This window comes from Artemia franciscana, chromosome 17, assembly GCF_032884065.1.
Source record: "Artemia franciscana chromosome 17, ASM3288406v1, whole genome shotgun sequence".
NCBI lineage: Eukaryota > Metazoa > Arthropoda > Branchiopoda > Anostraca > Artemiidae > Artemia > Artemia franciscana.
In genome coordinates, this window is record NC_088879.1 from 35,809,683 (window position 1) to 35,869,331 (window position 59,649).

A 59,649-nucleotide genomic window follows, 5' to 3' on the forward strand; every position below is an offset into this window, starting at 1 on the left:
TGAGTACCCACCATTCTTACTAGCTATATACTAGTATCACCGTTACGGTAGGTAAAGAAACACCTCACAAGGGATAGTCAATTCTTATGTTAGACAGCCTGATTGCACTAAAGTCATTACTAAAAAAAATACTACTGTTGCCAACAATCTATGAAAAGGGGTTGAGCCTTATATCTCGAATCGGCAAAAAAATTGTTATCATTTAAAACAGCAGAAAGAACTTGTTTCCCAAAGAGCAAGCTTATGAAAAATGCTGTTGCACTTATGCTATAAATAATTAACGCTTAATGCTAAAACCTCTTTTGTTCTAGAGTTACTTTCGATTTACAATCAACTCAAAATCTATAATAACCAAATTTTCATGAGTTTTAGAGACCGAAGGCGATAAGTACAGGTCTCCCCCACAGTCAAAATTATAACGTCTTTTCAACAATCGACGGTTTAAAAGGCGTTTTATATATCTTTTTGCTAATCTTCAACATTTTGTAAAATGTCATAAAATATATGCCATATTTCCACGACCTTACTGCATAGTTCTTTTGAAGGAGGATACAAATTCTTCTTCAATAATTTTATTAGGTTCTTAAAAGTTTCCTCTAGGCTTCTCATACAAGCCTAGATACTCATGAAAACGCCCAAAGGTTTTTTTGGGGTTAGGATGCTCATCCATAGACCAGAAGCTATCGTCAACGCAAAAGTACTGTATACATTGCTATTTGATTTAAAAATTCAATGCATGAAAACGATGCATTTTCGCGACAAAAAAGACACAATTTTAGAGATCAGAGCGGGCATAAGTCGAATCCTCTAAGTTAACAATCTTAAACCAAACAGAATAAATTGAATGAAGAAATCCAGCACAAAAAGAAACGGAAAAGGCCATTAATATCAGTTGTGCAACCCTCATTTAACTCCCCAAAACAATTAGTAGCATTGCCTCTTCAATGAATACGCAATATATTTTCAATTGAAATTATTCTTTACCCGATGGTCAATATATTTGAAAGAATGAATTATTTTAGTCATTGTATGATTATTATTACTTCGCCATTAGTAAGCATATAGATACAGTAAACCCTGGCATTGGGTTTTTGGACAAGCAAGATCCCCTTTCCTACTTTTATCAGGTTCACTCTATATATAAAAAAGTCCTAGCTACATTTTTTAAGTTTAGCATTAATCCGCAAATATAAAATGGCAGGCCCAAAATAGGTCTGTCGAAACTGTTTTTGAAACATAACCACAATATCACTTTTCCATCATGACATCCCCTTCTTAAAAGGGGATGCTTAAAGTTGAAAGTATACAATAGTTGTTCGTGTATAGTAAGTGCTCTTCATAAATTGTTTTGATAAACATAGTTATGTATTTATTTAATTTTCTCTATCTAGTACTCCGTCCCTATGAACTATCCCTAGCTCTAAGAACAACAAGCAGTTTGCAAGAATACAAAGAAACAATATTTTATTGATTAAATTTATATTAAAATATAAAATAAAAAAAATGTTGTTGTATGTTGAGTCACGAAGAGGTTCTTTGGCAGGAGCAGAGGCAACATAATTGCACAGCTTCAATGAGCAGTAAATTCGTTAGGTGAAGGATGAGCAAAAAATTGAAGCAAAATTAATTAAAAAAATTTTTAGGGTTCTATTTTTTTTTAGTAAAATATAAAAAGGGGAGCAAAAAAAATAAACGAATTTTACTGAGATTCTATTTAACTTGAGATTTAGAACCCTTGTTTTTTTTTTATTTAAACTTTAAAATTATAAGAAACCAGTTCTGCTGCACTGTCTTTTTATGTAAAAATAAGCGTCTATACACAAAAGGACGAATGCAACAGAGAACAGGCTTATACAGAGAGATTTATTCCGAAATTTACTGCCCAGCTACTTCATTATCTAGAAAAGAAAAGAAAAGTCAATCATTTGCAAACAATAGACAATATGTTTTTCCGAACTAAAAAATTTATAGGAGGACCTTTTTTCTTCTCATGTAATTATACTTGCTATTAACAAATCCTTTTTGACTTTCCTGGAACATTTTGTGATATAGGAAAAGCACAGATACAAATGTGTTCCTTAAGACTGAATTAGTCAATACAAGATAAATGCTAAATGTGAAAATGAGCACTACCTAAGGAGGGGCGGGGGTAGCATGGATTAGTTTTTGGCGGAAAAGAAATTTTCTGGGCAAAATCTTTCATGGGTAGATAAGGTGTGATTTAAAAATTTACATTTTCTAAGAGCCCCACGGAGATAAAACCATCGAATAAGTGATGAAGAACTAATATATTATACAATATATATATATATATATATATATATATATGTAGCTAAGCGTATTTTACTTATTATCAATTCTGGTACCCCTTTTATTGAAATCCTTGGAAATCCAATTCAGTCAGGTCTTGGGGGATGGTGAGAAGGGTGGTGAACTGTATGAGAGTCAGGAAGGTGTACTACGTGTAACAAGGTCGTAAGAAAGACACATTTGCACTATCAAGAACGGCTCAGGAGCGACTAAGGCTCAGCGGCCATGGGGACTGTTTTGAGACTATAATTGCTAACTGATTGCGCATGCAACTGTTGTGTGACAATGGCCTTGAGGAAGTGAGGTCCAACCCACGAGGCAATCCAGATGTTACTGGTTTCCAATCAGTCTAAAACCGGTTCCGAATGAGACCCCAGTCATGGTCACAGTTGCGTTGCAGTGCTGTCCCAGACATTTTCGGGAGCTACCGCGTTGATATTGTCAAATTATTTTGGCTCTCAACATGTCAGACCAGGAATTAAACATGAAAGTAGACTAAAAGTAGACTAATATCATGATTGTCAAAATGGCTAGTATACAATAACTGAGCAGCTAGGGGTTTTAAGTTTAAACTTTAAGGAGAAGGTTGAGAAGAAAATCGAACTGAATCATAAGAATATATGTGCATCCAGGTAGTCAAAAGAGCACATCTCCAATATCTTAGTAATTTCTAAGGGTATTAAGTTGGAACCTTCAATCATTGGTGAGGAGGGTGTCGAACAAAATCAAAGTATACTATATACACCTAAGTAGTCGAAAGGGCGCGTCTGCAAAATATCAAGAGCAGCTAAGAGTATTTAGTAGACGCTTTCAGAGGATGCTGGGGGAGGATTCTAAACTAAATCGAAAGACACTATATGCATCCATTTCGTCAAAATGATGAACCTATAATATAACAAGAATCGCTTAAAGTTGATATAATATAACAGGAATTGCTTAAAGTATAAAGCTGAAACCTTCGGTGCATGTTGAGATAAATCCCGAACAAATTGTCAAAAGACAGCATCCGCAACATGTCACGAACAGCTTTTGATATCAAGTTTAACTTTCAAGGAATGATCAGAGAGCAAATTGAATTCAACGACAAGATACTACCTGCATTCAGGTTGAAAAAAGGGCATATCAAAAATATCTCAGCAACTTCTTAGGGTATTAAGGCGACTTTCAGATAGTTGTACAGATGGTACTGATCAAAATCAAAACGCACTATGTGCATCAAGGGTGCCAAAAAGACATATTGACAGTATCTCAGGAAGTTCCATGGACCACAGTAGAAACTTTCCAGAAAATCGATTGGAAAGTTTGGAAATGAGAAAAAATGTGCGCTCTTTGAAATACTTGAAAAAGCTTGGACATCAGATCACAACCACCCATTTAAATCTACGATACTCAAAAGAAAACTAGGCTTTGCCAAAATCTGACCCTGATCTGACCAAACATTTCGTTGACCATACTTGTCTTTCGCTGCGTTCAAAATGTCCCGGCGACGTTTAGTTTGAGACTCCGATACAAAAACACCAGTTGAAGCAAGTTTAGCTTTTGCTTTAAACACTCTATGGGCCACATCTTTGCCAGAAAATTTAACAACGATCGTAGCAAACTCTAATAGCCCTTTCTTCATGCTGTGTAGTCGGATTATTCAACCGGAGACGGTATACATTAATCAAATCAGAAGAGGAGACGTCTGTCACAGACATTTTGCTATTTATAATACGAGATATTGTCGTACGAGTGTCTACACCAGGTAACTGCTTTACCCCATGAAAAACAAGACTATCGAGTAAGGACTCTTGATCATAATCATCAAGCTTTTTTTCTATTCTACTAATCCTCTCCTCCAAATTTTCAATTTGATTTCTCAGACTACTTGAGTCTGCTCAATTTTTACAAACTTTGGATTAAACTCGAGTGTGACTGAATCAAAAACCTGGCTGACTATCAGTTCAGTAGCCTCTTTCAGTGACCTTGGGTCTTTGAACTTTTCAGTCACTTTCTTTGTAATATTTTCCAGCAGATCACTCCTTGTCTTCTCTAGGTGGGCTTCATTTGCAACTAATTTGTCATAAATTGGGGCGATACTTGAAGAAACTGAGTTAGATCCCAATTTATCACTTGCTTTCAGGGCTAAAAAAGTCTTAGAAAGGGTTTTATAAACTTCAGGGGTATTATCAAGTTCCACAATTGATTTTTTGACAGCAGGCGTGGATGAATCTATCGTTTTAGGGTTATATTCTTGAAGATTTGCTTCTATTAGCCTAAATTCATCATGACTACCGTAACAAAAGACCAGATAAGTGGGCTTTCCGTGCGAATCCTTTCCTATTTGCAAAATTCTCACAGGCCATAAGGGATAGTTCTTGAATTTAGCTAGCGCAACATCAAACTGCTTGAAACGCTGCATCATTAATAGTATCTTATTTTTTTTTTTAGAAGTCGATAAACAGAGCAAAAAGACTTATCTTTATGTGATGGCCGAGCCTTCCTATTGCATCCAAGTGGATTCAAATCCAACCCTTATCACTCCTTGATTTGATCCAATATCGTTAATTAGCAATAAGACTTTTTTTTCACCATTCGAAAAAAATCACAATATTGGCTCAAAGTCACGCAGGAGAGAGAAACGTTATTTCAATCTTGGTTTAGACTAGTTAGTTACACAATCTGTCTAAATGTAAGCATGAATGTTATCCGAAAGAAATGAAATCTGGTTTTGTTGTTAACTCCTTTAACTCTGAATGAATACTGAGTTCATTCAGTATTGAATGAACTAGGAGTAGCATTAAAACTTAGAACGAACAGAGATTATGACGCATATGAGGGGTTCTAAAAATACTTTAGCATAAAGAGCGAGGTATTTAGGATGAGATAAATACTTCCCTCTGTATGCTAAAGTATTTTTAGTAATTTCAATTATTTATTCTATGGCCTTTCTGATTCAGGGGTCATTCTTAAAGAATTGGGACAAAACTTGAGATTTAGTGTAAAGAGCGAGGTATTAACGAGGGGACAAACCCCCTCATATAAGAATATAAAAGTTTGTGACATAAGTTAATTCTTAAGTTACGTATATCTTTTACTAATAAAAACTTTCGTTAAAAATTAAAAGTTCTAGTTGCCTTTTTAAGTAACCGAAAAATTGGAGGGCAACTAGGCCTCCTTCCCCACCACTTATTTCTCAAAATCGTCTGATCAAAACTAAGAGAACGCCATTTAGCCAAAAAAAAATTAATATGCAAATTTCACTTTAAAAATTTATGTGCGGAGAGCCAAAATCAAACACGATTTAATTCAAAAACGTTCAGAAAAAAAAAAAAAAAAATAGTATTTTTAACTGAACGTAAGGAGCAATATTAAAACTTAAAACGAACAGAAATTCCTCCGTATATGAAATGGGTTGTCCCCTCCGCAATCCCTTGCTCTTTACGCTAAAGTTTGACTCTTTGCCATAATTCTAATTTTTAAAACAATTTCTAACATTCCATTTCTAATTTCTATCATTCCAGGCAACTAATTTCTGTGTTATAATACCTTATTACATATAATGTTTTCAAACATAACTTTGTTGTCAAAACATTTATGGATTTAAGAAGTATGGTATCTGTAGGATACGTGAAACGAAAAAGTAGACATGGTTAACAGATGAATAACATAAGCGAGCGAGAAAAAATGGCTTTATAGTGGTAGAGTAAAAAATGGCTTTATAGTGGTAGAGTAAAAAATGGCTTTATAGTGAAAAACAGAAGAAAAAAAAAGAGAAGAGTAGCAGCTTTTTGTAACATTGAAATCTTTTAATAGGACTGCTCTCTATCGCGTAAGGGTCACTTCAAAAAATTACTGGAATAAAAAAAGCAAAAAAAAGAAGTGGGAAAAAAAGAAAGAGCAAACCTTGGGATTTGTAGCAGGAGCATAACGAGATACGGCTATGCCCTCCCTATTAACGATGAACTTTTCAAAGTTCCATTGGATAAAACTGGAAGAGAAAAGCAAAAATTATCGATGGTCTGCTAGTGAAAAAGTAAATAAAGAAGAGAGAAGGAGATAGTGAGAGAGAGAACGAGAGAGAGTGAGAGAGAAAGGGACTGACAGAAAAAAGACTAGAGAGAGAAAGAAACCACTTCTTATTAAAGATCTACTCTAAAGGCGGAGAGTTTCCCAAGAGTTAGGAAATATTTTCGATAATATATTATCTTATTCCCGTTTTTTCTTCTCATTATCATTAAGAAGAAAGCTAATGCAATTTTACTAGAAGAGCTATGGACCGTTCGAAACAGTTGCGTCGATTTACAAAAATGTTGGGGGGGGGGGAAACGACCAGTTAGCCATTATAAAACAAAAATAAGAAGGTATTTTTCAAAGTCTAGGACGCGGGTGCAATAATATTTAAAATATGAGCTTTGAGACACGATATCCTTCTAAACCTCAAATTTCATGGAGATCCAATCACCCGTTCGTAAGTTGAAAATACCTAATTTTTTCTAATTTTTAAGAATTACTCCCCCCCAACTACCCAAAAGCGAGCGAATCAGTTCCGATTATGTCAATATTGTATCTGGGGCTTACGCTTATTTTTCCATCAAGTTTCATCCCGATCCCTCCACTCTAAGTGTTTTCAAAGATTTTAGGTCCCCCCTCCAACTCCCCCCAATGTCATCCGATCCAGTCGGGATTTAAAATAAGAGCTCTGAGACACAATATCATTCCAAACATCAAATTTCTATTAAGATCCAATCACCCGCTCATAAGCTAAAAATACTTCATTTTTTCTATTTTTTTCAAATTAACCGGCCCCCCACCCAGATGGTCAAATCGGAAAAACGAGTATTTCTAATTTGATCTAGCCCGGTCCCTGATACGCTTGCCAAATTTCATCGTCCTAGCTTACCTGGAAGTGCGTAAAGTAGCAAAACCGGGACCGACAGACAGACAGACAGAATTGGCGATTGCTATATGTCACTTGGTTAATACCAAGTGCCATAAAAAACATCATAAAAATAACACCCAGAATTGGCCCGCTCATAAGCTAAATATACCCCCCCACCCAGATGGTCAAATCGGGAAAACGACTATTTCTAATTTAATCTGGCCCGGTCCCTGATACGCTTGCCAAATTTCATCGTCCTAGCTTACCTGGAAGTACTAAGAGTAGCAAAACCAGGACTTTAGGTTTCCCCCCTCCAACTCCCCCCAATGTCATCAGATCCGGTTGGGATTTGAAATAAGAGCTCTGACACACAATATCATTCCAAAACCCAAATTTCATTAAGATCCAATCACCCGCTCATAAGTTAAAAATATTTCATTTTTTCTATTTTTTTGCGAATTAACCAGCCCCCTAATTCCTTCCCCCCCCAGATGGTCAAATCGAGAAAACGACTATTTCTAATTTAATCTGGTCCGATCCCTGATACGCTTGCCAAATTTCATCGTCCTAGCTTACCTGGAAGTGCGTAAAGTAGCAAAACCAGGACCGACAGACAGACAGAATTGGCGATTGCTATATGTCACTTGGTTAATACCAAGTGCCATAAAAACTGTGGATTTCCTCAATGAAACAGCATGGAATTATTAAAGCTTTGCATTTGGCAGAAAACTCAGGATTATAGGTAAATTGAAACCTAGCAATGGAAGTACCCAATATAAACATCACGCCAATATCGGCCATTCAAAACAGTTTCATGCTTTTGTGATTTTGAAAAATGGGATGGATTGGATTATAATCAATCATTCACAATGGAGAAAAGAGTGACCTACCCAGAATCCATGGACGTCTTTACTGATGCTTCAAAAAGTGACAAGGTCGGAGCTGCGTTTTGGATACCAATGTGGAATGTCCAAGAACTTTACCGTCTCCATGAAAAAATGTCAATTTTCGACGCTGATGTGTTTGCTATACGACAAGCAGTATCATTTCTATATCAAAGATTGCAACGCAGGGATCAAGTTAGAATATGTACAGACTAAAAGTGCTCTTTTATGTTTAAAAGAATTCAGTAATAGAGCAAATCAATCAAAAGAAAAGATTTCATACTTTATAGCCATACAACAACTGCTTTCTAAGGGAATAAATCTTTCGCTCCATTGGATACCTGGTCACAGGAAAATCGGGAGTAATGAACAAGCTGATTTAGCAGCAAAAATGGCAGCCAGTGCAGACATGCAAATAATGCAAACAATAGTATTCCAGATAGAAGATATAATATAGCAGATAAAACAGTTTAGCTTTGGATCACAAGAACAACGTGAAAACACGCTTGAGGCTCAAAGAGATAATGCCAAAAGGAGGCGGGCTGAGGAATCACAAGAGCAACCTGAAAATTATCGCCTGGCATTCAGGTACACCCCAGTCGATGATTATAGCTTGAGTAGATGTGTTCAAATCGGGACTGTATCTAATACTTGTCCCTATTGCAAGGCCTTGAAATTTAATGGTGAAACAATGGAAATGTGTTGCGCCTCAGGAAAAGTTAAACTTCCTCAACTGGCTGCACCACCAGAGCCATTGAAGCCTTTGCTTACTGGAACTACGTCAGAATCTAAACGTTTTTTTTTTTTTTATCAAACCTCAGAAAGTATAACTTATGTTTCCAAATGACGTCATTTGGTGCCCAAATCGAAAATCAAGATCAATTTATGCCTACTTTCAAAGTAAAAGGGCAAATTTATCCTAGAGCAGGGTCCCTTCTACCATTCTCAGGTCAGAATCAAATTTTTTTTACAACTGTACTTCATCAGTGATAGCAATTCTGAATTGAATGCACGCGGCGAAATTTCTCCCGACGTTGAAAGGTCTATCGTTTCCCAATTGTAACATCTTTTCCACAAAAACAATGAATTAGTGCGCCTGTTCAAAACAACAATCGATGTGATGCCTACTGATGCGCATAAAATTGTTATTTCCACTGACAAAACGCCTATTGGCGACCATGTGCGTAGATCCAATGCTCCAACTATCGACGAAGTGCCATTCGTTAAGGTCAGTGATCAGTTTTTACCTCGAGATATTATTCTTCATAAGCAAAACGCTCAGTTGGTAAGAATTGCTTAAACTCATCAATGCTACGAAGCCCTACAATATCCTTTCATTTTTTGGGATGGAGCCGACGGCTATCACTTTAGTAACAAATTGATAGGTTCATCCATTAACAAACAAACGGATAAGAAATGTAGTGGAATGAATTATTATTCCTATAGGCTAATGGTTCGTCCCAATGAGGAAAATTATATTTTAAAATGGTGTCAATTGTTTCACCAATACATCGTTGATATGTATGCAAGGATTGAATAAGAACGTTTGCTATTTATCCGTCTGAACCAGACCAAGATCCGCTCTGAACAATGCATTCATTTGTGAGATGCAGTTGATAATGACGGTAATACATGAAATGATAATACATGAATATGATACATGAACCTTGCGCTGCACTGAATGAAAAATCACCATGCACGGCAAAAGGAAGCTACATAAAGCAATATCCTCGACTTTTACTACCCAACACAATTACCGGCAATGATGGTTACCCACAATACAGAAGAAGATCTGCTGAAGATGGCGGTAAAACAGCAATAATAAAGAAGCATAACGGTACCACCATCAAAGTAGATAACCAGTGGGTTGTTCCATCTTCACCTTCATTATCAAAAACATTTAATGCTCACATAAACATTGAATACTGCAACTCCATAAAGGCAATCAAATACATATGTAAATACGTCAACAGAGGCAGCGACATGGCAGTTTTTGGCTTGCAGTCCAAAATCAGGGATATCAATGAAATCGTACAATATCAGGCTGGAAGATACATAAGCAGTAATGAACTGTTTGGCGAATTCTTTCATTTCCGATACATAAACGAAGTCCAGCTGTTGTTCACTTAGCGGTACATTTACAGAATGGTCAACGTGTTTATTTTTTGGAATCCAACGTGCAACAAAGAGCCCTGAATCCACCAGATACATCGTTAACTTTTGCGAAAAAACTGCTGTATACTGAAATACCTTCGTATTACACGTCGAATGCTAAAACGAAATCATTTGAACGTCGAAAACAGGGTAAGTCAGTCGACGGCTAACCTACCATCTTCAGAGATACAGCGAAAAGAAAGACTCTACACCATTCACCCCAATCAACATGAATGCTTCTTTCATCACCTGCTTTTGATGAATGTACCCGGTCCGACGTCCATTGAGTATTTGAGAACTGTAAACGGTACTATATATGAAACTTACCGTAGTACATGCCAAGCTCTGAATTTTTTAGAGTATGACCAACACTGGGATAGCTGCATCAATGACGCGTGCAAAACGTCAACTCCAAGTCAAATTCGTGCATTGTTTGGAATCATACTAACATCGTGCTATCCTTCAACTCCTACTGAGTTATGGGAGATATATAAATCGAAAATGGCCGAGGATATACTCCATCAAAAACTGTTGGAGAGGTTAGATATGACTTTTGATTTTACATCAGATAAAAATGTATAAAAATAAGAAAAAGTGAAAAAGATAAAATAGACAAAGTAAACTTTTTGTAAAAGGCAGAGTTATAATTAGGTGCGATTAAGGCTCTGTTGGCAAATAATATCGGTTCAAAAACAAAGTCTTTTGCACGAGATTTTCAAAACCAAACATCATGGACACCATTAGTCAACTGCGGGTTATCAATGGCTGCATGATTGATCTCAACTTGTAATTTAGTTCTTTTATTATAATTGTTAACTTCTTTTATTACTGAAAATTTTATTCTTTTTAAATTTTTATTTTATTAAAAGCATTTTAATTAAGTTTGAAATTCTATCATTATTGAATTATATAGTTCTTTGGTATCAAATATTTAATCATTGATATTATTATTTAATTTCTTTGATTTTCCTGCTGAAGAGAATGAAACCATTGAGATTTTTTCTTTTTTTATAATGAAATTCAGCGCGGTCTTTGTAAATTGGCACCAAAAGCTAGAAAATTTTCCTAGCTCAAATCAGCGTCGCTTTCTTTGCAAACCGGCTCCGATATGGTCAATCAGCACTGAAAAAAAAACAACTAAGTTTGCAAAGCCCTTAAGCTTAAGGAATAATATAATAGGCTAAAAAACACGTAAAAGATTAACGTCATAAAAACAAAGCAGTTAATTTAGACCACAAATTTTAACACCGAAATATATAATAGCAATATGTCCATTTTTCTTTGGCAAGAGTAAAAACAATCTACTCGATTTGACAGCAAATTTTCATGGATGTAGTTTTCAAGTGGTTATAACTTTTGATGATATAACTTTTTGTGATTTCCTGGTAAAGCCAAGATAAGAGCAAAAGGCTGATGTAAAGCTAGCAGAAAAAAAATTAAAAAAGATATAGTTAATTCTGAGTTTTATCAATATTAAAAAATAATAATAAAAGAAATCAGAATCAATTTGAAATGTAAATTCAAGAACAATGTTTTAGTGTTTAGTGACCTGATATTGCGTTCAAGTAAAAACGTACCTAAAATTGTGACAAAGGGTTCAGTTTCATCATTACATGATCAACGCCAAATGGAATCGTGGCATTTTAGATTATTTGATATATTATTTGTTACTGACAACATTGTATTGTTACTTATTAGTTATATTGCGTATCATGCTACTGATAGTAAAATGACTAAAATATATAAAAAAACGTGTATTGTAGGATTTATTTTCAGGATGTCTTCCAAACATGCGAACAATTTTTTACGTTTATTATTTCTTTATTTTCAGAAAGTAACTCTTTGCATTTGTAGTTAAAATATAAACGCGAGAAATAATATTTAAGTTTTTAATATTAAGTTTTAATATTTAAATATGAGAAATAATATTTAATTGAAAAAAAGAGTGATGAATACAAAAAAAAAATGAATAAACAAATGATGTAAATTTCGGAATAAATGTTAATTAAAATAAACGATGAATATTTAATATAACAGACGATTAAAAAAACAAAATTAAAAGTGCAACAAATAAAATAAACCACAAGCAAAATATATTGAAAATAATAACTATACAGCCTACTTTACAGAACATAATCTGGATAATTATAGTACCACATAAAGAATAAACAAATGCTTACCAGATAGTTTCTCCTAGGCCAGTAACTCCAACAGCTGTCAAAAGTGTTGTGAATCTGCCCTCAGCGTCAGCAGTGAGAACCTCGGGGATATTTCGGGGCTGATTCTAAATAAGTTTCAACAAGTTTAGTTTTAACCATCATTTATTATCAGTTTTACCCGTATGGGATTTTCAACTAAATACTGGAAATAGACATTAAAACAATTAAACGGTTCCTCGAGCAGATCACCCTCTACGAAATTCCATAGCCAAACTACAACCAATTTGACCTATCTAGCTATAGTAAGAATATCACCAAACAGTTCGTGGTAACAAACTGGAGTAAGAAGCGACCCGGCTCAATAGTAACCGGAACTCTAAACGGAATTTTTATAAAAATAGTTACATCAAAAGAATTGCATTTTAATGTTGATTTTAAATAAATACGTTTAATTAAGTTTAGACTTACCCATCAAAAGTTACGAGCCTGAGAAAATTTGCATTATTTTAGAAAATAGGGGAAAACGCCCCCCTAAAAGTCAAAGTATCTTTATGAAAATCACACCATCAGATTTAGAGAATCAGAAAACCTTGCTGTACAAGTTTCAAGTTCCTATCTACAAAAATGTGGAATTTTGAATTTTCCCCTGAAGATAGATCATGGATACATGTTTATTTGTTTTTGTTTTTTTCACCCAGGGGTGATCGTATCGACCAGTGGTCCTAGAATGTCGCGAGAGGGCTCATTCTAACGAAAATTAAAAAGTTCTAATGCGCTTTTTAAGTGACCAAAAAAATTGGAGGGCACCTAGGCCCCCTTCCATGCTCGTTTTTCCCAAAGTCACTGGATCAAAATTTTCTTTAGGGATATTATGTCCTTAGGGACGACTTCGCTCTTTACGCTAAAGTTTTTTATTGTTTTAAAAAGTAGAGTTGTGAGAAACAGTCAAACTAGCGTAAAGAGCGAGGCGTTGAGGAGGGGACGACCCCTTTCATATACGGAATGATTTCTGTTCGTTTTAAGTTTTAATGTTGCTCCTTACTTGCAGTTAAAAAACATGTTTTTTTTATTTAATAATGCAAAAGGTAAAGATAACATTGGTGTGAGAATGGAAAGAAAAACAGAGAATGAATTTATAAGGATAATCAAGGTAAAAGAAGTTTTTTTGATCAATATCCTAATATGGTGACATTTGATTAGGAAGTTTGGTGCTTCACATTGATATTTCGGTTCCATAGTTTTGTCAATTTTTGTTCAAAAAGAAATTGTGTGGTCAGCATCAATGCAGATTCGCAGCTAAATTAAATTTACTCACTTTTTTTTTCACATATGTTTATTGACATTGGTTTGATATTTTATTGCCTGTACTACTGAAGAGCACATTAAGGAGATGATCAAATACTAGTTTTAAAAATCTTCGCCTCTTTTCAGAAAAAGGAGATGATCAAATGCTTAAACTGCCAAAACTAAAATAATTACCTCCTAGTTTATTTTCCTTGGTTGGGATTTCTGTTGATTTCACGATTTTTAAATTTCATTTATTATTATGCACGTTTACACAAAAAATATCAAATATTGTCAAAGGAGGAAGTCCTCACAGTCACTTCCCAGTTCAGGTCTTTGCCCTCAAGCCAAATTCGATGGATTAGTACCGATTCCCAACAAGAATTTCTCAACTCCCTCCCTTCCTCCAAAAAAGAAAATCCTAGAAACTCGCAAGACTACAAGACTACAAGACTCCCTCTGGGTCCAAACACGTCAAGGACAAAACAAAATTAGATTAGCAACTGAAAATAAACTTGGTACTAGAATAATTAAATAATCTTAACACAATTCTAAAACATTCTAAGTTTTATACCAAACTTGCACTGAACACAGAATTGGAAAGCTAATGAAAAGAATTATGAGCGTTAGCTTAGTGAGTCAGATTAAATGCTTTCTGGTGAGAAGTTTGTCTTAATTTGCAGGTTCATGGCAGGATATTTTACAACAATAATGACAACAAGCATCATTTTATATTATTCTTATAATATAAATACAATTCTTTTGATGTCTTTCAATTTTCTGAAAACTCACTAAGAATTCAAAGACAAATAAGTCTTAACAGACGTGTAGTATTTTCTTAGATACGGCTATTCCACCAGTTATTAGAAGAAAAACAGAGGTCGTACATCAAATTTTGAAGGACATTTTTACGGCCCAAAAAATGAGGAAAAACTCAAGGGAGTATTTTTCCGTACCAAGAAGAAAAAAGTTTCGATACTCCATATTACTATCTAAAACCATGAATTATTGAGAAACCTAATAGATAAGCTCATTATAAGCTCTTATAAGCTCATTATAAGCTCTTATAAGCTCATTATAACGTCTTATAAGCTCATTATAACGTCTTATAAGCTCATAGGGTTCTCGGTGATATGACCATCACCTCATTCAATAAAGCCTTGTACTACTCACACTATCTTCAATAAGGATTTTGCTGATGACAGTGTGCTCCTTCTTCACCTAAAGGAAGTTTTACAGCAGTAAATCACACAGCCTGCAAAAACAGTCGCAAACGTTCGACTAGCAATCAGTGCATGAAAGACGAAAGTCATGCTCAGCAATATCAATACAGTGCTGGCCTCCCAGTGATGGTCAGCTCTGAAGAGTAAGAGAAGAATTCAGAATTTAAGTATCTTCGAACCCTCAAAAGCTCTGATGAAAGCCTGGAGCAAAAGACTATTATGTGGAAAGCGTGTGTTGGTAATGTTTTAGCCAAACTAGTAAAAGTCTGGAACAACTCTGCCTATCCTATAAGAATCAAACTCCTACTCCTCAATAGCAATGCCCCTCTCTATGCTAATGAATAGATGCGAGATAATTGTTATTCCCTTATGCGATTATTTGGATATGCAATGCTGTTTCTTATTTTTAATATTGTTTTATTTCTTTGTAGCTCCATTTTATTATGATTTCATTGGGTGAACATTAAATTATTAAAATAGCTACCTTGGGTGAATTCTAGACGAGCCGGTGATCCCCCACCCATTGAAAATTTTCCACCGAAAATCGTCTCAGATAATTTTCCCTTGCAGAAATTTTCCCTTTCGCTTCAGTAATTTTCCCCGTGGAAAAATTCCCCACAACACTTCCCATGCCTGAAAATATTCTACTGAATAATTTACCGAAATTGAAGACTCCCCAACGTGCAAATTGAGCAACCACTGAAAGAGCATAAAGTAGGTATCTCAAAATGTCGATTGGAGGTGCTAAAAAACAACAAAAAGAATAGTTATCAAAAAGTTTTTGGATAGGGCTGGTTGGTCTCCAATTATTTTATATCTATAAAAAAAATATAGCTCTCAATTTCTAATCGATTGAACATTCTCTGAAGTTTCTGAAGAGGTTGGGGACGAGGAGGGGACAGCTTCTCTTCTTTAATGCATAAAGCCTACTTGTTCCGGGTTAATTGTAACTCTGCTTTCAAATAAAAGCTGAAACTAGAAATATTACCAGAAATCAAGAAGAATCAAATAAAAACCCTCCTTCCCTTTCTTAGAACTAATTATGCATCTACCCGAAGGTTCAGTGAGAGTTAGATTTTTGACATTGGAACCCATCCTTTAAGGCATGGGTCATAAATACTATTTTCATAAGAACCATAACTGGTCAACTTGCATTGCCTACAGTTCATGCTTTGGGGTTTGAAGGGGGTTATCAAACCCAGAGACATTGTTATTTGAACTTAGGACTATTTTAAAATTTTAATCGGATATGATTGGACAAATAATGGCGTGGAGTGGCTTTTTGCACTCCAATCACTTTTGATCCTTAAAAAGGACACTAAAACTTTCAATTAGTAATCAAATGAGTTTCGCTCTCTAAGGTTAATTACATAAAAAAACTAGTTTTTTTTAACTGAAAGTAAGGAGCGACATTAAAACTTAAAACGAACAGAAATTACTCCATATATGGAATGGGTTGTCCCCTCCGCAATCCCTCGCTCTTTACGCTAAAGCTGTTAATTGTTTTAAAAAGCAGCATTGTGGCAAAGAGTCTAACTTTAGCGTAAAGAGCGTGTCTTAAGAGCTGTTATTTTAAATCCCGACTGGATCAGGTGTCATTGGGGGAGAGTTGGGAGAGGGAAACCTAAAATCTTGGAAAACACTTAGAGTGGAGGGATCGGGATGAAACTTGGTGGGAAAAATAAGCACAAGTACTAGATACATGATTGACATAACTGGAACGGATTCATTCTCTTTGGGGTAATTGGGTGGGGGCATTTAATTCTGAAAAATTAGAAAAAATGAGGTATTTTTAACTTACGAACGGGTGATCGGATCTCAATGAAATTTGACATTTAGAAGGATATCATGTCTAAAAGCTCTTATTTTAAACCCAAATCAGATCAGCTGACATTGGGGGGAGTTTGGGGGGGACCTAAAATCATGGAAAACACTTAGATTGGAAGGATCGGGATGAAACTTGTTGGGGAAAATAAGCAGAAGCCTTAGATACGTGATTGACATAATCGGAACGGATCCGTTGTATGGGGGGGGGGGGTCTGAAAAATTAGAAAAATGACGTATTTTTCACTTACGAAAGAGTGATCGGATCTTCAAAAAACTGATCGAAACCGTACCGGATTCACTCTCTTTGGGGGAGTTGGGGGAGGGGTTCAGTGATTTGGCGAGTTTGGTGCTTCTTCTGAGCGTGCTAAGACGATGAAAATTGGTATGCGTCAGGGAGCCGCACAAATTGACGTGATGAAGTCGTTTTCCCACATTCAACCATCTGGGGGGCTAAAGGGAGAGGAAAAATTTGAAAAAATGAGGTATTTATAACTTACGAGAGGGTAATCGGATCTTAATAACTTTTGATATTTAGAAGGACATCGCGAATCAGAGCTCTTATTTCAAATCCTGACCGGCATTAAGCCTCTAATTTTACTTTTAAATCAATCTATTGATTCTTAGACTTTTGTTAGAGCTCATACCATATGAGCTCTTGGCTCTTAGCTCTTCTTGCCTCGTCAAAAGTTCCATATGAGCTCTTAGCTCTTGTTGACATTTGAACCTATCCTTTAAGGTATGGGTCATAAATATTATTTACATAAGAACCTAATATCTTAAAACTGGTCAACTTGTATTGTCTACAGCTCATGCTTTGGGGTTTGAAGGGAGTTGTCAAACCCAGACACATTGTTATTTAACCTTAGGACTATTTTAAAATTTTAATTGGATGTGATTGGACAAATAATGGCGTGGGGTGGCTTATTGCAGTCTAATCACTTTTGACCCTTAAAAAGGACACTAAAACTTTCAATTTGTAATCAAATGAGTTCCGCTCTCTAAGGTATAGACACTATAGCACTGCCTCTGACTTGAACAGGTGAGTAAAACTTAAAATGTTGTGAGCACCCCGAATGAACCAAGGAAAATTCGAAGCAGGGTGGGTAAATACCCAGGGACAATTTTCCGGGGGACAAGAGGTTGCACCCCAAATGTGCCAAGGGAAATTCGGAGTGGGGTGGGTAAATGCCCAGGGAAAATTTTCCAGGGGACAAGAATTTTATTGGGAAAAATTCTTTACTCAGAAAATTTACTGGGGGGATTTTCAAGGGGAGATTTTCCGTGGGGATAGTTTCAAAGGGGTAAATTCTCAGAGGAAATTATCTGCAGAGGGTTGTTTTATTCGGTGAATTTTCTGCAGGGCAGAAATTTTATGAGGAATGGTTCCACTGAGATAATAGTCAGGTCCTAGGGACTTTACTGTGGGAATTATTTTCCACGGAGAGACTTGTTTGCGGGAAGGATTTTTCCTGGGTGAATTTTACCAAGAGAAATTTTTCTAGGGGGAGACACAAAGACTTCATTCTGGGTACCCACTGGTGGAATTACCAGAATAACTCATAGAACTAAAAAAAAAATTAAATAAAAAATATTGATACATGGAAAAAGCAACCATTGATATTTGAGCCGATTCAAAGCAGTAAATAGCTCAGTTGAGACTATATAGTCCGCACGAGCGATGATAAGCTCTATCGTTCAATTTTGTATTGGGATCCCCGCAAAATCTTCAAATGAACAACGCCTAAATAGGGAGGCTTCACCGGTAGTGACATGTTGACTTGATAATAGGTCGTTGCAAAGAGGCACCGTTGTTGCTTTAATGACCCACCAGCGTGGGAGGAGCTTGGTCCAAGTAAATTCTTGAAGAGTGTATTATCTCGATCATAAATGCACGTATTTTGAAACTGCAAGGGATTCAAGGAGAACTAGAAACAAATATGAAGCAACTGCAAGCTTCAAGTTCAATCAAGAGAATAAACAGCCAAAACAGAGTTTTTCTCACATCCAATCATGAAGAATATGTATTAAAATGTAAAGACTCGATTGGCGCCAGATATGTTGATAGAGTTTGAACAGTGAGCAGTCAAATTATGCAATTTTAACTAAAATAATAATTAAGGGGTGACTGATGATACAATAGATATTCGTCAAAAAATAATATTTAAAGATATTGACTTACTTTGACTTAAGGCTCCTGCCGCATGGGGTGCGGCGTAGAGAGCTTCGCAACTTGACTTCTCCAGGCGGACCGGTCTGCTGCTAAATGAGGCGCCTCGTCGACAGCAATGTTGGCCATCACCAAGAATTTGTCGAGGCTGTCTTTCCACCTTGTCCGAGGTCTGCCCCTCGGGCGAGACCAGCCATGGGCATTTGGGTCGAAGTCGTACACTATTCGGGCTGGCGTTGATGTCGGCATTCGTAGGTGTCCGAACCATCTGAGAGACCTCTGCGCTATCTGGACGGAGAATGGCACCTGGGAGGTGAGAGTAAGCAACCTTGCGTTGACAATATCGTGGGGGGATATCTTGGACAGTTCATTAGCCAGGGCAGAGTAGAAAGTTTCTTTTGCTTCGTCGTCGGCTTCATTTGTCGGAGCATAGCAGACAAGGACTGTCATTTTTCCTTGCTTATGACTCAGTCGAGCATTAGCTATTCTATCCGAGACGGGAGTAAATGACAGTAGACACTTTATGGACTTGTTATCAAGTACTAGTCCGACCCCATTTCTCCTAGTCGTTGTCTGTCCAGACCATAGAAGGTGGTATCCCTCACCTATGGGATCAGTCCCATTCCCGACTAGGTGGGTTTCTGTTATTCCAGCAATAGAGATGCGGAATCGCTTCAGTTCCATCGCCAGAAGCGTCTTTGCTCCGGGAAAGTTCAATGTCAATACATTCCAGGTGGCAATCCGGAGGCCACCATGGTCAAGGAGATTCAAACGCTGGTCACTTCTCAGTCCAGGGGCGAGCAAGGGTCGTGATGGGATAAAAGAAGATCGGTCATCCGAGGCAGTTGCTAAGCTATTCATTGCAATCGATTTCAGGTGGAGGGTTGCAGGCCCAACCGACCCTAGGCCTGGATTCTGATTAGAGCCAGGATTTACCTGGATACTGAGAATCCTGGGGTGGGCTCCACCCACCTCATGAGGTTGAGGCCACCCTGATCGGAGCGATTAGTTAGGGGAAACCCCATATCCAGAGGTACGTGGTCAACAGACATTGTTGGTGGATCTGTTAAGACACAGATCCACCATTTCAGATGTTGCTATACTTTAATAGCATTTCAGTATGTTATTATACCTCGACTATGCTATGTTCTGAAATTTAAAATTTTTCATGGAATTTATCAAAGATATTGTGTAAGTCTAAGGCCAAGGTAATAATACTTTAGTCGAGACTCTATTGATGACATAAATGACAAGTAGGACATAAAATAAAATTTCTATCAAACAGAATTTACATGGGTCAGGTATGACAATTTTTTTTATTGAATATTAAACAGCTTTAGCTCTAACTCAAATGGTGGTATCCTTTATTCTCTTAAAAGATTATTCTCTCCAACGTTACGTGACACATAAGGCAACAGTACCTCTCCTCTATAATCTCTGCTGAAATAAAGACCAGATGTCATCCAATATGATCTTCCTTGTGAAACATCCTTATCTAGATTTCAAGAAGTGTCACTTTCCATTATTTTCGTCGTTGAATGGCATGAAGAGTCCCATACATCACGGGGGAGCTCGCCATCACTGACTTGAAACATGTGGTCCAGATACCACCATCAATGACTTACGATCTTGTGCCACTCAATGACCTTCTTATAATTTTCTGAATTCCAAGATGAACTGATGGTATAATTTTCAGAACTTTATAATGGAATGTGAAACAAACAGTTAAGCAGCAAACCATTTTAAATATGAAGATCTAAATATAAAAGATAAAGAAGTAACCTGGCCTATAACGATCAAAGGGAAAATATTAAAAAAAAGTACTTACAGTTGATGTTTGGAGACTTTCTTTTTCTCCGTGAAAACACCACTTGGCGAAGTGGTCGCAGTTCATATCCAAAAAATCATACACTTGGAATTCTAAATTGAAAATAGAAAAACCATATTCAATATTTTTGTTGCATCATTTATTTTATAAAAAGGACACAGAAACTTAAAGTAAAATCAAAGTATTACAAAAAGGATAAATTTTTTTTATATATAATAAAAATTATATATATATATATATATATATATATGTCTGTGTTTTTAACTACGTAAAACTTGCGAATATACAAAATTCTTCGCTGTCCCATTGTCTGTGCATATAAATAGATTGTCAGGTTTACTGACTCTTGAACATGCAACATATAATTGTCCATGGGAAAAACAATCCGTATTCAGATCTATACCTCATTATTCTAATGATTGCCTTTGAGCTTTGTTGACGGTGATTGCTAATCGAACATTCCCTGTGTCCCCGTTGTCATTTATATATCCCCCTGTGCACCCCAGCGTCCCCTTTGTGTTTGTGTCCCTGTGTCCCGGTCGTCATTTATATTCCCTGTGTCCCAGTTTATAATTTCTCTTTGAGTGTCCCGGTAGTCATTTATATTCCCTGTGTCCCGGTATCCCGGTCTGTAATTTCTCTTCGAACAATCCCTGCGTCCTGGTCGTCATTTAAATATCCCCCCTGTGCCTACGGCGTCCCCGTTGTAGTTGTGTCTTTGTGTCTCGGTCGTCATTTATATTCCCTGTGTCCCGGTCGTGATTTGTGTCTCCGTGTCCCTGTCTGTAATTTCTCTTTGAGTGTCCCGGTCGTCATTTATATTCCCTGTGTCCCGGTCGTCATTTGTGTCCCGGTGTCCCGGTCTGTAATTTCATCAGTTGACAAACATGACGTCAGTCGACACACAAACATGACGTCACTCGACAGACAGACAACTTACTTTTATGTTCTTGTGATTCCTCGGCACTCTTTCTTTTCTTACTTTCTCTATCAGCCGCAAGTTTTTTGGCATAGGCTCTTTGAGGAGCTTCCTCGGCTGTTGCCATTGTAGGTTCTTCAGTCATTTTAAATTAAACATTTTTCCGTCTACGATCTTCTTATAATTAAAAATTTGTCTTTGAACGATTTTCTTAAGTACCTTTAATGACGTCATCGTCATAGAAACATGACAACTAACTTCATGACGACATGATGACATGACGGCACTCGACAGACCCACAGACAACTTATTTTTATATATATAGATAGAAGATATGTATATCTATCGATCTATCTATCTATCTATGTAAAAATATGTTGCATGTATGCATGTTTGTTTGTTTGTAAAAAGAGGGTTTGCGCATGACGTCATTATAAGTATATAAGGCTTTTTATATGCAGAGACAATAAAACAGCGAAGAATCTTGTATAATCGCAAGTTTTACGTAGTTAAAAACATATATATATATATATATATATATATATATACGCTCGCGAGGGGCTTAGTGAAGGGGGGTGCGAAGCACCCCAACCAACTAGGTATTGGTTTCTCGCGAAGCGCCACACCAGTAGCTAGTAAGTAATATGAAAGACTATCAAGAGAAGAAGTAAAAATTACATTTCGACTAGGGTCACAACATGCAGCTACAAGATTTTATCTTTCTCGTGTCTATGGAGAAGATCAGAATTGCATCTATTGTGGTCTGATTATTGGTGTCCGATGAGGTGTGACCTTAGCACACCTCATCATCCAATGCGTCACAGAATGTTACAAGACACACATTAGAAGATTTGTGAGAGAACATCGAATAAAACTATGTGAAGAATTACTCGGAGGAGCATTAACTGAAGAACAATCGGTTGAAAGTATAAATTTAGTTTGTGAATTTTTGAGATTAATTGGTAGAAAAAGGACGTTGTAAAACTTGTCGTAGCGAATTGTGAAATTCCAATTGTGGAAGTGCATGGACCCTAAGGTATTAAAACACAGAGGGGGTCTTTTGGCGATTCACTTTTCTATGATAGAGAATAGGTACCGTAGTCAAGGGGCTTCAAGGTTTCTATAAATTTTCCCGCACTATTATTACAGCCAATTTGGTTTTGAAATAAGTTCTACCTTTGGAGGGGGGTGTGGGTCAAACCATCAGTCCCGAGGAGCCAAAATGTGTCACCACTGTTATCTATCTAAATATCTCTTTGGAAGAGAAACAGACCCCTCCCCTGTCGTTATTGTAATGACAGTACTTTCAAAAACTCTTTTCCTTCATAGCCAGGGTTGGGGGAAAATCTCGCACAATTGTAGAAAATAACTCACTTTTACTTTCTAATGTCAACTCCAGCTAAAACTCACAACACTAACACGAAAACATAGAATTAGCACAGAAACCTTAAATTAAATAAAAACTGCGGGGAGTTTAGTAATTACCTTTCTCTTTGTATCTATGTAAAAAAAACTAATTTTGTTGAAACCACACAAACGTTCTTCTTATTTCAATCAGGATATTGGGGGTAAATATTTCCAGAGGGACGGTTACCTTCCGATTCTGAAATTTAGGTTGCCCCTGATTCAATCTTCCCAGTGTACCTCTCAAGTACCTTTAACTTGAATTTGGGACCTTAATTCGAGTAATAACGTCACTAACAATAAATGTGTTGAAAAAGAGAAGTTGATAAAGTACTATGGACGGTTTCTTAGAGTTAAAGGTCAATTTGACAAAAAAAACAACACTTAATTGGCTTTATAACTCGTTTTTTGCCCCCCCCCCATGAATTTTTCTGGTGCCATAATTGAAAATTTTTACCACGTCAGAACGTCAACAAATTCCGTCGGTCGTTTTCAAATTTTGTAAGTATTTTCTTCATGTTCCTGTTAGGTCCTGTAGCAGTTATATCCTCCAAACGTTAAGGAGTTTTTCAGATATGTGATAAGACGGATGTTTTAGAAGGCAGATTCAGACAGCGATCTGAGTCAGTTGTAGATTTTCTGTTGGGGTGTATTAATCGTATGTGAGTCATTGTTAATGTATTATTTAGCGTTTGTGATGATAAGTTTTTTTTATTATGTATAGTTCTTTTTTCATACCCCTCTAGGTGAATTTTTGTATGCACTCACTTCAAACTGTCCAAATAATTTACTCCCTCCCCTCTCTTATGTGCAAATATATAGCCCAAATTATATATTTCCCATATTCTGTCACTTGTCTTTGTCTTGGCAAGCGCCAAGCAGAAAGAAACTAGCAAAGAAATCGGTTTGTTCTCGAGTTTTACAAGGCGTAAACTTGAGTGAGTGGCGGATAATACACGTACTAAATTCCCCCCCCCCCCAATGGAAATTAAAAAAAACTCAAATAAAATTCTGAAAATAGGACAGCTTTATTTTATACAATTATTGTTTGTTGAATAGAATAGATTTCTACCTGGTACAGGCTCTTCGCGTGACCCTGCCTCAATGGCGACGGCGGCCACTTCTTCTCGGGGTCTGCAGTCGTGGAACTGATATTTCGTGGATCGTTCATTGTTGATCCTCCATTGAATGCTGTTATTAATTTCCCCTTCTAAACTCTGAAACAAAAAAAAAATTATGATGAGGATAGCATATATAAGCATACATTTATTAAATTTGTTATACAGAAAACAAAATTGTTTAGGAATCTCGGAAGGGAAGGGGTAGGTTGAAATGCATAAAGGCCACTTATTTGAATCAAATTAAACTATAAAATGAGTATATATATGCATATATATATATATATATATAATGAAAAGAGAAATATCCAATGCAACAGCACAAACACATTAAAAAAAAAAGAAAAAAGAAAAGAAAAAATAAGACAGAAGCCCAGGCCCCGGCATGGCTACACGACAGGCTTGTATATATTGATTCTCATTGCCACTTATTTTGTAACCACGGACAATAGGATTCTCTTCTTGATTGCACGGTGTCATTATAGGTTCCATAGAGCCATCAGGGGAAAAAATAAAATTCTATCTTAAAGTTGCAACCTTTTAAAATCGTTTTAGTGGCCAGAAATAGCAATATGTCAACTAAAAAAACAAAAAAACTATGGAGCCGATTTCAATGCCAGACCCCCGCACCCAGCATATGACAGGCTTGTGTATAGCAGTTGTGATTTTTGTTGTAAGCAGTAGCCTCCAAATGTGTCAGCTTTGTTTGCTGCTCTCTCCTTGGGAAAATGGAGGGCTCTCAAGGGAACACATAGTACGTCGAAGGGTCCCGATGACTTGTAGTCAACAGCTGCATATTTTATGGCAGTCGAGGTGTTTACGCCCTTCCCTGGAAAATATCCTCCATGGAAAATATCCCCCCCTCAAAAGGTACCCCCGAGGAAAATACCCCTCGTGAAAAACACCCCCAGAAAATATCCTCCCGGAAAGTCACCTCCGTGAAAAATAGCCTTCCACGAAATACCCGCTAAGGAATAACCCCCACCCCCCCCCGGAAAATACCTCCAATGGAAATTCGGGTTTTCCAAATCTGAGAATTTTATTTCAGTTGGGGTTTTTCAGATTCGTTGAGAAGCACCAAGGAAAGAGACAAAGATAAATTTACACAATATAAGTATGTTATAAGCACAGAACAATAAACGCAAATCTATTTTTGTTAAAAAAGACTTCCATATTGTTTTTTGCAAATTCTTGCAATAGCAGCTACCAAATAAAAAAAAAAAAAACAAAAAAAAAAAAATATGGAGGAAAAATCGTCAAAATTAAGCTAAATACATAAAGCCACAAAATGTTAAAGAAGGTTTATTTCCTTTGAAAGCATAGTTGGCCTTGGGACCCAACAAATTCTTATTGTTTAAGTCTTTACGGACGAAACAGTTGTCAAATTCTACAAGTTAGTTTTTCTGATATTCCAAGAGTAAAACTCACAAATTACCGTTAATAAACAAATGAATCCCAGGATACAAATTTCCCAGAAAAAATATGGAAATGTTATAGAAAAAATACATAAATACATACATACATACATACACAATTATTGCTCGTTGAAAGAAATAGTAATTTTTTAGTTGTACTTACTTATTGATTCTAATTTGTTTTGGTTTTGGCTTTTGTTTAATTATTTATTGCGGGTACTTATTTATTGAAGTTTTACGCGTGAAAAATCATTCGATTTGTTTCTGCTTATCTTTAGTTTAATATAGTTCTTAAAGTCTTAATAAACGTATAAAGTGGTCCTAATAAACGTATTTTATTGAAGAAAAAGTTTTAAAACTAACATTTTACTTACTGACACTCTCCTGTTTCAACCTTTCTAAAGTTATTTCTGGTCCTATCAGTATAATGGTTATACAAACCTTGTATATCAACAATCAACCATTGTATATCAATAAAAACCTTTGTATTTTATATCAACCTTGTTGTAGCCTTAGTCGCCAGAGCTTCACCTAACCTGAATATCTTACTGAAATTACCAGTCCAAATTTGTATGTAAGAAAAAGCAGCATAGTTTGTATAAAGTTCTAATAAAGAATAAGGAAAAAGTAAAATTTTGGAAAGTAAAGGGTTAGTTCAGAAAACCAGGACCTTTCGTCAAATTACATGCCATAATGTCGCAGTGGGTTCTCCAACTAATTTTTTAGCCAAGAATAAATTTTTGTTTGGATATTTATTTCATTGCACAACTACTGGAATTGTGTACAGTGCTGTATGGCACTGCAAAATATTTGCTTTGGATAAAACTGTTAACCATTGCGTGGATGCCAGAGTACGATGGAATAAACTTTTGCAGGTCTCCAAAGTCCATCAGGCATCCCGGCACAAAGGTATTCGCTAACGCCATCTGTGAACCAGCTCACTACAACATAAGTGATTTTTTTCTCGTTTCTATCTTCAAGATGCCCTTTAAACAATTTTTTTTAGTCCTGGCTCATTTTCAAATGTACCAGTCTGAGTCCTGCAAATCGTTAAAGATAGCAAAGGCAAAGAAAGCTTCAAAGTGTTCTGTTACAAAGATCACAAGTAAATACGACTCACTGAAAAAAGTTTGGTATCCTATGAAGTTAATGTAGAACAAGCATCACAGAAAAAGGGGAAAGGAGTAAAGCTTGCGTTTGATTTGAAAATTAATTTACGCTAACTTAAAAAAGGGATACTCACGGCGAAACAAATGGGCGACCTCACATAATACAAAAAGGACGGGGAACTTCTAGGGTCCCCGTCCCCAGGCAAATGCACCACGACATGTGGTGCAGACATCTCCCGGCCGTCATCGCCAGTGTAGCTAAAGGAGCCAATATACACTGCCCAGTGATTGATGGGAACGACACCATAGATGGGGTACCTTTTAAATTCTATAAGGTCTCCTGAAATATTTTAAGTTCCGTACAGCAATTGACGTTTCAGTCAAACTACTAAAGTTTGAGTATATTGGCGTGTTTTTAAACATATATACACAGAACATATGTACACGTGTTCCGTTTGAACATATGTACACAGAAAAATATTATTTCAATAAAGTGAATGTATTTCCAGAATTCTATTTTTTGACATAGTTACCAAGTTTTTCCAAACGCTCAATATAATTCTCAACTTATTTTAAAGTAAAGTCTTCATCTTTCCACCGTCTCCAATAACCACGAGTTCACTGCTATTTTTATGTCGTCGTCATCTTTTTATCGGTTGTCACTGGTATTAGAAGTTTGAACAGACTCTTTCACAGCACAAAATCATGGACAGTAGTTCGACAGTTTCAGATCACTCAGAATATAAGTCCCGATCTTGCACCGAGTGACTACCATGCGTTTCTCCAATTCAAGCAACACCTCATTGGACCTCAGTGGCAACCGTTACAATGATGATAAAAATGTAAAAACGGAAGTGAATTCATGCTTTACCAGAAAAGGCGACAAGTTTTTATACAGCAGTCAATTTAAAATTAGTTCAGAGATATGATATGTGTCACAACAAACTTGGTAACTATGCTGTCAAATAGAAGAAAGTCTAAATTTTTTGAAGAACAAATTTACTTTTTTGGAATAAGTTTTCATTGTGTACTTATGTTCCAAAAAACCTTACTTAAAAAAAAGAAAAGAAAAAAAAACACACCTTGCATACTAAACGATAACTAATTTTACACTTATTTAAATGAACTATTTTAAACAGATAAAACAACATTGACAGAGAGAGAGAAAGGGCGAAGAGACATCGAGATAAGCAGAATACAACAACAAAAGAGAAAATAATGAGGACTTTTTTCCCAAGACAGTGAACCAACAAAACCTATTTGAATATTTCGGCCCTATATCTAAGGGCCGTCTTCAGCAAAGAAAAAATAAAAACAATAAAACACTTACAATAAAAGTTCTCAGTTAAAAATCCATTTTTTTTAAATAGCCTTGGCATCATTACTTCTTAACGAAAAGTTCAGCCAAGACTCAGATAAGCAGAAAGAAGGAAACAGAAGAGAAAGACAGCAATGGAAACACAAATATACGACAGTGATTAAGAGGATAGTGATAACGAAAATTGAGGGACAGAGAAAGGGAGAGAGAGAAATACAGAGGCAAAGACGCTGCAGACATGAAACTGCTAAGATAAGATTATGTGCCTGTCCTTGCTTTTTATATAAATTTTTTTATTTTTTATGCTGTTTGCAAATTTATATATTTCTTGAAGATTAAAGATACCCATCAGAAGATAGAAAGCTGAGTAAGCTCGCCTGATTTTTGAAAAAAAAGATGATACGATAAAAATTGTATCATCACATAAAATGCATGAGAGAAATCTAGAGTCGAAATTTCAAGCTCCAATTAACAAACTTAGATAGTCAATGAGTTTAAAGTTTTCTGCCAACTAATCCTTCAAGCACCAGTCCTGAAACATTTTTAGATTTTTCAAAATACAAGTGTCTGTTACATCATACAAAATATTTTATAGGATATGCCGTTGTCTGTTACGTCATAAGGAATGTTAACTTTTGCTTTTTACATAACAAAGAGTCGTTTGTAAACCAAAAAAGGCTAGAAAAACCTTCAGAGGCTCGCTAGTGGGTAACGTTAAAGACAACACACCCCAAGCGAGAAATCCCACCAGGCCCCTAGCTTCCAGTTCCTCCATAAACCCTTAACATTCAATTTTACCGGGCCCAATCCTGACTACCAGGGGTATACAGCATCCAATTTCGTTAGGGGAGCCCCCTAGAATCAAATTTAATCGGTCTTCTAGCCTAACCACCAGGGCTATAGTATCCAATGTCACTGGGGGGAACCTAGCATCCAATTAAGCCGGGGCCCTAGCCTATCCACCAAGAAATCTAGTCAAAATTTCAAGCTCCAATTAACAAACTTAGTCTACATAGCTGTCGATTTAAAATCCTAAGATAGTCAATGAGTTTAAAGTTGTCTGCCAACTAATCCTTCAAGAACCAGTCCTGAAACATTTTACATTTTTCAAGATACAAGTGTCTGTTACATCATACAAAATATTTTATAGGATATGCTGTTGTCTGTTACGTCATAAGGAATGTTAACTTTTGCTTTTTACATAACAAAGAGTCATTAGTAAACCAACAAAGGCTAGAAAAACCTTCAGAGGCTCGCTAGTGGGTAACGTTAAAGACAACAGACCCCAAGCGAGAAATCCCACCAGGCCCCTAGCTTCCAGTTCCTCCATAAACCCTTAATATTCAATTTTACCGGGCCCAATCCTGACTACCAGGGGTATACAGCATCCAATTTCGTTAGGGGAGCCCCCTAGAATCAAATTTAATCGGTCTTCTCGCCTAACCACCAGGGCTATAGTATCCAATGTCACTGGGGGGAACCTAGCATCCAATTAAGCCTGGGCCCTAGCCTAGCCACCAAGAAATGTAGAGTCGAAATTTCAAGATCCAATTAACAAACTTAGTGTACATAGCTGTCGATTTAAAATCTTAAGATAGTCAATGAGTTAAAAAATTTCTTCCAACTAATCCTTCAACCACCAGTCCTGAAACATTTTAGATTTTTCAAAATACAAGTGTCTGTTACATCATACAAAATATTTTATAGGATATGCTGTTGTCTGTTACGTCATAAGGAATGTTAACTTTTGCTTTTTACATAACAAAGAGTCATTAGTAAACCAACAAAGGGTAGAAAAAGCTTCAGAGGCTAGCTAGTGGGTAACGTTAAAGACAACAGACCCCATGCAAGAAATCCCACCAGGCCCAATCCTGACTACCAGGGGTATCCAGCATCCAATTTCGTTAGGGGAGTCCCCTAGAATCAAATTTAATCGGTCTTCTAGCCTAACCACCAGGGCTATAGTATCCAATGTCACTGGGGGGAACCTAGCATTCAATTAAGCCGGGGCCCTAGCCTATCCACCAAGAGCAGGGAGGGTTTAGCAACCAATTTCATAGACAAGATGTTTTTTAAGAAGTTTTAAGATTTCCTTGGCTTTTATGTAATAGGGGAATGTTTACTGATGCTAAGTGTGACACAACCTAACGTGACTTGTTTCTTCAGCTCCTGTAGGGAATCTTCAATTATAACAAATGGCACACACGCACACCTGGTGTTTTGTAATGACGGTGCAAACATGGGTGATACATAGTACTTTAAGACACTATTTTTTTTTTCAAAACATTTTTGCAGGGAACCTTTATATTCCAAAGATTTTATGTCCATAATAGAATTCAAAAGCGGCATCCACTCAATGGAACTGTGTTTTGGGGAACTGGACCAAAAAACCATTCTATTATTAATATTCAGGAAATCCTCTCAAGCAAAAATGTTTTTGAAAGATTTGTCCATCTTGCTCTTGGACAAATGTTTTTGTCCATCTTGCTCTTGGACAAATGTTTTTGTCCATCTTGCTCTTGGACAAATGTTTTTGTCCACCTATTATCTACGCCCATGAACTTCAAAAACACATGAAATTAAAATTCACACTCAAAATCCCTCCCACAGACCTCAGCACAAGGGTTGTAAGTTTTTCTCCGAGGGCATATAAGGCTTTTACGGAAAGGATGGTCATAGTATCTCTGGAGGGGGCTCATTGGATTAAAAATCAGATGTTCTAGTGCCCTTTTTAAGAATCGAAATGCTCAAAATAGCTACCCCTTATGTTGTATCAAAAACTTCGTGGTAACTAACTGTAGTAAGGAGCGACCCGACTCAATAATAACCGAAGCTCTAAAAAAACGAATTTTGATAAAAATAATTACATAAAAAAATTACAACTTAATATTAATTTCAAATATATAATTTTCATCAATTTTTGTCTTACCCATCAGAAGTTGTGAGCCTGAAAAAATGGGGGTCAAACCCCCTTAGTCATAGACCCATAACGAAATTCACACCACCAGATTCAGTGTATCAGAAAACCCTACTGCAGAAGTTCCAAGCTCCTATCTACAAAAATGTGGAATTTGGTTTTTTTTATCTGAAGACAGATCATGGATGCGTATTTAATTGTTTGTTTGTTTTTCTAGGGGTGATTGTACTGAATCAGAGGTCCTAAAAACTCGCGAGAGAGCTCATTCTAACAGAAATTAAAAGTTCTACTTCCCTTTTTAAGTGACAAAAAATTGAAGGGTGCCTAGGCCCCATCCTACACATATATTTCCTCAAAGTCACTGAATCAGTGACTTTGTCCCAGGGGTTGTGGGCTTCAGGTATAGTTGAAGGTATAGTTCTTTCACTTTTCAACTATTTTGAACAAGAGGACTATTCTAAATTTTTTAAGATATCTTTGGAAGAAGAGCAACTAAAAGAAAATGGGAGGGGGACAGGTTGACCTCCATTTATTTTTCACATCTTCCTCAACATGCCTTGAGAGTCTAGACTCAATATCCCCAGCTTTTCTTGTGACTTTGCAGTTTGCACCTATACCTTTTTGATAAATAGGATGCATATTGTGTAGATTTAGTTTAACATACCCTTCAATATTCCTGAAAGTTTACTCTTAATACTTTTAGCCTTTGCAAGCACAGCTAGAATAAAAAAAAATTCTTCTTTTTCCTGATGATAAATCCTGCATGCAAAAAAGAAAATTTGCATAATTTATAATCCTTACCCTAAGGGTTTTGTGGGGTGTGTTTTGGATCCCTAGAGGCATAGTTACTAGATCTCTTGACTGTCTTGAACAACGTTGCCTTTTCAACATTTTGATTAGTGAGGATGGGAGGGAGCATATAAAAAGGGCAGGAGCTGCTGGTTACCCTCCAACAGCTGTTCATCATCCCCAGAAATTTCCAACTTAATACCCTCAGCTGTTCCTTAGATATTGACAACACGTCCTTCTGACAATAAGCATAGATGCAGAATGTTTTATTGTATTTGGTATCCCTCTCCAAAGCTTTGGAAAATTTTGTCATTGGCATAAGCATTTGAGCTTTTGACTATTTTGAAAAACATGTCTGAATCAAAATTCTTGCAGACAGGGCCACCAAAAAGGCATATGAGGGAGCTGGTGTCCTCCAACCTCTTTCCAATAGCCCCCTGAAAATGTCCTGAAAGTTTCAACAAAATACCCTTGGCTGTTCTTAATAAATGAAATTTTGGAGATTTTGCAAATTCAGGGTGCTAGAATAGGTTTGAAGATTGATGTTAAGAAAACTAAGTGGCTGAAAAGGTGGCATTAGATGACAAAAAATTTATCAGGTGGACAGTTTTACTTACCATGGTAGTATTATTAGTAAAACAGTAGGAATAGTGAAGATTTTAAAAGCAGAATAACCAAGGCCCAGCAAGTTTATTTGTTGAAAAAAAATTTGGAAGAATAGGAATATAAATCTGCAAACAACATTAGAATACTGGAAGCTACAGTGATGGCAGTGGCTAAATATGGTTCTAAACCATGGGCACCATGAAAAGCAGATGAAGATTTGCTAGCTGCTTTCCACAGAAATTACCTTTAGTGTTCTGGGTACCCAGCTGACATACAATATTTTAAACAGTAGACTGTAAGAAAAGTGTGGTTCAATCTCCCTTTCTAGGGCTATAACAAGAGAACTGTTGAGATGGCTAAGATACATTCAGCAGATGAAGGATGAGAGATTGCCAAAGATAATCCATTATGACCAACTGTCTAGGGCTAAACAAAAAGCAGGCTGTCCATATTTGGGGTGGGAGGATGTCATAAAGATGGATTTAAGGGAAATAGAAACTTCCTATGTGGGGCAAAGGAGTAGTTAGTTCTTAAAATATTCCAGGTTCTCCTTTTTAATAAACTGGATGCATATAGTGCCTTTTGATTACATCAAGAATCTAATATTCTATTTTTCTTCATGATAAATCCAACATGCAAACAATAGGCAAATTTTAGAATTAATGATCCTTGCCCTGGGGATAATAATTCTAAATTTTTTATCAGTGTTGAGCAAAGGGAGCACCTAAAAAGAGTAAAAAGGAAGGGGAGTTGGTTGCCCTAAAATCTTTCTCTAATGTCTCCTGAACATAGGCTACTTTGAATTTCTCAGCTTACTACCCATAGCTGTTTTAGGTATTCCTAATATTCTGTTTTCCTGAGCATCAAACATATTATGCTTAAATTGTGTTGGACATCCATCTAAACATTTTCTTATAGTTTCACCTTAAAAACCCAAGTATTTTTGGAGACTCAAGACCAAACATACCCCCTTTTCAAATAAAACCATTGTTGGACTATAAGAAGAAAAAACTTACAACAAGATTAGCAAGTTTTTTCCTAAAATAAGCAAGTAAAATACATCATTGGTCAACTGCTCCCCATAAGCAAGACCTATATAGCAATAAAGACCACACTGCCTTTCCATCACAAACACCTAGATCAAGGACAATAGGGAATTTCACATGCTTTTTCTTTTTATATATTTTTATATTGCTGAGAACAGTCCTTGGACATAAGGCTGAAATATTCATTCTAATTTGTTTCCCATTGTCTTGAAATTCCCATTGAGAAATTCACTATTGTTCTTCTTGTTTTAAATGTTTGTAATGGAAAGGCAGTGTGGTCTTTGTTGCTATTTACATCTTGCTTAGGGGGAGCAGTTGACCAATGATATATTTTACTTTATTAGTTTAGACAATAACATTATCCTACAGTAAGTTTTTTCTCCTTATATATTTTGGTATTCCTGAGGACAGCCCTAGGACATAGGGCTGAAATATTCATTCTAATTTGTTTCCATCTGTCTTGAGAAATTCCCTATTGTTCTTCTTGTTTTAGATGTTAGTGATGGAAAGATAGTGAGGTCTTTGTTGCTATTTATTTATGTCTAGATCAGTGATCCCCAAACTTATTTGACGAACTGTCTCCTTTCCAGAAAAAATATTACTTGGTGCCACCTGGATTTTATATTTACTTTAATAGCAATTAATAAAGGATACAAATATAATTGTATCTGTGAGAAGAGGAATTAACAAGTAAAAGACTAATTTTTAAAATTACTATAATTTTAAAATATAAATCACCAAATGTTTTGGGAAAAATCTTTCTATCAAATATAAGCCAATTTGTAAATTTGTTAAGTTAGAATAAGTAAAAATAAATTAAATGAAGAAAAAATAACACCAAAACCCTGTTAACAAATGATCAAAATTTAAAAATCTTAAGTTAAATTTTTAATTTTATCTGTAAACATGTTATAAGTGTTACCATTTTCCTAATTGGGCATATTTTCTTTTAAACCTTAACAACCTTCTAGAGATAATCATTGCACCCAAAATGCAAATGTGCCCATTATCATACTTCTGATTTCCTCTAGCACCCCAACTGGGCAGTAGTACCCACTTTGAGAATCACTGATATCAATACATTTTTGATGTGTTCTTTAATTTATTTTTGTACCAACCCAAAAACGAAATCTTTTGGCACCCTCCCCCTCCCCAAATACTGCAAGTACAGGTAACTATCTTAGAAGCCAGAACTTCCTTATTAAAATAAATGGTAAAATTCTAGTTAATTGACTTCTTGCTATCTCAGAAAGGGTTTAGATTAGGATAATGAAACTTTCAGGGATGAATTTACAGACTAAAGTATGCCCCTGGAAGATATTTTGAAGTAACCACCTCCACTCCTCTCCCTCTAGAGGGCCCTGACCTTTAAAAATATGCAAGTTATAAAAGTGAAATCATGTAAAATAGATCTTCTGCTTAATTGAAGTATAAAAAAAATTGTCTTCAGCTTCATAACTTTGCTCAGTTCCTTTTTACAAGGTTTTAAAGAAATGCAAATACATTTCCTAAATTTTGAAGAAAAAACATTGATATGGCTCAAAATTCAACTCAAATAACAGGAATTGCAGTTTCAGAACTAAAAGCAGAGACAAAGCAACTAGTAACTGAAAATTAAGGTAAAATGTTGTTTTGTCAAAATTTCAATAGGTACACTATATATTTCAATTTTCAAAATGGTATGCCTGTCATGGAAGCAAATTTTAGGGCCCTCTAGAGGGAGAAGGAGAGGAGTTGAGTACTTTAAAATACCTTCCTGAGACACACTTTAGCCTGTAGGCCCATCCCTGAAAGTTCCATTTTCCTAACCTAAACCCTTTCTAAAATAACAAGAAGTAAATTAACTAGAATTTTACCATATAAATTACAAAACTTCCTTTTTTTCAAAGTGGGTGGTCATAACTTTATAATAATTACTTTCTGAAACCATGCTGGCTGATCACAATATTAATAGAAACTAATCGGAATTGAAACTAATTGGGTAAAATTGGGTGGTCATAGTTTTATCATAATTACTTTCTGAGACCAAGCTGGCTGATCACAATGTTAATAGAAACTAATTGTTAAGAAGAGAGCCTTTATAAAAACAGCCAGTAAAAAAAAAAAAAAAAAAAAAAAGAAGACGTTGAAAATATTTTGCTCAAGATCAGTCAAGTAAGCAGATTTGTAAAGACTTATAGATAAGTGGAGGATTAACATGGTAGCATCAAAATAGCTTCCTGGAGTAAGTTCTTGGCATTGGACTGATAACTGAAATTTCCATTTTCCTAACCTAACCCCTTTCCAGGATAGCAAAAAGCAGCTAAACTTGAATCTTAACTAAAAAAGAATGGCATAGGCTAGAGCAAAGATTGTAATGGTAAGCTTCCTACTCTAGATTCTAGTTTGCAGTTGGGTCTACTCAGAGAAAAACACTAACATTCAGACAACTTATTAGCCTATTCATTTTTTAACCTAATGGACATCAAGGAGTGAATTAACAAATGATTTTACAATCATAAATGTGTTTTCAATATGGTGTAATGTTCATTTTGAGCAGGAGTACTTGTATACTAACACCCAACTAAGTTTTAATATCATTCTCTAAAGAACTGTTGGCTATACTGATACCAATGTTGTCTATTTAAGAGCCTAGATTAGTCACCTAATGATTTTCCCATCATTCCCTTAAAAGAAATACTACTCTAAAATACTAGAGGATACAAACATTCAACTTACAAATCTGATTATAACAGATAAGTTATACCCCCGCCGCTCCCATCCTTATTTTCTTCTGAATAAAATGTTACTGTTGTTAAGTGATTAAAATGAAAAAGGTTTACAGAAAACGGAAAATTCATCAAGGTCTTAAGCAGCGTTCACATGCGTGTACAACTAGAATCCCTAATTCTTTTTTCTTTCTTTAGCTAGAATAATATTATTATTTATTTTTGCGACTGCATCTTTTATGCCGATTTAATTTTGCTCGTGAGTCTTAATCATACTTTAGAATTACTTTGATGTGCATAAACAACTTCATAGCTATGACAAAGTGCACATGCTGAATTCTTTCAAAGAGTTGGCAAATATTTAAAAGGGGGGAATTCTAAGAACTTGCAAATTCTACAGAAAAGATGAGGTTTTATGAGCAAGGGTTGCCTATTCCCTGGTGGCCGTAAGCTCCTCCCCCTCTGGGAAATACCCCCACTAAAAACATATCCAAGTAAAATATCACCTCTCTTCAGAAAATACAACCCCCTCTCCCCGACGGAAAACAATTTTCCAGATTTGAGAATTTTTTTCAGTTTAGTTTTTGTTTTCCTTTTGAGAAAAAGATTTGGAAAATTGTGTATTAAACGTCACTGACTCAAGCTTATGCAAACTAAAATTCGAGAACAAACCGGTTTCTTCGTTAGTTTCTTTCAGCTTAGCGTATGACAAGATCAAGACAAGTGAGAGAATAGACGGAAAATATGTAATTGAGGCTGTATAATTTTATATAATATTTTTGATTAAATACAATAATAAAATTATGAATACATAATTTTATACCAAACAGTTCGTGGTTACTAATTGTAGTAAGGAGCGACCCGGCTCAATAGTAACCAAAACTCTAAAAAATTGAATTTTGATACCAACCGTTACATCAAAAGAATTGCATTTTAATGCTGATTTTAAATATATAAGTTTCATCAAGTCTAGTCTTACCCATCAAAAGTTACGAGCCTGATAAAATTTGCCTTATTTTAGAAAATAGGGGGAAACACCCCCTAAAACTCATAGAATCTTAACAAAATCACACCATCAGATTCAGCGTATCAGAGAACCCTACTGCAGATGTTTCAAGCTCCTATCTACAAAAATGTGGAAATTTTTATTGTTTGCCAGAAGGCATTTCACGGATGCGTGTTTATTTGTTCGTTTGTTTTTATTTTTTTCCCAGGGGTGATCGTATCGACCCAGTTATCCTAAAATGTTGCGAGAGGCCTTATTCTAAAGGAAATGAAAATTTATAGTGCCCTTATTAAGTGACCAAAAAATTGGAGGGCACCTAGGCCCCCTCCCACGTTAGTTATTTTCCCAAAGCCAACGGATCAAAATTCTGAGATAACCATTTAATTCAAGGTAGTCGAAAATCCTTATAACTACGTCTTTGGGGACGACCTACTCCCCCAAAGTCCCTGTAGGAGGGGCTAAAAGTACAAACTTTGACCAGTCCTTTGACGCCCCACTCTTTACGCTGAAGTTTTTTACCGTTTGACAAAGAAGAGTTGAGAGTAAGATTCAAACTTTAGCGTAAAGAGCGGGGCGTTGGTGAGGAAGCAGCCCCTTTCATATACGAAGTAATTTCGGTTCGTTTTAAGTTTTAATGTCGCTCCTTACTTCCAGTTAAAAAAAAACTTGTTTTTTTGTTTAATTTGTACATAAGGGGGGACGATATCACCTCCCACCTTCTGCAAATATATAGGTCAAGTTTCTTTTTAAAGTAACGAAGAAATCAAGTTGTTCTCGAATTTTACACAGCTTAATCTTAAGTGACTGGTGTATAATTCCCAAGTACAGAAATTTTTCATGGAGAGAGAGGTGGATTTTATGGTTGCACATGGTAAAGAATGTGATTAAAGGCTCTTTTCCTATTTCAAAAGTTTTAGTTTTTGGGGATAATAGCTACATCTGTGGAAGAAATGAAAATATTAGACTATTTTATGATTGCTATTTGATATGCTATTGATATGCTATGAAGATATTAGACTATTTTATGATTGCTATTTGATATGCTATATGATATGCTATTTAGATAATGACTATTAAATGACAATGCACGGTTCTTTTTTTTTTTTTAGTAAAGCGCAAATTATATTCTGGTTTTGAGAAGACATGGAGGCTGTCACCCCTACTCCTTTTAATTTTGTATTGATTGAGAACGATCAGAAATTAGCTTAATTTTTTTTTTTACTGAAAATAACATCAAAACTTAAAACAAAAATGAACTTGAATAGGGCTGACACCCCTCATTTGTTCTCAAGACTCGAACATACTTGGCCCTTTACTGAAAACGAGATACATTTTAAGCGTTTTCACCTTAATAAATAAATAAAGAAGTCTTAAGTCTATAAGGAATAAATATCAGATAATGACTATTAAATGACAATACACGGTTCTTTTTTTTTTTTTTAGTAAAGCGCAAATTATATTCTGGTTTTGAGAAGACATGGAGGCTGTCACCCCTACTCCTTTTAATTTTGTAATACACCCTTGAACACCTGGATATGTCAATGCCATAGAGACACGATGTTTTACATTAATCAATATGCTCTGGAGTTTTCAGCCCAGTTTTATTGAAAAGCAGCCCTTAAAATAAAACATTGGAGACTATTATTTACCAAAGAAAAATCTAAGCAAAATAAATTGACATCGTTTTGGGTTATAGACAGTTTTCACTCATCCCATTTTATAATTTAGGTGAAATATGTACGTATGAAGTCAATGTTGGAACTTTTTCATTTTCCTTATTTCAAATTTTGCATAGTCCAGGTTTTTTCAAAAATGGTGTCTGAAAGTAAAATGTTATAGTATTTTTGCATACATTAATGTATGCAAAAATAATACATAATGTATTATTTATGTAATTATTATTAATGCAATGTACATTAACATTAATAATAATTACATACTTAACATAATTAGCATACTTAATTAATTATGTTATTATAATTATAATGAATTATAATATAATAAGAGGGGGATTATATATCTAATGTAATCCTAATTATATTAATATATCTAACTTATATAATATAAATTATATATAATCATATATTATAAATAATTTAATTAATAAATTATAAATTATAAATATTTTATAATTCAGCTCTTTGAAGCAACCCATATTTAAAAAGTTTTCCAAATATTTAGTTAGTCCCTGTGAAATCGGAAAAATAATTGTATGATTCTATGCAAAAAATAGTGCAAAAATATCGGGACTTCTCTTGTTTGTCAAAGCTCCATTTTGTATTTGTAGCATCTAGTGAAAAGGGTATGTTAGTCCTGCAAAGCCCTTATATAACTTCTAATCCATGGTCGTGATTGTGATGTGGATGCAGTTATACTGCTCATAAAGCAAGTCAGTTTTATAAAGCAGTTCGATACGAAGGCCCCTCAAAATACAGGACTTCCATCTACAGAGTTAGTGAACCAATAGCACATTATTTTACTTGAAAGCAGTTTGACCAACTCAGTGGTCAAACAGAGTTAAACAGATTCTCATTAAGCTACGCCTTAGTTAGTGTCATCGGGGTTTTAAGAATTCTACGCCTTTTTCTACGCCTTTTTGGTAACCCGGGAGGGGTTACCAAAAACTACAATATGCATCATTTTTTAATGTGTGTTTTTTACGTTTTTACGAGTCTGATTAATAATTCGGGGGGGGGGGCTCAAATCCTCCTGGAAACGGCCTTCGGTGCAACCTATATTTTAAAAATATAATTATATTTGTATATACATTGTAAAATTACATGGGGAGGTAAAAAAATACATGGGGGGGGGGAGGTCCCAACTAAATCTTTAAAGACGCATCAAAAATTTGTTTATATGCATTTTTGTCATGTTTTTGGGGGGAGTGGGTCAAACTCCCTAAGCCCTCCCCGTCCGTGGAAATGGTCTTGTTTGTGTTACGGAAAAATTAACGGATACAATTTTGAAAACACTGGGCTTATGGCCAGCAAGGGGAGAAAAAAGTACAATCAAGGGGCGAATATGTTTGTATATAACAAGCCTTCCTCAACGGTGATGCAGAAAAAAACCTTAACAATGACAACATTATGGAAAATATCTAAAAAGATTAAAGAAATAAGATCTAAGTAATATATGCAATAGCTACTCCATGAAGAATAATAACAGAAATAGAATACTGGTTATAAACCAGTTGTTTTTTGAGATTGTCTTCTTTGCTTTATCGTGATAGGCCAATGTGGCTTCATATATTTTATAATTAAACAAAAACTAAAAAGAAAAAGAAGAAAAACTAAAAATCAAAAAAATAGGTAAAAACCAAAAAATAAACTAAAAAGAAAAAAAGGAAAAAAACAAAATAATAATTATTTCGTCATATACCAATTCAAAAACGAATGTATAAACAGACCGGGACACAGGGAATATAAATGACGACCGGGACACTCAAAAAGAAATTACAGACTGGGACACCGGGACACAAATGACGACTGGGACGTGTGTGTTGACTGACGTCTTGTTTGTGTGTCGACTGACGTCATGTTTGTCGACTATAAATGACGACTGGGACAAAGGGACACAACTACAACGGGGACGCTGGGGGGCACAGGGGGATATATAAATTTAGATGGGGACACAGGGAATGTTTGATTAGCAATCACCATCAACAGAGCTCAAGGGCAATCATTAGAATAATGAGGTATAGATCTGAATACGGATTGTTTTTCCTATGGACAATTATATGTTGCATGTTCAAGAGTCGGTAAACCTGACAATCTATTTATATGTACAGACAATGGGACAAAGAAGAATGTTGTATATTCGCAAGTTTTAAGTAGTTAAAAACACACACACACATATATATATATATATATATATATATATATATATATATATATATATATATATATATAAAAAAATAGTAACACTAAATAGTAACACTTAAAAAATAGTAACACTAAATCATTATTTTATAATGCGAAGATTAAACAAGCAATTGCTAATCTAAAGAATGAATTTGTAATTGTGCCAGTGGATAAAGCTAATAATAATTTTGCCATAATTTGTCAGAAACTGTATTGTGATATCTTAAAAAGGGAGTTATGCACAACTAATGTTTATGAAAAGGTAAATATAGAGGATGAGAATTTAATTGAAAAGACTGAAGAAATACTTTTTAAAAATTTTAATATTAAAATAAATGACAATGATAAAAAGTTCCCTTTCCTATATTGGACTGTAAAATTTCATAAGAATCCCCTAAACCACGGTTTATTGCAGGAGCAGCTAAATGTCCAACCCGCATTGCTGCTACTGACCTCTCTTTAATTTTAAAGGAAATTGTAAATAAACTTAAAACCTATTGTTCTGGTATTAAAAAATTTTCGAATTTTAATCCATATTGGAGTGTTAATAATTCACTGCAGGTGATAGATTCTTTAACAATGGTTTCAGCTAAAAGAATTGAGTCTTTCGATTTTGCGACAATGTATACTAATTTATCACTTAATTTAGTGTTTGATAATTTAAAAACTGTTATAAAGAAATCTTTCCTCTTATCTAGTAAAAGGTTCTTAAAAATAGACAGTTATAATAAAAAAGCCATATGGACAAACTGCTTCAATACTACAGTTAACTTGAGATGTTACAGCTTGGATATGATTTTTGAGTTATTGGAATTTGTTTTATACAATACTTATATAAGATTTGGGGGTGATTTGTACAAGCAAATTATGGGAATTCCCATGGGGGGGAATGCCAGCCCATTTATAGCTGACTTGTTTTTAAGTCAACTAGAATATAAATATATGATGGATAAGAATAATCCAATTAATTTAAAACATGCTTTGTCAAATAATAAAAGATATTTAGATGATATTTTGGTCTTAAATTGTATGGATTTCATTGATATTTCTAAAAATATATATCCATCAGAGCTTATTCTTGAGCCTAGTCATAGCGCTGGTCATGAAGATCATTTCTTAGATTTAAATATTAATATTTGTGATAATAATAAATTAAGTTTTAAAATGTATAATAAAACGGATGATTTTGATTTTGAAGTGATTAGTTTCCCATTCCCTGAAAGTAATATGCACTCAAATATCACATATTCAGCGTTTTTCTCACAGTTACTTCGTTATGCAAGGATTTGTAGTAATTATATTGATTTTAAAAATAGATGTAAAATCTTAAGCCAAAAATTGATATCAAGAGGTTTTTCTGCAAATAAATTAACTTGGCAATTTAAAAAATTTAGTTTTCATTATAACGAACTTTTAAATAAATATCAAAAGAATTATCTAGAAATACTTAAAGAAATTTTTAACTAATTTGGGAGGTTCGAGAAATGTTGTCACAGCGCCATTTATTTTGAATTGCGTTTCTAATTGAGCGTAATTTTTTGAAAAATTAGCCACATGGTAAAGATGAATTCTATAATTGTTTAGTTCATTCAGGTTTTTTGCAATGTGTTAATATTTGTGATTTGGTAAAATTTATAATATTTAGTTTACCTATTGTTGCTAAAGGGAGGGAGATATTAACAGGATAAGCTTGTTTTGGTTTTGGTTTTACTTGGTTGTTTTACATTTGCTGTTTTTTTTTTTCATAGGCATGTAATTTGGGGGTGATACCTGACGCGGGGATGCCATGGATATTCTGTGGTAGCCACAACACTGTGCTGGGTAGAGAATTTAGAGTGGCGAAACCCAATATAGGCCAGTGTATTCTCCTGATGAGCCCTTATGTTGGGTGTTGCCTCTGAATTATTTGTCTATATTATTTTTTCTATTGTTCGGTAAATGACGACTTATACTTATTGACGACATGACTGCCTGTCCATGGATTATTCTTTATGGTTGATTGTGTGTGGCTATGCTGTTTGACCTATGTGATTGTATGGATGAGTAGGGTTGAGGCCTCATTCAAGTGCTGGTCTATATTAATCACTAATTTAGGAAAACAGTCTTCCTTTTCTCCTTCTGTCTCTTTATTTTATTTTATTTTTTTATTTTTTTTTTATTTTTTTTTTTTTTTTTTTTTTTTTTTATTTTTATTTTTTTTTTTTTTTTTTTGTGTGTGTTTGTGCTGTAGCATTGGTGATTTCTCTTTTCATGATATATATATCTATATTCACAGGTGGGACACAGGGACACAACTACAATGGCGCGTAAATAATATGGCGCGTAACGACTTACGTGGTGGTGGGGGGGGGGGCTTGGGGGGGGGGCGAAGCTAGTATATATATATAAATATATATGTACAATATGATTATATCTATCCGTACTCTATCTCCAATCTCTAGCAATGATAGCCAGAATAATACTATGGTAACTATCCCATAATCTCTAAAACTGATTCTGAGCTTAATGATGATTTTCAGACAGTAATCTGAAAGCAGAAACGCAAAAAAGCCCTCCTCAAGCCCTCCTGAAATACCTAAAGTCCCTAACATAGTTTCAGCAATGCAAATGAAGTACCGACTTTGCTGATTCTAATGACTCTTTTTTTCAATCCGACACATTTGGAGGGATATTGTCTTTTTTTTCACATTCTGGGTTCGGAGTCTGAACCCATTTCCCTACAAAATTTTGTCTAACTCGTAAGAATGTATACAAATATAATTAGAGGCGTTTTTAAAGTTTTTTATTGTTGAACATACTCTTTATTTCGATTGGATGTGGTTGCTGGCGACTCTTACTCCTTGTGCACTCTTTCGAAGAATGTTCCAGGCGACTCCCAACTAGCATAGAAAAATATAGTAAGGAGAAGAAGCAGCAATAGATATCAAGATAAAAAATCGATCGTGCCATCTATTTACTTTTAAAGGCTTCATTTATTTTGCTTATTTAGCGTTGCTTGGTTTTGCTTCATAGTACCTCTGCTCTATGAACTTTATTCATTTTTAATTTATTATGTGCCATTTTTTCCTTTGATTGTAAGTTGACAGTCTCCTAATAGTAGCGATAGTAGTAGTATATTTGTGTCTTGCTTCTTCTTATAGTCATTTTCATTTTTCTCCTCAAATTCGTTTTTAGCTTCTTATTTGTCGATTTTTCCCCGTTTTTTTTATTACATTTTTTTACTATTTCAATTCAATTAGGCCACCCTTTGCTATTTAAGGTGCTATTATTTTCTAATTCGTATTAAAGTCATCTATGTTGGATGGAAAAACCGGTCTGTTGGATGGAAAAACAAAAAACCGGTAAGTAACCGTTGATAAAAGAACGAAAACCGCAACACGATTTGATACCAAATATTTTGAATTCCCATTCGGGATAATTTTTCACAGATAAAAGAAACTAAAATCTACATTTCAAATAATCGATAAACTCTTGAAAAATAAAGAGTAAAAAATCACAACTTGTACGATTTGGATGAAATACTCAGGTGGGTTCAAGAGTGCACAAGATCAATTGACATTTATGAATATGTCACCTAAGGAAATAATTATAATAAAACCCTTAAAACCTGTGTCTTGCGAGGATAAGAGCTCAGTATTGTTGAAACAACTGGTTGTTATTACTACTAGCTTGTTTCCCCAACAAAATATCATAGGAAATTCATCAAATGGGCCTAACTGCTGCCCAAAATTAATGCATTCCAGCAAAAAAGAAACTGATTCGTAGCTCGATTCGCCATCTACAGTTTCTATCCTATTACATAGTCCGCCAGATCAACGAATTATCGGCCAGTCTTTTTCATAGCTCTTTTTTGAACCACGATATTTGTTGTTATTTCCTACGTGACCCTATAACTTAAAACAGTGATTTGTCTGGACTTCTCTTTAATGCTGCTCCTTACTTACAGTTGAAGAAACTTTCCTATTGATTTTTTCATTGCTCTTTTAAAAAATCGTGCACCCCTTTATTGAAATTTTCCTCTCTCATGACAAATTCTTCCATAGAAAGTTCCTCCTTCCCCACATAACCCCTCCCCTTCAACCAGAAAAATCCTCCTGAAAGTGTCTGTGCACTTCCCAATAATCATTACTATGTGTAAACATTGGTCAAAGTTTGTAACTTGCAGCCCCTTCCACGGGGACTGGGGGGGGGAATAAATCGTCTCCAAAGACGTAATTTTTAGGCTTTTTGACTATGCTGAATAAAAAGGCTATCTCAGAATTTGTATCCGATGACTTTGGTAAAAAATGAGCGCAGGAGGGGGCCTAGGTGCCCTCCAATTTTTTGGTCACTTAAAAATGGCACTAGAACGTTTAATTTCTGTTAGAATGAGCCCTTTTGCGAAATTCTAGGACCACTAGGTCGATACAATTACCCCTGGGAAAACAAATAAACACGCATCCGTGATCTGTCTTGTAGCAAAAAATACAAATTCCACATTTTCGTAGATAGGAGCTTGAAACATCTACTATAGGGTTTTCTGATACGCTGAATCTAATAGGGTGTTAAGCATAGTTGTTAAGATTCTTTGACATTTAATGGGTGTTTTCCCCTATTTTCTAAAATAAGGCCAATTTTCTTAGGTTCATAACTTTTGATGGATATTACTAAACTTGATGAAACTTGTATATTTAAAATTAGCATTAAAATGCAATTCTTCTGATTTATCTATAGGTATCAAAATTTCGTTTTTTAGTTTCGGTTACTATTGAGCCGGGTCGCTCCTTATTACAGTTCGTTACCACGAACTGTTTGATTCAGAGTCATAGCTGGGATTTTCTGCTTTCGTTGTAAAGGAAAAAAGTTAATTTTGAAATTTAGCGTTGCTAATGATTGTAATTAAGGTGCTTACAAAGCTACCCATAGTGCCCGTTCACTATGCTTGAATAAATTGGTTTCCTATCTATGCCGAAAATTAGAAGGTTTGCGCTTCCATTGACGTCAATTCAGAAACAAAAGAGAAAATTGTATCTGATTATTTCCTTGAAAAGAAAAGATCCCTTAATTAAATTAATTGAAACAGTGAGAGTTTTGTTAGATTTAAAGAAAGATCAGGGGCATAAAGATGATATAGAAAATTGATTAAACATAGAAATATATAAGAAATTATATATATATATATATATATATATATATATATATATATATATATATATATATATATATATATATATATATATATATAGCCCTATACATTAGTCATTAACAGGGACGGATAAAGAATGAATATTTGGGGGGGGGGACCAATGGAACTTTGATTCCAATAGACCTATTGGTATTTCCCCCTTCCATTTCAGTAATTATGGTAACTTTTTTTACTTCTAGTAAGGGTATGTGCCCCCCTCAAACCACCCCTAGATCTACCTACCTTATAAAAAACAAGGTTTTTGAATTGTTTTAAACAATCTAGAGACAGTGGGGGCATCTGAAGAAGTTTTTTATATTATTATTTTTATATTATTATTTATTTTTTACATTATTAGGCACTTGTATATTATTCAGAACACAGTCAATAACTGGAATTGGTATCTTCTATCACTATGCGTTCCTTGTTGTAAGAGTATAAAGTCATGTTGGGTTCATTGAAGCACTGTTTTGTTGTGGGCAACAACCCCTTATCCTGGAAAAATATATTTGCCTCTTTTTCAGTTTTTGGCAAATCCCAAATCTTCATTTCAAAATGCCTGTTCAGACTCGATCTTCTATCGCTATGCGTAGCAAACTAAATTGAGTTTTATCTTTGTGGCTATGAAACCGGATTTTCTCATAAAATGTACCTGCATGGTAGTTTGTTTTACTAAAGAACCTTGCTTCACTTATTGAGTGTGTTCTGAATAATACAAGTACTTTATTATTGATAATTAGATAGGAAAAAAAATTTTTTGTTGAAATGATTCTAAATGTTTACTTTCGCCGCCAGTGCGTATTACTGCATACAGCAAGATTCTGATGATTGCATATTGTTTCTTTGTCATTAATAATATGAAAAAAACTTCGTTTTCTTAAAGAGTTAAAGAGGCTGCGTCCCAAAGTCGAACCTTAAAACGTACAGGAATTAGGAGAGGCAGTTGGGGGGCTGCCACCCCCCAAACCCCCCGCTTTTAAAGACTCTTTTGTACAGGTTTTTTGTTGTGGGGGGACTTCATTGTTACTAATTACTAGTTTCGGCGCAATGGTTCTCCTGTCCTCTTGTGTTTAACATTTTTCGAAGTTATTCCATTATTCATTCATTTCAATTTTTTGTCAATTAACAGAGGGCCTTTTCGAAGCCAAGAGCGGGGGGTTAGGGGAGCGGCAGCCCCCCACAACAAAAAACCTGTACAAAAGAGTCTTTAAAAGCGGGGTGTTTGGGGGGCGGCAGCCCCCCAACTGCCTCTCCTAATTCCTGTACGTTTTAAGGTTCAACTTTGGGACGCAGCCTCTTTAACTCTTTAAGAAAACGAAGTTTTTTTCATATTATTTCTGTACGTTTTTCTACAATCCATGGTGGATGTAATTTAATAATAATTTTTCATGTTTATTTTCTCGCTTTCTTTATCAATAAATTCAAACTGACAAAATGATCTAATTTTTATAATTTTAATAGTTTAGCAGCTTAATTAAAAATTTAGCAGCTAGTGGTTTTTACCCACCCGCCTCCGGTTTATGGGCCCAGCGCGCTTCCGCTGCGCCAAGCTGCTGTTATGCTTGTTATCAAACAAGTTATTACAATAGAAAATTTCACCAACGGCTTCAATTAGGAAATCAATTTAAATGGTTCTTTTAACTTGCTTCCATCAAGCCTTACCCCCGCTTCAGTATAAATTCTTGTGAACATTGCAGTATGTTATTCTGATCACATGTTTCCATGTTTATTTTCTCCCTTTCTGTATCAATAAATTCAAACTGACAAAATTACCTAATTTTATAAATTTTAAAAAGTTAGGAGCTAGCGGTTCGATCCACCGACCTCTGGGTTATGGGCCTAGCACACTTCCGCTGCGCCAAGCTGCTGTTAGTGTAAGAATTTTTCAAACAAGTGATGTTATTACAAGAGAAAATTTTACCTTCAATGGGGAAATGGGTTTTTCTAAGCTAGAAAATCGGGGGGTTAAGATTTTCCGACGAAACTTTCCAGGAAAATTACTCGGAGAATTCCACGTCGAATGAGTCTTCGTACACCCAGATCCGATGTCGGCTGTAACCTGTAGGCGTCTCAGAAAAAAAAAACAAAAGGAGAATATGAACATTAAGTGGCTATGCGTGGTTTCTGGAAAACAGGGAAGGAGTTATCGGATCGAGCTGAAATTTCACAGATAAGCTCCTGGGCCCTAGGAGACCTTAACTTGTCAATTTCAGCCCGATCGGACAACGTTAAAGGGGGGCTGGGGTTGACGGGTCGAAACTTTCGGCCAGATTTTCCCCATGAAGGAAAAGTCGGAGGGGGATGAAATTTGGCAGGTTTCTTAGTTGGAGCTCGGGCTACGAAATGCATCCCTCCCCATCCCTCTGCGACCGCTGGAACCGAAGATCGCTTAACATTGTCGTGGTTCGCCTCTTTAAAGAGGAACGAGTGTGCCTGCTTGATAGAATTGCGCTTTCACTTCTGGTTGACCCCCCTCCATGGGGCAAACTAAAAATGCAAAGTGGGCTTGCTTACAGGTAAAATTACCTGTAGAGCGAAGAGTATTAGTCCATGAGCCCCGCACAGCGAGGTCTGTGCTCTATATTTATTCCGAATCAGATGACCAACTACCACCAGTGCCTCTATAAATTATAATTATTTCTAATATGGTGACACCAATATTAATTTGTCTCCAATTAATATTGCAATTAATTATAATATGCCTGTAGAGTATATTGTCTCATCTTGTATATAATTTCGGTAAATGTTTACTTTCGTTCCAAGTGCATATTACTGCATATAGCAAAATTCTGATAATCGCATATTGTTTCTTTGTCATTATCAGAGAAGTGCATTCTTTTTTTTTGGTTTCTGAAATCCCCCTCCAATAAGACTACAAATGCGTAAAGTGGGCTTGCTTACAGATAACATTACCTATATAGCAAAGCATATTAGTCCATGAGCCACGCGGGCAGCAGGGCGAGGTCTGTATTCTATATTTATTCAACATAGAGTGATAAAACTAAAAAAAGGAAAAAACTCTAAAAAAGAATGGCCTCTTGTATGGGATTGGTAGGATTTATTCAGGTTGAGGAGACTAGATATGTCATTGGAGAGATTTTGAGTAAGCACCATGTCCCCTCGTTTGCAGCAGTACACCAGAGTAGGTAGTTAGAGTTTTTTTGTGTGTTTCATCGTAGGGAGGTCTTTCAGCCCATCTATAAACTTGGTGGCACGCCTTTGCACGCCCTCAAGAAGTCTCGTGTTGTCTTTATATTGGGGAGCGGCTATGCAGTTTCCAAAGTCAAGGTTGGGTCTTATGATGGCCTTATAAAGTTTAAGAAATACTTCGGGGGATGTCCTCGTAATAGATCTGTTGAGTAGGCCAAGTCCTGTGTTAAATTTAGAAACCACATTCCTCATGTGGGAGTGAAACTTGAGCTGATTATCAACGAGTACACCAAAGTCCCTTTCTTCATTGTGGGTTTGAAGATCAATCCTTGTTCAGCTTGTCAAGATCCCACATTGAGTACACTACGTTTTTACTCTTTGGTCCAAAGTGTAAGATACAGCATTTGCTGATGTTGTTTGACAATAACCACTCTTCAGCCCACTCGTTGATATGGTCGAGATCGGCTTGGAGGCTTGCGCTATGTGCCGAACCAAAAAGCTTAGAATCATCCGCAAATAGTGTGATATTGTTTCTGACTCTAGTAACTAAGTCATTGATATAAATCAAGAAAAGGGTTGGGCCAAGGACTGTACCTTGTAGGACACCACTAATGATATCGCAAGGTTTGGAGTATATCTTCTGACCACCTGATCCAAACAGTCTGACCATTTGTGTGCGTTTAGTGAGAAAACACATGAGCCAACTGATCGTCGTCTGGTTCAGGCCTACAGAGAGAAGCTTTGTGTGGAGCCTTCTGTGGGGGACCCTATCAAACGCTTTGGCTAGATCAAGGAGAATCAGGTCAACAAGTATACCAGCGTTGAGGGGCTTGGTGATGTTATAACTTTCAAGTAGATTGGTTTCCATCGACTTGTTGCAACGGAATCCATGTTGGTTATTAGAAAGTATTATGTGGGTTGTAAGATGGTCGTAGATTGCATCATTCACGACTATGCCAAGAAGCTTGACAACGGCGGACGTTAGGCTGATTGGTCTCTAATTTTCTGCTCTGAATTTGTCCCCTTTCTTGAAAATGGGAGCCACATGTGCCTCTTTACAATCAGATGGAATAGTGCCGGAGTCAAGCAAAAACCGGAAGATGTTTGTAAGGGGTGCAGCGATGATGCTTGCAACTTCTATCAGTAACCTCGGATGGATGTTGTCTGGTCCAGCAGATTTGTTGGCATCAAGGTTTAAAAGTCGCTTTAGTACGGCACCTTCGTCTACGATCATTTGACTAGTGGTGTTGGATAGAGGCGCTGGTGGTAGTTGGCCATCTGATTCAGAATAAATATAGAGTAGAGACATCGTCCCGCTGTCTGCGGGGCTCATGGACAAATACTCCTCGTTCTATAGGTAATGTTACCTGTAAGCAAGCCCACTTTACGCATTCTTAGTTTGCCCCACGGAGGAGGAGGGTCAACCGGAAATGAAAGCGCTATTCTAATAATGACAAAGAAACAATATGCGATCATCAGAATCTTGCTATATGTAGTAATACGCACTTTAGAGCACATGGAACGAAAGTAAACATTTACCATAATTTCAACAAAAATATCATTTTCCTATCTTTTTTTTTGTTCTTTACTATTAATAATTATCAATAATAAGGTACTTGTGTATTATTCAGAACACACTCAATAAGTGAAGTTAGGTTCCTTAGTGAAACAAACTATGATGCAGGTATATTTTATGAGAAAATCCGGTTTCATAGCCACAAAGATAAAACTCAATTTAGTTTGCTACGCATAGCGATAGAAGATAGAGTCTGAACACGTATTTTGAAATGATGATTTGGGATTTGAAAAAATGAAAAAGAGGCAATTACATTTTTCCAGGATAAGGGTGCGTCAATGGACACAAAAAGACTTTATACTCTTACGAGAAGGAACGCATAGTGATAGAAGATACCTACCTAACTCTACTTATTGAGTGTGTTCTGAATAATACACAAGTGCCTAATAATAAAAAAAATAGTAACAATTATTATATCTCTAACTCCATCAACTTTCTGTAACTTTTTCAGATGCCTCCACTTTCTGTAGATTGTTTATAACAATTCAAAAACTTTATTTTGTTATGAGATAGGGTAGATCTAGGGGTGGTTTAAGGGGTGCACATACCCTTACTAGAAGTTCAAAAAGTTGCCATAATTACTGAAATGGAGGGGCAAAATACCAATAGGCCTAGTGGAATCAAAGTTTCATTGGTGTCCCCAAATATTCATTCTTTATATTTATATTTTATATATATATATATATATATATATATATATATATATATATATATATATATATATATATATATATATATATATATAAAAATAAGTTGTCTGTCTGTCTGTGGATCAGGTGACGTCATGTTTCTGTGTCGGCTGACGTCATGAAATTAGTTGTCGTCATTTTTGCTATGACGGTGACGTCATTAACGGTATTTAAGACATTTGTTCACGGAAAAATGTTTAATTGTAAAATGACTGAAGAACCTACAATGGCAACAGCCGAGGAAGCTGCTCAAAGAGTTTATGCCAAAAAACTTGCTGCTGATAGAGAAAGTAAGAAAAGAAAGCGTTCCGAGGAATCACAAGAACAGCAAGAAAACAGGCTTGCAGCTGATAGAGAAAGTAAGAAAAGAAAGCGTGCCGGGGAATCACAAGAACAGCAAGAAAACAGGCTTGCGGCTAAAGAACGCAAAACCGTGCAGTTAGATGAAAATCCACCTGGACAGCGAGAGTCAAAACATATCAAAACTGAAAATGATAGCGATGATGATTGGGTTTGGGATTTTGACTTGGATAAGGTCATCAATGCCTACCAGATTTAAGTTAAAAAAACAAAGGTTCGTCGATATGTACTTCATAGTGACGCTGAAAAATAAAGAAGAAAAAGAAAACTGAAAAAAGAAAAAAGGTAAAAAACTTAAAAAAAAAACTAAAAAGAAAAAACACTCAAAGAGAAATTACAGACCGGGACACAAATGACGACCGAGACAGAGGGAATATAAGTGACGACCGGGAACCTCAAAGAGAAATTACAGACTGGGACACCCGGACACAAATCACGACCGGGGCACAGGGAATATAAATGACGACCGGGACACAGGGACACAACTACAACGGGGACGCCGGGGGCACAGGCGGGATACATAAATGACGACCGGGACACAGGGATTGTTCGAATAGAAATTACAGACCGGGACACTGGGACACAAATGACGACCGGGACACAGGGAATATAAATGACGACCGGGACACTCAAAGAGAAATTACAAACTGGGACACCGGGACACAAATGACGACCGGGACACAGGGAATATAAATGACGACCGGGACACAGGGACACATCATTAGAATAATGAGGTATAGATCTGAATACGGATTGTTTTTCCCATGGACAATTATATGTTGCATGTTCAAGAGTCAGTAAACCTGACAATCTATTTATATGCACAGACAATGGGACAGCGAAGAATGTTGTATATTCGCATGTTTTACGTAGTTGAAAACATATATTTATATCTATCTCTATTCATAGGTGGGACATAGGGACACAACTACAATGGCGCGTAAATAATATGGCGCGTAACGACTTACGCGCGCGGGGGGGCTTGGGGGGCGCGAAGCGCCCCACCAACTAGGTGTTGGGGTGGCGCGAAGCGCCACCCCAACAGCTAGTATATATATATATATATATATATATATATATATATATATACATATATATGTTTATATAATTTTTTTTTTATTTATCTGTTTCTATGTTTAATCAATTTTCTATATCATCTTTTTATCCCTGGTCTTTCTTTAAATCTAACAAAACTCTCCCTCTTTCAATTTAATCAAGGGATCTTTTCTTCTCAAGAAAATAATCAGATAGAATCTTCTCTTTTGTTTCAGAATTGACGTCAATGGAAGCGCAAACCTTTGAATTTTCGGCATAGATACGAAACCAGTTTATTCAAGCATAGTGAACGGGCATTATGGGTAGCTTTGTAAGCACTTTAATTACAATCATTAGCGACGCTAAATTTCAAAATTCCTTTCAAAATTGTTTTCCTTTACAACGAAAGCAGAAAATCCCAGCTATGACTCTGAATCAAACAGTTTGTGGTAACGAACTGTAATAGGGAGCGACCCGGCTCAATAGTAACCGAAACTCTAAAAAACGGAATTTGGATACAAATAGATACATCAGAAGAATCGTATTTTAATGCTGATTTTAAATATATAAGTTTCATCAAGTTTAGTCTTACCCATCCAAAGTTACGAGCCTGAGAAAATTTACCTTATTTTAGAAAATAGGGGGAAACACCCCTTGAGTGCTATAAAATCTTAACAAATATCACACTATTAGATTCAGCGTATCAGAAAACCCTACAGTAGAAGTTTCAAGCTCCTATCTATAAAAATGTGGAATTTTGTAGTTTAGCCACAAGACAGATCACGAATGCGTCTTTGCTTGTTTTCCCAAGGGTAATCGTATCGACCCAGTGGTCCTAGAATGTCGCGAAAGGTCTCATTCTAACGGAAATTAAAATTTCTAATGCCCTTTTTAAGTGACCAAAAAATTGGAGGGAACCTAGGCCTCCTCCTGCACTCATTTTTTCCAAAGTCATCGGATGAAAATTCTGATTTAGCCATTTTATTCAGCATAGTCAAAAAACCTAAAAACTATGTCTTTGGGGAAGACTTACTCCCCCAGTCCCCATGGAAGGGGCTGCAAGTTACATACTTTGACCAGTCTTTACACATAGTAATGATTATTGGGAAGTGCAGAGACACTTTCAGGGAGATTTTTTTGGTTGAAGGGGAAGTTTTACGTAGGGAGGAGGGAACTTTCCATTGAGGAATTTGTCATGAGAGAGGAAACTTTCTTTGAAGGAGGCGTAAGATTTTTAAAAGAGGAATGAAAAAATAAATATGAAAGTTTCTTCAACTGAAAGTAAGGAGCAGCATTAAAACTTAAAATAAACAGGAATTATTACGCATATGATTCAAGGTTCAAGGGGTTCAAGGTTCTTTTATTATAACCAATATATGCAAAATATTAGGTAACTCAAGGCTGAGAGTATAGCTCGAATGCAATTGAGCTACCTTTAAGAAACACTAAATATGCACAAAATTAAAAATAAAAACTTCTCTTAACCAAACTTGACAGAAATAAATAAAAAACAAATCCCGTGCCGTACGATACCACTTCCATCCTCCGCGCACCATCCTGAGACACAATTAAATTTACAACTTAAAACCAAGTGAGTCATAAGACATCTGGAGGCCTCATGGGCGAACCCCAGAGACCAACCCAATACTAAAAAAATAAAAAAAATATAAACATCCCTAAAAAAAAAAATAAAAAAAAATAAAAAATCATATTATTTAGATTTATAACTTTCAATCAGCACTCTTTTCAACTTCCGTCTTATAGCATCTATGCTTATATTAAAATCAATCTCATTTTTCAAACTTTCCCAATGTAGAGGAATCAAATACCTCAGGCAAAAACGCGACCTCTCTGTAACTACCTTAGGAGTCCGCAGATTATATTTACCACGGGTTTCAACTTGTGAAGATGAAAGAGAAGAAATAAGACCCATCGATGCAAAATATCTGGGGAGCTTTTCTCGTTCAAGCTTAATCTTAAACATAACACTTAAAAATTGGATACTTTGCCAAACAGGAAGAATATTATGAAGTGAAAAAAGGGTCTCTGTTGTGGATTTTAAGGGGAAGTTTGATGGCGAAGGCAGAAAAGGTTTAAGTATACGAACTGCTTTATTTTGTATAATCTGTAGAGGGGTGACATTACTTTTAAAAGTGTTCAAAAAAATAATAGATGCATAATCAAAATGGGATTGCACAAGGGAAAAGTAAATGGATTTAAGAGCGCAATATGGAAGAAGGTTTTTCAGTCTGCACATTATACCAACTCCACGGGCAGACTTTGCTCTAACCTGATTAATTTGCTCTTTCCATGACAAATTCTCGTCAAACACAACTCCTAAATATCTTATCAATACAACCCTTTCAATAACAGACTCAGGTTCATTCGCCGAAATGGAAACTGATTCTATATCTGGAAACTTGTGACCCGTCCTGCTGTAAACAATAAACTTAGTCTTCTTTCTATTCAGAAGTAGTCTATTATCAGAGAGCCAAGTAGACAATCTATCATATGCGGATGTTAAATTGACCACTAGCTCTTCACGAGATTTACCAGAAACGGTTGCTGCAGTGTCGTCAGCAAACTGAGTGTCTATAGAAGAAACTCCAGTAGCTGAGCACAAATCATTAATGTAAACTAGGAAAAGCAGGAGGTCCTAATACGGATCCCTGGGGAACACCAACTTTATCTGACTGCTGTAAAGAATCAGATCTAACATCATTATATATAAGTATCTGCTGCCTCCCATGAAGATACGATTCAAGTAATCTAAGACGATTACCACGAATACCAGCATTCGAAAGCTTATACAAAAGAATTTCATGAGAAATGGAATCAAAAGCTTTCTGTATGTCTAAAAATATAGTTGCAGGCGTTTCTCCACGGTCAAGACAATCATTAATATGTTGGACAATAATAGCCATAGGATGATCACTGCAATGCTCTTTTCTAAATCCAAACTGAAGTTTAGAAATGTAATCAAATTTCTCAAAAAAAGAATAAATTCTGTTATACAGTGCTCGCTCTACAACCTTCGAAAAAGCAGAGAGTATCGATATAGGACGATAATTAGCAGGAAGCCTCGGGTCATCACCTTTATGTAGGGCCACAATTCTTGCTGATTTAAATGTTGAAGGATAGACACCAGTTACAAATATAAGATTAATAATGTGGGATAAAACTGGTGATATAACTGGAAATATTTCTTTGACCAAATTAGTAGAAGATCCATCAAGGGCTTCAGATGAACCGTTCTTCATTTTAGATATGATCTGTTTTAGTTCAATTTCAGTAACCGGGGAAAGGAGCATGCTTTTATCAGAGGGAGGGGACATGTGATCTTTAAATAAATCATTATTATTATTATTTGGAGAAACATGAGATGCATTAGCTGTTTTTTCACCGATGCTTACAAAATGAGCATTGAGCAAGTTCACTATTTCCTGCTTATCGGAAGAAAAAGTACCATCACCACGTAACATTTCATTCGGAAATGAAGATTTTTGAGACCTTCCCAACAGAGAGTTAATAAGTCTCCAAGTATGTTTTTGATCCCCACGAGCTTCTACAAATGATTTTTCAAAATATCTAGCTTTTGCTTTCCGAATTAACTGTGTCAGGACATTTTTATACTTTTTAAACTCTTCTTTATTTTTAGTAGATGGGAATGACACAGATATTTTAAATAGCTTATTTTTTATTGAAATAGAGTTTAGAAGCCCGCGTGAGATCCATGGTTTTTTAGGGAGTGTATATTTTTTTATTTTAATGCGTCTCAATGGACATGCTTCATCCAAGCACTCACGGAAATATTTTAAAAACAGAGCCGTAGAAATCTCAGGACATTCACATTCTAGAATTGCAGTCCATTCATTTAAATACAAAAGGTTCCTCAATTTATCCATTCCTTCTTTATCAATTTTTCGAGTTTGTTTAAATTCCGAAAATTTTGGTCTGTGATTAATTCCAACATCCGCAACTACCACACAATGGTCAGAAACATCTGTAAATATAATATGCGAAAGAGTAACGGGGATAGTAGAAAAAATATTATCAATGAGAGTAGCCGTATCTTCCGTAACCCGGGTCGCAGACCTGCATGATGGTAAAAGTGATTTTGATAGGTTCATGCACAGAAACTCAAGCGATTTTTCATGCAAATGATTAGAAATTCCCGGTCTATTTGTCTGAGCTAACAATAAATTAATATTAAAATCACCCATTACCAGAACTTGCTCAGAATTCAAATTAGTCACATCTTCAATGAAGCATTCATAAATTCGCAAAAACTCTTGTAACGAAGCCGATGGTGATCGATAAACAACACAAACAAGAACTTTCCTATTATCAATCACACACTCAATGCAAATGCTCTCAAAGGTCATCTCTTGGTCATGCTTAGATAGTTGCTTCTTCACAACAAATGGAATATCATCCCAAACAAAAAGTCCAACTCCGCCACCCTGTCTTTTTTCTCTATTATTAGATATAAATTTAAACCCATCACAATTCATGAATTCTGCATTTTCATTACTTAAAAAGGTTTCACATAGGCCTAAAATACTTACCCTGTGGTTACAAAGTAACTGCGAAACAAACTCGTGGCTACTAGCCAAACCTCTGCAGTTAAAAAGTGCTGATCTTAAGTTCCCATCAAATACAGGTGTCCCTAAATCCCCTTCAAATAAAAAATCAGTAGCAGGAAGGCTAGCTAAATGATCATCATAAACACCTTTAGCAAAAGGGGAAAAATCATAATAAATATTTTTTAGATCAAGCTGATCATCGAGGCGGCTCCCCAATCCTCCCCCAGACTCCCCACTACTCACGTGCTATATATAAATTTCATCTTTACCTTATGTCCCAGGCAGGCACGACGGAAAAATGGAAATGGCACCGCACCACTAATCAGGCAAATCGGGTAAAAAAGTGGCAGAGAACAAACAAGACCTCGAAACCTGATTTTTTTCACTAGACCTACTAACACTAGAAAACTAAAAAAAAGATCATACGCAAAAAACGAGGTTGTAGAACCCAACATGTACACAACACTGTGACAGAAGTGGCAAGAAAATCAATCAAAATGTCTATCACAATACTAATAATAATCACAAAGGGACAGCAATAACTAGTCCATCACTCTTTCCCAGGGTGACGAGGCCGTGGATTTGGATTCAAGCCAAAGCTTCGAGCCCTTCTGTTTAACACGCGTAAACTTTGCGGAATCTGATTCACGTAAATCCTTTGCTTTCGCAAGAAGTTCATTTCGAATAGCGTTTAGCTTGGGGGGAAGATCCGTGCACACACGAATGCCGCTCCCCTTCAATTTACGAACTGAGTTGAGAATCCTCTGAATGTTCTGTTCGTTTACAACCGAGATAAATATAGGTGCCGGACGAGGCCTTCGATTAGTAACGTTAACGGAACCACCAAGCATACGGTAGCACTTCGTAATCTGAATGGGGTCGCTTATCTCCATTGTATCAGATAAAAATTTTTTCACATTTTCTTCAACTGTTTGAGACGGCCGCTCAGTAGGCATGCCATGAATTAACAAATTTAATTTGCGGTCCTTGACATCACTTTCCAGTACCTGATTCTCCAGTTGATCACACCTTAATTTTTGATCCTCCAACTCCTTTTCCAGTTGGCCAATTTTTATATCTCGATCGGAGGCATCCTTTTTTAGCGTAGCTATTTCCCCTGTAAGGGACTGAATGGACTTGTTGATGTCTCTTTGAGAACCCATTTACGGCATCAAGTTTTTCCGTTAAAATCTTCACTGCTTCATCAAAGTTCTTTTGTGATACTGCCATAATGATTGCAATAAAGCCACTTTCTTATTGATTTAATTCAGCATGTAATCAAGCACAGGTAAACAGTAAATCTCCGGGTGAGCCAAAACCGGTTAGTTATTTCACTTTGCAATGCGACAATAAAATCCAGTCAAACCAGTCCAATTAGTTTTATCCTTTTTAGACTAAATGGTCTTCACACCACGAAGACCTAAAGTAATTTTACGCTAAAGTAATTTTATTAATTTCAACGATTTATTCTACGGCCTTTGTGATTCAGGGGTCATTCTTAAGGAATTGGAAAAAAAATTTAAGCTTTAGTGTAGAGAGCGAGTTATTGACGAGAGGGCAAACCCCCTCGTATACATAATGAAAACATACGAATTTAGAAGTTTGTTACGTAAGTTACGAATAGTTTTACTAATAAAAACGATCGTAAATATAGCTGCCTTTTTAAGAAACTAAAAGATTAGAGGGTAACTAAGCCTCTTTACGCGCAGAGAGCTAAAATCAAAACATAAATTAATTCAAAAATTTTCACAAATTAAATAAAAAAACTAGTTTTTTTTTTAATGCAAGTAAGGAGCGACATTAAAACTTAAAACAAACAGAAAACATTCTGTATATGAAAGGGGTTGTCCCCTCCTCAATGCCTCGCTCTTTACGTTAAAGTTTTTTATTATTTTAAAAAGTAGAGCAATGAGAAAGTCAAACTTTGGCGTAATCAGCGAGACGTTGAGGAGGGGACCACCCCTTTCATATACGGAATTACTTCTGTTCGTTTTAAGTTTAAATGTCGCTCCATACTTGCAGTTAAAAAAAAACTTGTTTTTTTATTTAATATTTAATTGAAACTGTCTCAAAATGGTCAGGCGAATGAGCGACATCAATACACCCTCAGCTATTTTCAGAAAATATGGAGATGAATTTTAAACCAAATTGAAATATAGGCTACAAAGTGCGTCAAA

General features: G+C 35.8%; 2 protein-coding genes and 1 long non-coding RNA gene across 3 annotated transcripts; all 3 read right to left on the bottom strand.

Moving 5' to 3' along the window:
• Nucleotides 1-1,447: 1,447 nt before the first annotated feature.
• On the bottom strand, nucleotides 1,448-7,334 carry LOC136038191 (uncharacterized). The gene is made up of 2 exons (XR_010620147.1): nucleotides 6,196-7,334; nucleotides 1,448-1,898 (listed from the first exon to the last, which is right to left on the bottom strand). It is a non-coding gene; the product is annotated as an uncharacterized LOC136038191 (long non-coding RNA).
• Nucleotides 7,335-12,385: 5,051 nt separating this feature from the next.
• LOC136037553 (uncharacterized) lies at nucleotides 12,386-36,122 on the bottom strand. Its single transcript, XM_065720276.1, has 5 exons — nucleotides 36,057-36,122; nucleotides 26,797-27,002; nucleotides 24,093-24,237; nucleotides 20,698-20,789; nucleotides 12,386-12,493 (listed from the first exon to the last, which is right to left on the bottom strand). Exons 2-5 carry the CDS (start codon nucleotides 26,893-26,895, stop codon nucleotides 12,386-12,388), a joined length of 444 nt encoding a protein of 147 aa, XP_065576348.1. The 5' UTR covers nucleotides 26,896-27,002; nucleotides 36,057-36,122.
• Nucleotides 36,123-51,152: 15,030 nt separating this feature from the next.
• LOC136037555 (uncharacterized) lies at nucleotides 51,153-57,400 on the bottom strand. The gene is made up of 3 exons (XM_065720277.1): nucleotides 56,032-57,400; nucleotides 55,177-55,499; nucleotides 51,153-51,185 (listed from the first exon to the last, which is right to left on the bottom strand). The coding sequence occupies exons 1-3, from the start codon at nucleotides 57,398-57,400 to the stop codon at nucleotides 51,153-51,155; spliced, it is 1,725 nt and encodes a 574-aa protein (XP_065576349.1).
• Nucleotides 57,401-59,649: the final 2,249 nt, after the last annotated feature.

Bases quoted from the DNA above. Each gene is read 5' to 3' on its own strand.
- LOC136037555 (XM_065720277.1), bottom strand. From the start codon at position 57,400: ATGAATTGTGATGGGTTTAAATTTATATCTAATAATAGAGAAAAAAGA. The intron at 55,500-56,031 runs GTGTCTATCCTT...ATTTGTGCTCAG, and splicing joins TAATCTTATATTTGTAACTG to CTACTGGAGTTTCTTCTATA. The intron at 51,186-55,176 runs GTTAGAGCAAAG...TTTTATTATTAG, and splicing joins GGAAAGAGCAAATTAATCAG to GCACTTGTGTATTATTCAGA.
- LOC136037553 (XM_065720276.1), bottom strand. From the start codon at position 26,895: ATGTCTGCACCACATGTCGTGGTGCATTTGCCTGGGGACGGGGACCCT. The intron at 24,238-26,796 runs GTGAGTATCCCT...TTTTTGTTTCAG, and splicing joins GGTCGCCCATTTGTTTCGCC to AGTTTAGAAGGGGAAATTAA. The intron at 12,494-20,697 runs GTAAGTACTTTT...AAACTTATTTAG, and splicing joins AAAGTCTCCAAACATCAACT to AATCAGCCCCGAAATATCCC.